General features: G+C 42.3%; 1 protein-coding gene across 7 annotated transcripts; it reads left to right on the top strand.

Moving 5' to 3' along the window:
- The first annotated feature begins 42,433 nt into the window (after positions 1-42,433).
- ETAA1 (ETAA1 activator of ATR kinase) lies at positions 42,434-70,504 on the top strand. 7 transcript variants are annotated; one of them, XM_075596101.1, is made up of 7 exons: positions 42,669-42,793; positions 47,406-47,636; positions 49,084-49,219; positions 50,218-50,294; positions 58,400-58,506; positions 62,099-64,155; positions 66,541-70,504. In XM_075596101.1, exons 3-7 carry the CDS (start codon positions 49,162-49,164, stop codon positions 66,663-66,665), a joined length of 2,424 nt encoding a protein of 807 aa, XP_075452216.1. In that variant the 5' UTR covers positions 42,669-42,793; positions 47,406-47,636; positions 49,084-49,161; the 3' UTR covers positions 66,666-70,504. The 7 variants fall into 7 exon arrangements, with proteins under 7 accessions (XP_075452213.1, XP_075452214.1, XP_075452212.1 ...); XM_075596102.1 differs by having other exon boundaries at positions 42,675-42,793; positions 47,448-47,636; XM_075596098.1 differs by lacking the exon at positions 47,406-47,636 and having other exon boundaries at positions 42,434-42,793; positions 49,084-49,224.
- The last annotated feature ends 1,585 nt before the right edge of the window (positions 70,505-72,089 follow it).

The raw sequence follows: 72,089 nt of genomic DNA, 5'->3' as shown, positions 1-72,089 counted from the left end.
ACATATTGCATTATGGGGATTGTGGTGCTATTTAAATGTTGTTATTGGGATTGCATGTTATGCCACTATGTCACTTGATAAAGACCTTGACGGTCGAAACGTTGTGTGTTTGGCTCAATAAATGAGTTTGGATTTCAAATCCGTTGTGCCCTGTGTTCCCTCTATCACTGATTCAGGACTGGAAACAGGCTTTCGTTCAAACACAAGAGCACCGGTAATTGTATAATTTATTTTCTTTTTCTAAGGTGTGCAGCATTTACTTTATTTGTCTAAAAAACACAAGACATATGATATAAAACATAATTTGAACCGTGATGAATTTAAAGCATTAAAAAGTTTACAGGACAATAAAGATATAATCATTCGTCAGGCCGACCAGGGAGGTGCCGTTGTGCTTCAAAATAGAAATGAGTATGAAATGGAAGCACAATGAATTTTAGGTGATTCTAGCTTTTATAAAAAAAAAAACTTATGAAAGATCCCACCAATCAGTTTCTGAAAGAACTAAAAACTTTACTTGATGATGCCCTAGCCTCTACAGTTATTACAAAAACAGAATTTTCATTTTTATTTACTCAGTTCCATGTATACCGATATATTATCATCTTCCCAAAATACATAAAGCAGCTGTTAACCCACCCGGGAGGCTTATATTCTCCTGGATTGGTTCACTCACAGCTAATTTGTCGCAATATGTGGACTATTTTTTACAAAGATATGTCTGCATATTGCCGGTACATATTAAAGATACAACTGCTGTTTTAAATTTAATACAAATGATTGAGTGGAAATCAACCTACAGATGGGTTCAGGATATCCTGAAAACCGGGCCTGTTTGCGGCCCTCGAGGACTGGAGTTGTGCAGGTCTTGTGTAAGTAAAAACATTTATTAATACAAGTTAAAACAAGCAACAAGTCAAAAAATAAACAACATTTGAACAGTCACGCAAATTCGATCCTCCCCAGATTGTCCTTCCAGGGCCGATGCCTTGTTTGACGCAAAATGCCATTAATGGCGTCTCTCACGATTTTCATTACAGGATCTGTAATTGAAAAATAGTGCCGCAATTCCTCTACAATAGTCCTTCTTAAATTTTCAGGAAGCGCCCTTTTTTCGCGATTTCCTTCGTAGTTTACATTGTTGGCCCACCCGCAGTACACCAAGTAGGACACGTGATGCTTGAAAATTAACATGGCATACTTCTGGGGTAAACCAGCACTCATCACCCTATACTTCTCTCAGAGTGGATTGAGCAGCTTGCGCAGGATGATGTCGGGCACCGTATCGATGCAAGCGTATGTGGGTTGGATTCTTGGAGTGGGTGTTCTTCTGGGAGCGGGTGTGCTTGTGGTGGCGGGCGAGGGTAGGTTGTCTGGGAGGATGCTTTCCTCCTGTCTTGGTCACCGTGTTGTCACCTGGCGTGGTGTTGACGGGGTTGTCATGTCATCCTCGTCAACGGCATACATGTACACATATTCTTCTGGTGGAGGGGGTGCGCTTGGTAATGGAAGGCGGTCGAAGGTCCCATTCATCCCATCCATGCCACACTCCTGCTCCGGCGTCGGAGATACAGGGGCATGAACTCCAAGCAAATTATGTATCCCCGCTATGTCAGTCTCTATCTTCTCCATCCGTTGATCCATCTTCTCCATCCGTTGATCCATCTTCTCCATCCGTTGATCCATATTTAGCATGGTCTCTAAAAGAAGATCTATCTTTACCAGCATAGTAGAGTTCCCGGGGATATCGATTCTTAACCCATTCAGCATGCGGTCTAACAAGCTGGATCTTGTGCATGGGGTGCTGTGGACATCTGGATGGATGGGTGCTACGGAGGATGAGATGGGAGTTCCCTGGAGAGAAGCGGCAGCGTCGTCGAAGAAAGATGGAGGAGGTGACCTGTGGATTTCCGGGAGAAAAGCGGCAGAGTCGTCTAAGCATAATGGAGAAAGTGACGTGTGGATTTCCGGGAGACCAGCGGCCGTGTCGTGGACGAGTAGTGGAGAAGATGGGCTGTGGATTTCCGGGAGAGCAGCGGCAGAGTCGTCAAATCGTAATCGAGGAAGTGGCCTGCGTGTTCGATGGGTTGGCTGCCATTTGTTTTGCTTTGAGTGTACATCACCGAATTTCTTCTTGACATAATAAGGCTTACGTGTATTAAAACCCTTAGCCTGTGGGGTTAGCAGAAGGTTTTCTTTATTAGCCTTAGCCTTTCGCTTTGGCGTTGGCTTGGAAATGGCTCCCGCCTTTCTCTTTTTCTGCATGACAGGCACGGCAGAGGCGAGTGGGTTCCTGCGTCCGTAGAATCGGAGTTGATCCATGGAAGCAGATGTCACAATGCAGTATCTGGACAAGGAAAAGTTCAGATACAGATCATCGAGTGGTGGGCTATGCAATGTGTGTAACCTTTTATGCATGGCGACGAGGTACAGGTGTTAAAAGTGGGCGTACTCTAATGTGATTCATTAACGTATAAATACACCATCCATTTTGTGGATTCACTGCACATTGAATACACATCGACTAAACATCAAATATACATTCTTGTGCTTGTATTTCTTTCTACTCACAGCAATGCCTGTTAAAAAGATTTCAAAGGATCTCAGCATGAGAATTAAAAAGATGTACACGAGCGGACAACAAATTGCAGATATCCAATGCTGGTTAGCTGCTTCTGACCTCGTTGTGCCATCAACCACCGTGTGCTATCATGCACACAGAAAAATCAAACAACGCACGAGGACACCAACGGTAACTAACGCGTAAGTATATTTATATAACTATATAATACAGTATATCTATCTATTATTGTTTATATTGCTGCATGTTAATATAACTATATAGTATAGATCTATCTAATAGTATAGTTATTTCTGTATATTTATATAACTATATAAATCAGTATATCTATCTATTATTGTTTATATTGCTGCATATTAATATAACTATATAGTATAGATCTATCTAATATTACAGTTATTTCTGTATATTTATATAACTATATAATACAGTATATCTATCTATTATTGTTTACTGTAAATGATGTGCTGTACTTGTGGCCTACTGCACTGTAACTTACAGGGTTGTTGTTTTTCTGTGCACTGTAGGGAGACAACTCTTCTGGTCGACAAATTAAGTGAAGAGAATGATGAGAAGAGTGCCTTAATGGTCAAATACACGCTGCAGCAAAATCACAATCTCACTGTATCCAAGACCAGCATAAAGAAGATGAGACGCAGAATTGGATGGAAATATGGACGTGTGTGGTTAGTACTGGACAGTACAGGAGGTTAAAGTGTTGTTTAAGAAATTGTACTGTACCTATAAAATTATTCCTTGTCATTACAGAGCGTACCCTATGATAAGGGACGTTAACAAGATCAAGAGAGTGGTCCATGCCCAGGCATGGATAGACAGTGGAGAAACTTTCCAGGATTGCATCTTCACTGATGAGTCTACTGTATCGCTGGAGAGATTTGCCACCTTTGCATTCCACAAAAAAGGTTGCATATCTATGAAGCCGGGTCCAAAACACCAAGTGAAAATGCATGTGTGGGGTGCCATCTCTAGGCGTGGACCAGGATGCATTGTCATCTTTGAAGGTAAAATAAGTCACACGCTTTTGCCTTATGCACTGTACTTTACTAGTGTGCAGTTTTTTGAGCACTTTTCTTTTCTTGTTATAGGAATCATGAATAAAGCTTTTTTCCAAGAGCAAATTGTGCCTGAGATTGTGGAATACACCACACGTGAGTTCCCAGATGGTCACCATTTCTACCAGGACAACGATCCGAAGCACACCACATCAACAGCGCATATTCTTTAGCACGGTATCAACTGGGTGAAGACGCCAGCGGAGTAAGTGCGGTAACCGTGTCTCATTTTTTCCCACTGTTTTTACTGTGTATCTCTTTAACTAATTGTCCTTTTTTTCCCCCTCCAATGACAGATCGCCAGACTTCAATCCTATCGAAATGGTCTGGCATCAGCTGAAGGATCATATCCGAAAAGTCGTGAAACCCTCCAAAAAGGATGAGTTTGCGCAAGGCATAATGAGTTTTTGGAATGATGTACTCACCGTGGAACGATGCAATAAATATATTATTTATTTTATTTATTTATAAAATATTTTACCAGGAAGTAATACATTGAGAGTTACCTCTCGTTTTCATGTATGTCCTGGGCACAGAGTAAAACAAATAATACATGGTTACAAATACAGTTACATAAATGAACAAGGTATACATTTATATACAAGACATTGCATGCACAGTTAAAGAAAATATATATTATGAGCGTATGAAACAGTTACAGACCAGATTAAAGTGTGAGACAGCCTTAGATTTGAAAGAACTTAAGCTGGTGGTGGATATGAGAGTCTCTGGTAGGTTGTTCCAGTTTTGGGGTGCACGGAAGGAGAAGGAGGAACGTCCGGATACTTTGTTGAGTCTTGGGACCATGAATAGTCTTTTGGAGTCTGATCTCAGGTGATAGGTACTGCATGTGGTAGGGGTGAGGAGCTTGTTCAGGTAGCTGGGTAGCTTGCCCAGAAAGTATTTGAGGGTGAGACAGGAGAGGTGAACTTTGCGCCTAGACTCTAGTGATGACCAATCTAGTTCTTTGAGCATTTCGCAGTGATGTGTGTTGTAGTTGCATTGGAGAACAAAACGACAAATTGAATTGTAGAGGGTGTCAAGTTTGCTAAGGTGGGTTTGAGGAGCCGAGCCATATACTATGTCTCCATAGTCAATAATTGGCATTAGCATCTGCTGTGCAATACGCTTTCTGACCAGGAGACTTAGGGAGGATTTGTTCCTGTAAAGTACCCCTAGTTTGGCATAGGTCTTGGTTGTCAGGGTATCAATGTGCATCCCGAATGTTAAGTGGGAGTCAAACCATAAGCCCAGGTATTTAAAACTAGTGACAGGTGTTAGGGTGGTTTTAGCGTTGGTTCTAATCAGGAGCTCAGTCACTGGAAGCTTTACAAATTTAGTCTTGGTCCCAAATACCATTGTTACAGTCTTGTCAGTGTTTAAAAACAGTTTGTTTTGGGAAATCCAGTTTTCGAGTCTCAAAAAGTCAGACTGAAGTATGTGTTGAAGGTCAGAGAGGCTATGGCTGTGTGCATACAGGATTGTGTCATCTGCATACATGTGTATTGAGGCTTCCTTACAAGCTGTGGGAAGATCATTAATGAACACTGAGAAGAGTAGGGGCCCCAGAACAGAGCCTTGCGGGACACCACAGGTGATATCCAGGGGGTTGGAGTTAGAGCCTGAGATGGACACATGTTGGGATCTTCCTGATAGGTAGGACTGAAACCAGTTTAAAGCATGTTTCCCTATTCCAGAGCTCTGGAGTTTGTTAAGCAGGATAGCATGATCAACTGTGTCAAAAGCCTTTGCAAAATCTAGGAATACTGCACCAGTGACCATATTGCGACTGTGTTGCCTATTGTGATCGAGCGTAATGGGCAAGCACCAGGAAGATAGTATGGTATAGTACTGTACTGTAGTATGGTAAGTACAGGCACACCAAGTACAGTATGATACAGGTAAGTATGGCACACATTTTTCTTTCCTGAGAGAGCAGCACTAGCCATCTAGTTACAAAGTATTTAACAGTAGTCACAGTATACAGTAGTTCCAGTATAGACTAGTTTGACAGTACTAACTGCATACTGTAGTCCAATATGGAGTAGCTATACAGTACACAATGCCATAATATGCACATAACTGCACTATTTTTTTCTTTTCTTGTCTTTTCAGAGAAAAAAGGATGGAAAGGGGGAGGGGGGTATCATGTGTACATTCTGTGAACTGTGTGTACAGTAAAGTGTATCTAAAGTGCAGTCAGGATTTACACAAAACCTTCCCTCTCTCAATGAACTACACAGAATGAGGACGAAGATGAAGACGGAAAATTTGTATTACTGTTTTTATTATTATCAATGTGCATTTTTCATGATTATCCATCGGCCCTCAATTTTCAACTGTGCTGTACTATTTTGTTATTTCTCTTCTGCATACTTAAATAGTGTATCTACAGTCATGATTCCCACAGCCCCCCCCCCTCTCTCAATGATTATTTGTATTTATTTCCTGATAAAATAAAATACATATTTAATTACATCAAGATTTTATTTCTTTGAACTATAAATTCACTGTGAATGTGTGTGGGGGGGATTCTTCAAGAAGACATACAGTTTTAAGAATTGGTTACCTTTTTAATAATTGGTTACATAATCAGTTTAACATAAGGGAAAGCCAACAATAGGAAAATTACCGAATGGTTTGAGAGAGGTTGAAAAGCACAAAGACAAGCTTATGAAAATGAATGGTTTTAGAGATGTGTCGATAAGAGGTGGAAATCCTTGGGCGAGCCTTGTGTGTGTCTGCGGGGGTGGGGGTGTTAAAGCTGCATGAAGGATTAGCTGTACTGTAGTTCAAAGACATGACATATTTTCAACAGTCAGGTCATCATAATAATTTTATCCCCACACCCCCAAATACATAAAAATCACAAAAGCTACAGCACCGATTGAATATCGTAATATCAAGATGGTTTAGGCAGGCACATGTTGAGAAAATAAAAATAAAAAATGACGAGAGAAAAAAATATATATATTCTTTGGTCACTCTTTAACTTCGCAAGCAAGCAGTGGTGAAGTTATAGGCGCATGCGCAGTAAACATCAGCTAGCTCCCTTCCCAAAGAGGATTACACGCAGGCACAGAGAGGTGATGCTTGGCTCGGGACGATTAAAAGCACAAAGACAAGCTTATGAAAATGAATGGTTTTGGAGAGGTGTCGATAAGAGGTGGAAATCCTTGTGCGAGCCTAGTGTGTGTCTGCGGGGGTGGGGGGGTTAAAGCTGCATGAAGGATTAGCTGTACTGTAGTTCAAAGACGTGACATATTTTCAACAGTCAGGTCATCATAATAATTTGATCCCCACACCCCAAATACATAAAAATCACACAAGCTACAGCACCGATTAAATATCGTAATATCAAGATGGTTTAGGCAGGCACATGTTGAGAAAATAAAAATAAAAAATGACGAGAAAAAAAAATATTATTTTTTTTTGGTCAGCCTTGAACTTTTCCCCCCCACAATGAGCATTAATAGTCAACACAGAAGAATAAATCAAACCAGGCTCTGCACTGCACTGCACGTTATACACGCAGGAATGTGATGACAGGAATGTGATTGAAGAAAGGAAGCCATCCATTCATTCAAAGGAATGGTGTGGGAGAGGTGTACTTTAGATTAGAAGTTGAAATACCCTGCAGTGCAGTACATTAGCCTGTGTGTGTGCGGGGGCGAGCGAGGGGATATGCAGTACGCCGAAATGTGATACTGTTACAGTACACGCCTATGCGTTTCAACAATGTTCAAATGAGACATACAGCACTGTCCAAATCTCGCGCGGGTTACTCAGAGAGACGAACCCAATGGCTTTAAGATTGAATATATAATGTTCTGCATTGACCTATATATATACTTCACTCTGAAAACATAACAATATTGCGCTATAGACAAGATGAGCACCTGTCCAGACAACTGGATGTCCTTGAGGTATTGGTTTTTCCATTATATTACTTTGTCAATTGACACGTTGTTGCTCTGCCCGTTTATCCATTTGATAGAATATACCATTTCCTTAGGTCTAACATATGTTCATATCTGTTAGATACTAGACAGTTTCTCCACTTTCTGATGGTTATATGTTCGTGTTTTTAACTACTAATAGTTTTAGGATGTATGTGTTTTATTAATCCACATTGTGTTTTGTTTATCTTGCTATGCTCCCATGTTACATACGGCTTCCAGGCCACAGCTCACAGGGGAGGCGAGTTCTCAGTCAGTTGCCCCACTGGTTGTTGCATCTACCAATGGGTTCATCTCTCTGAGTAACCCGCGCGAGATTTGGGCCCCGTGACATCATCGCTGGGGGCGGGGGCTTCAGTATGTAATGGTGAATGAAGCAGACGTGAATTCACTCTTTGATAAAGGGACTTAGGTCCTGAAATGCGTCAGAGTTTCCCTGTACTCCAAATGAGCACTTAATAAATCGTTTTTATTCCTCAAACTGGTCTGCAGCCCCCACTGTTTGCACGGCTGTGCTCCGCCAATGGACCCCACGGGACCACTCTCTCTTCACATGCATCCGGCGTGACGCACGCACTAATCAGTGACCGAGCAGCTTTTCAAGTGAGTGTCTCACACAGACTACGCATTATGGTATGTACTTTTGTTTTACTGGGGGCTTATACAGGACCTTTATGGCATATATGGAGATCTGTGTCATCCCTCCAGCATTACTAGTACTCTCCCATGCTTATACTATTCTAGTGAGCCTCACATAGCACTTATTTATGCTCCTGTGTCTGGATTATCTACTACTGTGATTTTTGCGTACATCTACTTATATGTTTCAAGGATAGCTGAGCCCTGAATATTGAGATTATATCCCCTACACACAGCATTCTTTAAGAAGGTTGACACTAACAGTTTGTTGTTGTCAACGAGTAACCATAAAAGATCATGGATCAACAACATATCTTTAGGGCAATTCACGCGTTTGAAAAGGAACTGCAGTCTCCAAGTCAATTTTGAGGCCCAGTCAGTTACCTTATTTGATAAATTTATTCAGAGGGGTTATAATGCGGCTCAATTTATTGAATTCTTAAAGAGAGTCAATAACATGGAACGTGAATCCCTTTTATTGCAGAAAGGAAATAATAAAAAGATTACCAATATTAAGGAAGGTACAGATCAAAGTTCCATTTGTTACCAACTTTAATTCTGTGAGCATAAAATACAGAAAATAGTGAATAAGAATAGGAACATTTTATGTAATGACCCTATCTTGGGCCATTTTTAGAAAAAAAGACTGAGCTTCATTTATCGTAAAGCCCAAAATGTAAAGAACCAATTGGCTCCCAGTGATAGAGGACCTACTTTAAATTTAACGACTTGGTTCTCTGGATCTCTGTAAAACCATCAGGTAATTTTGGCTGTGGAAAGTGTATGGCTGCACTATGCTTAATCCTGAAAGGAAAACTTTTTGCTCTAATACTACTGTACTAAAGAAAGTTATACGGTTAAGTATTTTATAACTTGTAAATCCACCCTTGTGGTTTATCTCTTGCAATGCCCGTGCAGTTACCAGTATATTGGTCGCACTAAGATACAGTATGTTTAAAAAACAGAATTCTTGAACATGCTAGAAACATCCGGCATGGTTTTGAGAAACACAGTGTGTCAATGCATTTTAAAATAAAACATAATAGTAATCCATCTCTGTTAAAATATATAGGCATCTAAATCAAATCAGTTGGGAGACGAGGAGGTGACAGGGTTAAATCCTTGTTCAAACAAGAAAGCCTATGGATATACAAAATCCAAGCTCTGGTTCCTCTGGGTCTTAACGAGGAGATTGGTGTTTGGTCGTTATAATATTGACCTTGCACTTTATGATTTAATATCATTTTGTATATTTTTCATTTTTTCCACATAAAATATGAATCATTTATTTATATTTTAATATTTTATTAATATATTTATTTGATTGTGTGCTTTATCTCTCTCTCTCAAGTTGTTCAGTTGACTCTTCCAGTTAATCATTTATTATTATTTTTTTAATTTCCCTATTCATTAATGTCACTCATTTAGTTCATCACCTGTACATTTTGTCTGTTTAATTTTCATTATATATCTCATTTATTGACTCCCATATATAGGTTGTCATTTGAGGAATTTACTTTTGCTGATTCTGCTATTAACTCTATTCTCTTTTATTTTTAGGTTTATTTTAATTAATCATTTAATATGTATTGTGTTTGTTCTTTGTTTCCCCTCATCCCATTTTTTATTAAATATATATTGTATTAAATATGATGATTTTAGCCTCTTGTATAAATGATCAGTGTTATATCCTAGTTGTTCTATTCTGATCAGCTGTGGTAGCACCGTTGTGATTTACCAGTGTTTTCTCTCCCCCTGGTTCAATCACGGGGGTTTGAGAGCTACATAGAGTGCCTCTGAGTATTGTAATAATATTCTCTGATGAAGTTAGCTGACGCTAACGAAACGCGGTGGATATGAGGCTACAATTCTGTGCACTTTATTGCAAGTTCCTCCATACTTATTTGGGACTATACTACATGCTGCGCTCCAGAGTCTAGTACCGCCAAATCTCCGTTGCAATACAAGTTGCTAGTCAAGCGACGGGAGCCCGCTAACGTCATCGGCACTCACCCGAGCTCTGCCTCGTGTAGTCGGCGTTCTCTGGAAGCACGGAGGTATCACAAGGTGATCTACTCGGCGCGAGTAGCCAGGTGGACCAGGATTGAATAGACTACCTACAGGAGTCGGTGTCCACAAGGATTAAGGCAGGGGTGCATACACGTCTTGAGCTGCGCCCCCCTGCCTGGGAGCTGCAGCATTTGCACCCCCCCTCTCCCAATGACTAAGCATCAAATGACGTTGCGGGTCATGTGACGTCACATCACGTGACCCCACCTCATCATTTCACACCGCATTGCCATGGTGACGCATCGCCGAAGACCCGCAGAGAGCAGGTAAGTGAGTTACAGAGGCCTCACACCTCCCCGACATTTAATTTAAATGCAGTGGAGAAGAGCACGGGGCCTCTGTAACTGCCCGCGACCCCCCTACAAATTCTCTCGCCCCCAGTTTGGACTCTGCTGGATTAATGGATCCTGGATGTCCCAGCTAGTTGTGAACACATGACTGGATGATCAGTGTGGGAGTTGCAGTGTGTTGATGTACAGATGTAGCAACGAGTATCCAAACACTTGCCTTTGAAAATCTGGGGCAATCTCCCAATAATGCTGCAACATTTCTGCAAACAGTCTAATGGCCCATCGGATTAACACAGCGGCGGTCCCTGGCAGTCTCATTCAGTTTGAATGGGACTGCCAGGGACACCTGCTGTGTTAATCCGATGGGCCATTAGTCTGTCTGCAGAAATGTCACAGCAATGTTGCAGCATTACTGGGGCATTGTTAGGAATGTGAGCACACAGCGCCACAGGTGGAGCTCACGGCTCTCTCCTTACACTGCTCAGACCCTGCCGCTACAACCACGCAAGCCCCCTTCAGCTGCATCACTTACCCCTTGGCATGGTGGGACGCTCCACGAGGTACTTCCTCCACGCCTTACGCTCTGCACGCACCCCACGTTACTTCCTCTCATGCGCACGTTGGACTTACAGCGCACACATAACAGCCCCTGAATTTATCCCCGCTCAGGCTCCGCCCCCAAAAACCGCACGGTTACAATCTGGCTCTTGCTCAATGTCACCTGGGCTCTAAGAACAGCAGCCAAGGCGCTGAAGCTCCCTGGACTCCTCCAGGCACGCCCCCTCTCCTGGTTGGCTGTTCCAGCTTTATATACCCTCTCAGTCCTGTGCTTCCTCGCTCGTCGTAGTTTTGTATGGGTGTTTCACAGTGCTTGTTCTTTGATTCTCCCGGTTTTGACACGGCTTGGCAGACTTCCCCCTTTGGCTCTCGACTTCGGTTTGTTCCTGTTTACATACCTTCTGTCTCCCTTCGACCACGGCTCTCACCTCGATCCTTTCATACTTCTCCTACCCCTGATCTCGGCAATGGCAATGACTATTCTTCTGGGAAAACCGGTACCGGCAAGTATTCACGTAATATTCCCCATCTGGCCTGGCACCATCTAATACCACAACCCAGACATGTCCCTCGCTCTGTCGGTGTGTGTAGGGACAGGTCTGGTCTGCGGGCTACTCTGGCGTAACATTATGACGAGCCCACAAGAAGCAGACCAGACTGAACTGAGGCAAGCAATCGCTACGCTGATACAGCAAAACCAGGCCATGGCCCATCAGATTGTGGCCCTAACACGCCAAATGGCCAAACTTTCGGTTCAGGTACCGGAAGCACCTGTACCTCTTTCTCCTCCACCGTTACACCGGCGGACTCTGTTTCTACTGTGGATCTCCAGAACATCTGGTCCGTGCATGCCCTTTGCGTCCGGGAAATGGGAACACTCAGTGAATATTGAGGGGCTCTCACTGGGTGTTATCTCTTCTCGTCCCCTTCCCAAGGAGGCACTGCCTAAGAAACTTACGATTCCTATTTCTCTCGTAGGCGCTGTGTTTCGCACATCTACTGCTACCTTTATCGACGCCGGTGCTGGAGGAAACTTTGTAGACTTCGATTTCGCCAAACAGAACCGGATACCTTTGGTGAAGAAGGCTCAACCTATCGCCTTGGTTGGGATTGATGGACGTTCGCTGTCTCCAGCCTTTATCTCGCTACAGACCGTACCTCTCCTCCTATTTACCTACTCCCACAGTGAGACCCTGGTCCTTGACGCCATCCAGACCCCAGGTACACCGGTAACCCTCAGCCTACCTTGGTTGCAGAAGAAAACCCTCCAATTGACTGGGTCTCACCTACCCCCATCACCTGGAAACCGAGGTCAGGGAAGTCTCCCAAACGCTTGGCTAACACAATGACTAAGGATTCCATTCTTTCCACCGTGTACCACCCTTTCCGCGGGGTCTTTAACAAGGTCCGCTCAGAACAATTGCCTCATCGATTTGGTCCCAGGATACACCTTGTCCAAGTCCAAGACTTACCCATTGTCGATACCTGAGTCTCAAGCCATGGAAGACTACATACTGATGCGGCAGCCTTTATTCTTACCTTTGCCACTAATTGGCCGGGGATTTACTCCGGCTGGCGCCGTGACTAAACAGCGTGCCAGCCGCATCCCCTCCATGCACCCCCTCCACTTCGCGCGCATTTTTGTTCCTCTTCCCGACCCCCTAGCTGCTCCTGTCTTTGCCCCTCTGCTTCCCCGTACCCCCGCTTATCTCACTTCAACTTCAGGGGTGTCGGGGAAGCCGGGGAAGCCAGGCGCGCCACGTGACAGTGATGTCACAGTGACGCGCCGACATGCCGTCACCACGCGGCCCACACGCGTCCAGCCGTGCGGTAAAGGTAAGAATTAAATGTGACGCCAGTGTAAAGGAGAATCTTGAGAAAGGATTCATACGGCCCTCCAGTTCCCCGGCGGGAGCGGGGTTCTTTTTCGTGAACGGTATCATCATCAAGAACCGCAATCCTGCCCCCTTGATTACGGAACTCTTCGATAAACTGCGAGAGGCTAAGATCTTTTCCAAATTGGATCTCCGTGGGGCTTACAACTTGGTCCGCATCAGGCAGGGCAACGAGTGGAAGACAGCCTTCAACACCCGCAATGGGCATTATGAGTACCTTGTCATGCCTTTTGGTTTATGTAACGCCCCGGCCGTCTTTCAGGACTTTATTAATTATGTATTTCGTGAGGTGCTCAACATCTTTGTTATTGTCTACTTAGATGACATTTTGATCTTTTCCAAAAATCTCCAGGATCACATTCGTCACACCTCGTACGTCCTCTCACATCTTCTCAAACATCACCTGTACGCCAAACTAGAGAAGTGTACCTTCCATCAACGCTCTACCCAATTTCTGGGCTACATTATTTCGGATGAAGGCTTTTTGATGGATCCAGGTAAACTCCAGGCAGTTACGGAATGGCCCAGACCAGAAACTCTCAAGGCTATCCAGTGCTTTTTAGGATTTGCGAACTACTATCGGAAGTTCATTCGTAATTTCTCTACCCTATGGCCCCCATCACGGCGTTGACTAGAAAAGGGGCTGACCCTTCTGCCTGGTCTGCCGAAGCTATCTCCGCCTTCCAGGCCCTTAAAGAGGGATTCGTCACGGCACCGATCCTGCGCCACCCCAACACGGATCTTCCCTTTGTAATAGAAGTTGACACATCGGACTGCGGTGCAGGGGCAGTACTATCACAAAGGTTCTCGCCCCAGGATAAACTTCACCCTTGTGCGTATTTCTCCAAGAAATTCTCTTCCGCCGAGAGGAATTACGACGTCGGTAACAGAGAGTTATTGGCCATTAAGATGGCACTACAAGAGTGGAGACATCTGTTGGAAGGGTCAAAGGAGCCATTTTCTATCTTAACGGACCACAAAAATTTACTGTATATTGAAGGAGCACGTCGCCTCGGTGCTCGGCAAGCTCGCTTGGCACTCTTCTTCTCTCGCTTCAACTATCACCTATCCTACATCCCTGGAACGAAGAACGTGAAGAACGCGAAGGCAGATGCGTTGTCCAGACAATACTCCTCGGAAGACAGGCCTGAGGCATCTTTGGAACCCATCCTACCTCCCGAAAGATTTTTGGCTACATCCACCTTCAAATCGCTAGACAAGATCAAAAGGGACCAGCAACAGATCCCTTCAAACACGGCGATCCCCTCTAACAGGCTCTTCGTCTCGCACAGATTAATTCCAGAGGTCCTAGATTGGGGACACTCTTCTAAACCCGCAGGTCACCCGGGCTTCAGAAGGACGTTAGACTTAATTCGTCGGAACTTTTGGTGGCCCAGTATGTCTAAAGACAGTGCGGAATACACTCGCGCTTGTCCTGTATGCGCCCAGAACAAGACACTTCCACAGAAACTTCTCCTCCCATTGCCAGTGCCTGCTCGACCATGGTCCCATATCTCCATGGATTTCATAGTCGATCTCCCTAGGTCTAGGAGCTTCAACACCATTTTAGTTGTCGTAGACAGGTTTTCGAAGATGGCCCACTTCATCCCCCTCAAGGGACTGCCATCCTCTCCCGCCCTAGCAGACATTTTCTCCGAGCATATCTTTAGGATCCATGGCATTCCGTCTTCCATTGTCTCTGACAGAGGATCCCAGTTCGTCTCCAAGTTCTGGAGGACCTTCACTAAAAGTCTGGGAATTTTCTCTTCCTTCTCCTCTGCATACCACCCCCAGTCCAATAGACAGACAGAGAGAACTAACCAGTCGCTGGAAAAATACGTCAGATGTTTCATCTCCGATTCTCAGGATGATTGGTCCCAACTCCTCCCGTGGGCAGAATACGCGGTCAATTCGGCCCGAAGCGAATCCACCCGAGAATCTCCATTCTTTGTCAATTATGGGTTTCACCCTCCCTGCTTACCAATTTCCAATGTTGCTTCTGGGGTACTGGCGGTAGACGAACGGGTTTCCACTCTCCAAGACATTTGGTCCAAGGTACAATCGTCTCTCCACAAGGCCGCTGATACTGCTAGACTTCAGGCCAATCGCCACTGTCGGCCGGCACCCAACTACAAGCCAGGGGATTTAGTATGGCTCTCTTCAAGAAACATCCGCTTGAGAGTTCCTTCCCCTAAATTTTCTCCTAGGTTTTGGGGTCCCTTTCCCATCATGAAGCAGATTAACCCAGTGGCGTTTCGCCTTAAACTACCACCCTCCATGAGGATCCCAGACGTTTTTCATGCCTCACTATTAAAACCCCACATTGCCAATCGTTTCTTTTCTAAACAGACCAGCAAGCCAGATCCAGTAACGGTAATCAATAACGAAGAATACGAGGTACAAGCCTTACTGGACTCCCGCATCTCCAGGGGGCAGCTTCAGTTTTTGGTACACTGGAGGGGTTTCGGTACCGAGGAGAGGTCATGTGCCCAGCCTCCTGAAGACTTTTAGGAGGAAATTTCCGGAGAAGCCGTTCTTGGGTCGTCCTGAGGCCGATCCTGAAGAGGGGGGTACTGTTAGGAATGTGAGCACACAGCGCCACAGGCAGAGCTCACGGCTCTCTCCATACAATGCTCAGACCCTGCCGCTACAATCACGCAAGCCCCCTTCAGCTGCATCACTTACCCCTCGGCATGGTGGGATGCTCCACAAGGTACTTCCTCCACGCCCTACGCCACAGCAGTCGGCGCGGAATCGCCACTCCTCACGCACCCCACATTGCTTCCTCTCATGCGCACGTTGGACTTACAAAGCACACACAACAGCCCCTGAACTTATCCCCGCTCAGGCTCCGCCACCGCCCCGAATACCGCACGGTTACAATCTGGCTCTTGCTGAATGTCACCTGGGCTCTAACAACAGCAGCTGAAGCTCCCTGGTCTCCTCCAGGCACTCCCCCTCTCCTGGTTGTCTATTCCAGCTTTATATACCCTCTCAGTCCTGTGCTTCCTCGCTCGTCATAGTTTTGAATGGGTGTTTCAAAGTGTTTGTTCTTTGATTCTCTCGGTTTTGACGCGGCTTGGCAGACTTCCCCCTTTGGCTCTCGACTTCAGATTGTTCCTGTTTATGTACCTCTGGCTCCCTTCGAACACGGCTCTCACCTCGATCCTTCCATACTTCTCCTACCCCTCATCTCGGCAACGGCAACGACCATTCTTCTGGGAAAACCGGTACCGGCAAGTATTCACGCAATATTCCCCATCTGGCCTGGCACCATCTAATACCACAACCCAGACACGTCCCTCACTCTATCGGTGTGTGTATTCATACCTGCCACCTCAGTTCTAGCGACAGGTCTGGTCTGCGGGCTACCCCGGCGTAACAGGTATTGCCCCAGATTTTCCCAGGCAAGTGTTCGGATACTCGTGGCTGCATCAGTACGTGCATTACCTACAGTATCTACTGATTGGAAACAATAATATATTTGAAAATATACTATACTATGAGACTTTGCGCTATTTTTCTTTTCTCCTGTTTACTAGTGTTTTAGTTTGCTGAGCCACTCTATACATGTAGCAGCAGCGTCTCAATCAGATTTACATGCGTTTTATTTTTATCCTGTTGTTTTTCTATCTCACATTTGTAATGTATTACCTATATCACTTTTATTACACAGATTAATAATTATTTTCCTCTACTTGTATCACATCGCTTATTGATTATTTAATCACTTATTTAATCACATAATACTATATAACTTATTGCACAATTTGGTGCGCAGTGTATTTTTTCACTTTTTGTCAATGATATAGTGACATAGCCCTAGGAAAATATGCAGCTCTCTGTCCTACTATATTTAGATAATTAAGTGCAGCCACAGTGTAAATGTGATCCATCCCACAGCATCACAATTACTGAAGCTGGTGGATGTGAAATCCAGACAATAGTTTACAGTTGTTCTTATTTCCCTTACCTGCCCTCCTAATTGAGGAACAGGAACTAAAGGCAGTTTGGTTTGCTGCCTCTGCCTCTCTCCTAGTGTAAGGAATCCACTCCTGGCTTTGATTCTAGCCTTGCAGATCCCTGCAGTTTACAAAGTCTCCCTCTGGCAATCAATAGCACATGTGCCGTCTCTCATTACAGCTTCAGCCCTGTGCCCCGTCATTGGAGGAATTCTCACACATCTCCCTCCTGTGATTGTCTCATTGCCCTTTATATACTTGGCTCTAGCACTATTCAGTGCCTAGCATAAATCCTTTATGGACGTTACATGTGTTCTGCCACAAGCCCTCTGGCTTGTCTTGTGCGTTACTAACAATTTCGCTACGCTCTAGCTTCCAGTTCTCGTCTCTAGTCCAGGTTCCGGTGGCCAGCTGTTGCTTGCTACACAGAGGCCTGTGTTCCTTTTTCCCGAAGGCTTGCTATTACTCTCTACACAGAGGCCTGTCTTCCTGTTCCCAGAAGGCTTGCTGCTTCTCTCTACGCAGAGGCCTGTGTTCTGCCTGCCTGGATTCTGCAACCTGCTGCATTCTCCCCTAGCAGAGGTTACTGTTTGGATCCCGTGACCTGCTGCTCTCTCCCTTCGCAGCGGCCAGCTTTGGACTTCTGTGCTGAAGCGCTGGTTTATCAGTGCTGCCTGGCGGTATGCCCACTCCGGTCAGCCTTCTTCTTGCTGAGACCGGTACCATCGGTCGTGGTTGCCACTCGTGCAGAACCCGCTCCCGCCCTGCAGCTATTACACTGAAGCGGGACCTACTTGATTTCCTGTTGCCGAAACTCCGCTTGGATCACGTTTACCCTGATGTCTCCAATCCTGACCCTGGCTCGTCCACTGACTATGCTGCCCTCTCCAGTCCCAACCCTGTTATGTACGATTACGAACTGCTACGTGGTCTCAGGTCGGTGATTATGTAACCCCACCTCAGCCTCGTGGTCCAGTCCTGGTTTGTGGCGAGCACAACCGTGACACCTCGACCCTGTTGGCTGGGGCCCCGCTGCTGCCAGCAGCCAGAAAAGGGAGCACGTTTTCTTATGATTTCTGAAACCGATTATAAATGTTCTGCTGTTCTGTTTCATATAGTTGGAAAGCGGATAAGCCACTCAACGCTAGAGAAGTAAATCTCTTTGTAGTACGTGCTCCGATTGAGCAGGGTTTATTTTTGATGTATTTCAATTAAAGTATAGCATTCCTCTGCTGAGACGGAATAAAACAGGCAGAGGTCTGAGTACTAGAGAAAACACTACGATTTGGTAACATATGTTTTATGTAAATATATTAAAAGTTAAATTTTATAATTAAGTAGGAGTGCAGTATAGTGAATTCTTTTAGGAGACACATCCACTTTGTGTTTTCCTTCCCCCCCTTTTTCTGAGGTCTGAGTACATCAAATGTATTTCAAAGTGTTGCAGTCCCACTACTTTGAACTAATCTAATAGTCAGAAGCTGGACAGACAGCAGAGCAATGTAAGGAAGTTGTTTGTCACATATGGTGGAGAATGCAGGCAGACACTGAAAGATCTGCAGGGTTCAAGAATAAATGCAGGGGTCTAAAATGGATGCCCACCCGAAGTGAAGTACAGACTCTGCAAGTAAAGTCTGCCCCATTGTGTATGACTACCAGTTGTGCTTACAGTATATACAGGGAAACGTGTGAAAAGTATTGCAATAGCACCTTCAGAAGTCATGATGAAGAATACACCTGAAACTGCAAGAATGGGGAAAAATATATATATTTAGTGTGTAATGGGCCCGGCCACATGAAACAATGTCCTGTCAGGAATGAGCGTCCCTATGTGGCCCCATAAAAGAAGCAGTACCAGATGTGTTTATGGTGTAGCCCAGTCATACAAAACCTTGTCATGTATGTAAAAAACCTTCAGGCTGTATGATGATGTCGATGAGGAGGGTGACTCCTATGTGGCCCCGCAAAAAAGGATCGTATCAGCAGCAAGAGGAATATTTTTTTGAGAGAGCTAAGCAAAAGCAGGAGCAAGCAATGCGCGTGGACACACGCAAAATACAAAAGTCTTATACAGAGAGTGTACCTTCAGTACCACTGATGCATTGGACATTTCTAAGGTAAAGAAAAAAAGAAGAATTCCTCAACTTACAGAGGAAGTTGGAGGATGCCAGTAAAGCATGTGTTCAAAAGGAGCCGAGATGTACTGCAGCCCAGATTCACTGATAGATTCAACGGGGGATTGGAGGATTCTTTGAGCCACACTGAAAAGGCACTACAAACTACCAGGCAGGACTGTTGTCTTCTCCGTGAATGATTATATAAAGAGCAAAAAGCCAATACTAAGCTACAGAGAGCCTGTCGCAGTGGTCGCTAAATGTGTGTCTATGGAGAAAACAAATGCAGCTGTTGCCACCATGAATGAAAAGCAGAAACAGTCTAACAAAATTATTGCTGACTGGAAGCAGTACGATGAGGTGTTTCAGAGATGTTCACAATCTCATCACAGAGCAGGAAGTCTCCGAGAAAGAGATCAATGCTCTCAATATAGAGCTGCAACTCTCACGTCATGAATTCCACGCTCTCAGCAGAGAGGTCTATAAATTGAAGGATGCTGAGGAAAAGATCCTGATTAATTTAGAGACTGTAAAAAGAGAAAATACAAGTCTTAAAGTGGAAAATTTAGATTTGACTGACCAGGTCAGTGAACGGAATGGAAAATTTCATGAGCTAGAAATAATGAAGAAACTATTTGAACAAGAAAGTTAGAAGTGCAGAAAGCACTGGAGCAATGCACACAAGCAGAGAACATACGGTAGAGCCATCTGCAAAGTCTGCGTATGCATCTACAGAAGACAATATAGAAGCAGCCAACGCTGCAGGAAAAAAATCTGCAGGCTACTAACGAAGAACAAATGCTGCAGGAACGCCTGAGTACGCAGTGTGTCCCTGCAGAGCAGCATGAGGAATGGAAGGCGATGCTGAGCATCACCAGAGCATCGCTGGAGGCCAAGCAGAAAGGTCAGGTGAGTCTGTATGAGAAGGAGCACAAGAAGGTACAGAAACTGAAGCAAGAGGAGCAGAGATGCTGCTCCATACCCAACAGTCAGTAAGCTCAGGAGATAGAAACCTGGAAAAGGCAAGGAGCTGCGAACCTAGAAAATAAATCTGCAGAGCTCTGAAATATAATGAAGGATGAATTGATGAACACACAGAGCCAGCACAAGGAAGAGATGGGGGCTCTCTGAGGAGAACTGCAAGATGTAGAAACAGAATTCTCTCATTGGTGAACTAAACTTGTTGAAAAAGGAGAAAAGCTTTCAAATAATTCAGAAATACTGCAAAGCTTTTATCCAAGGAAGGGAGAGAGAAATGTATCTGTGTAAAAGCTCCGCTACTGTCGTCATACAGGCTGTCTACACAGGGATGAATGTCACAGGAGACCACTGCTTTTAACACCTTAATTACTGGATCCTTTGATTGAACAAAGCGTGAGATAAAATAAATTGTGATTTATTTACACGAGAAACACACACAGCTTCTTTTACAAAATAACACGAATAAACACTTACTGGAACGGGGCAAAACAAAAAAAAATGTCCACGGAACGAACTTCACAGAAATAAAGTCTCCAGGCACCAATTCCCAGGAGTGGGGTTGGTGCGCAAATAGAGCCGTGAGACAGTCTTTGGCTAGGGGCACTGCATGCGACCCCTGTTTCTCCACCAAAAGTAATCTTTTCGCTCTGCCCTTGCAGGATTCATTCGCAAATCCTCAGTTCTAATGAACTCTTGAAGCGGGGTACAAATCTTAGTTACGATGGAATAGTCTTTGAACCGCACAATGTATCTTAGAGGAATCTGAGTCCCCACTGACTGCACGGACTTTTAAAACTATTGAAGCCTATCTGTACTATGTGCAGCCAATCTCGGCGCGGGAATCAAACCCCCACCCTATGGCAGAGTTGCCAACAGTTCCTGCAACTGGGCAAGGGGCTTCATGGTATGCCATGGGTCATGCGCTAACATCACATCTGAGCCACTTAGCATACCTAACCAAGCCCCCTTCTCCGGCGGCAGAATGTCTACCTCTGTCCCGGTCATCTGGACATCTGCTGGGCAAACTGTTTATAATAAACCCTTCTAAAGTAACACTGTGATCTGTCACTGTCTTTGTTAAGTCCGGACTTCTGCCGACGCATCAGCAGGGTGCTTCAGAAGTCCGCACTTAAGGTATGCATGATTCACTCAGCGGAATTTCCAGTCATATACTGTACTTGTGAATCCCCAATGTATCCGCTGCCCCACCTGTCTGAATGTTAATTTCTTTACTCTCATAATTTTAATGCACTAAAAAGAGAGGAACTTTCATTCATGACTTTGAATAGAAGTTAATAATGAGGAAAACATAACTGCTTTACTGTTTGTACCCCAGCAGCATTCACACCAAATGTCATAGCGCTCGCATACTCTTAACCCTGCTTCTGCTGTGTGAAAAAGCGGCTGAAGTTAAAAACCTTTTTTCCTCTTTGCGGTTTGGCAGTGAAACATTGTTGCAAAACTCAGAACTAATACATAACTGTGACCACACTCATACAATGTAACTTAGCATAATGACGTGGTCTCCTTTATCCCTAGCGGGGCACACACAGACAGTTTATAATACAATTACAGGGCTGTAGTGCCTGGTGGGCTGCAGAGCTGACATGTCACAGTTACCTCAGATGACTCAGGGGCACCCAGCCACGCAGAATACCTTTATTAGTGGCCTGGGTACCCTTTCACAATCACAATTAAAAATCATCATTTTAATCACTGAAATAAAGCAGCCTGTGTTCTTCAGTCAGTCTGGAGGATGGAACGACAAAGGAAGAAGTATGCACATTTGAAGCAACGTGTGAGTGCATTCCAATCATTCTACTGTACCCACATGGAACAAAACAGGTTACTTACTATGAAAATAGCCGCTTTAAAAATTCAATCTCTGACTAGGATGAGACAGAACTGTATCCGCTATAACACCCTGAGAAAGGCATCACTGGTTACCCAGTGATACTTCCGTCTGAATAAAAGTATGCCTTGAAAAGATAGTCCCAAGACTACAAGTCTGGCGACTGCAAAGGAAAGATGCCACGGGGTACAGTCAGAGTTAGTGAGAACTCCGTCAAGGTTGAGGTGCTTGAGATTAATAATGCTTTATCTTCTAAGTACCACATAATTGCCCCAAAGGGCAAAACAAAAATAAATGATAGGAGTGAAAATTGTCTTGAAAAAAGATGTTACCGTACAAAGAACCAAGAAGGTTCAAAGATTGGAAAGCAAAAGCGATGAAGTTCAATGCTGGCCTTGAATAGTTCCAGCTCCCACCACTCTGGGCCACAACATAAAGACAAGGTGTATCAGATCCAGGAGGTTTGTCAAAAGCCAAAGAAACAGACCAACAATGTGAAGGACACAGAAAGTGTTCAAAGGAAGTTTGAAGATTTAATGGACTCGAAGTCAAAGAAAAAAAAGAGAAGGGTTAATTCTTTTTAATGTATTTCAATCAAAGTATTGCAGTCCCCCTGCTGGGACTGAATCAAACAGGCAGAAGCCTAAGCACCTCAAATGTGTTTCAGTTAAAGTGTTGCAGTCCTCTGCTGGGACGAAATAAGGCAGACAGAAGCCTGAATAATACAATATTGTGCAACGTGTTATGTATTTGTTTATTCTAAAAGCCCATGTCATAAAGACAGATGGCAGAGCAACTAAGGAAGCAGTTTGTCACTATAAAAAACAACAATACAAACCGGCGCCTATAGAGTCCCATATAGGAAAAAAGTTCAGTCCAATGGTAAAGAAGTGTCCAGAAATGTCCAATCTTGCACTTCACGCTCCACAGCAAGATGTTACAAGAAGCATGTGATGCAAAGAGAGAGAAAAGAGAGAAAAATCATAGTGCAACAATGCTACAGTATAAACACATAAGACAAACAGGACAAGACAATACTAGACAAACACAAGCAAGGCTAACAAATAATACAAGAGTTCATTTAATACACAAAAAATATAAAATGAACAAGGCAGATGATGGATCCGGTGGTAAAACCAGAATCCTACTTACAGGACGTTCGTTTAATACAGACAGGGGTGTATGGTGAGTGATGCACGGCCGCGGCGTCTGATGGATGTGTGGCGTCCAGGAGTTGCTCCAAATACTGTCCCTAGCTCCGCAACCGGATGTGCATCACCGGGGGTGGGTCTCAGGCTCTCCAAACGCTGTCTGCCACTCCGTGGCCGGAAATACATCACCGGGGGCAGGTCAAAAATGCCAAAAAACCCTTCTCCTACTGCTGTACCTCGATCACTCCTGTGGGTACTCTGCCTTAGTCCAAATAAACTCTCACAAACTGCCCAACGCGTTTCGTGCGCTTGCGCACTTCTTCACGGGTAATAATGGACACAGGACATGAGATCTTTAAATACTGACAGGATGAAAACCATTGGATAAGGGTTGTACCGCCCACAAAGCCAAAGATCAAACGGGATTGGTCTAATCACTTTTCAGTCATGTCCTGTATAAACATAGCCTCACTAACAATACAAATAGCACATGATCATAATACAATAACATTAATACAATTACAAAAATGCATATAGACTCTCAAAGGAGTATTAATAAACCAACGTATGGTTATCTATTATAAATAACAATAGACCATATATCTCCTGCCAATGAATAAATACATTCTATATATGTATACACATGGTCTCATATAGATGCACGCAAATCAGACGGATGGAGATGAAATGACATATCTATTGCAGTCTACCTAAAAATATTCCTATAAAATGTATATATTTTTGTTAAACCACAATTATTTGTATATATAAAAATATATAAATAGGTAGTTCCACTGGGTTAAGAACTCAGAACCTTCTGCGTGTCAAGCAGATGTGATAACCACTACACTATGGAACTTATATTAAAAAATAAATTACTTTAAAAAGACTCCTAGTTCAAAATCAATATTAAGGCCATTGGGAGAGAGGGTCTTCAACTCATAGATCCAATATGCTTCACGCCTACTGATCTGATTGAGTTGATTCCCCCCTCTCCAACTGGCTGGCACTGTCTCAATGGCTTGGCATCTCAATCCAACTAGATTCTGATTATGATGGATGCGAAAATGGTGAGAAACACTATGTGTCGTTAGACTTCTCTTAATGTTATAAACGTGTTCATATACCCTTCTTTGGTAGCACCTCCCTGTTCTGCTCACATATTGTAGGCCGAAATGTTTGAGGTCACGTTAGATCTGAAAATTTTAGTGTTAAAGCTAAATGAACAGGCTATACATTTGGTACATTTAAAAAAGCCCTTGTTGGTATTTGTTGATTTAGATTTGGAGTGATCCAGAGGACAACTTGGGGCCAATCGTGATTTAATATTTGAGGCTTTAGTAAAGATGATATTAGGTCTAGCCGGAAGACATTGTGCTAATGTGTTATCACAGAAAAATTGTCCAATGCTTATTTAAAATCTGGCGGATTTTTGGTGCCGTTTCATTATATTGTATAACAAAGGCCAGACCACCATTTAACTCTTTGTTTTTCAATGGATTTTTACTCTTATATTCCAACAGGGAATTCCTCTCTATTCTACCTACCTGCAGAGATGCCTCTGTAAGTAGATTCTCCGGGTATTTTCTAACCCGAAATTTTTCCTTTAGCTCATCCGAATGAACCGCAAACTCCTCCTGATTGGAGCAATTGCGCTTGAGGCGGATGAGCTGTCCCTTTGGAATATTGCGTATCCAGCTAGGATTATGCTGGCTGTCCGCCCTGAGGTAATTATTCGCCTGAACCGATTTGAAATAAGTCTTTGTCTGTATCTTATTATCGCTTATATATATGCTTAGGTCCAAGAATTCCATGTGTTGTTTGTTGTGATTAAAAGTAAAAGAAAGATCCCTGTCATTATCGTTAAGATAATCAAAAAACAAATCTAACTGTTCCTGGCTACCAGACCAAACGAAAATAATATCATCTATGAACCGGCGCCAGAGCACCTTGTGTGCCCCGAGAGGACAGTTCTTCCAAACATAATCTTCTTCCAACTGTCCATAAATAAGTTAGCATAACTCGGGGCAAACCTGGTGCCCATCGCCGTGCCACATATCTGCAAAAAAAATTGTGAATTAAATTGAAAATAATTATGAGTTAAAATAAACCGGATGCTATCTAACAAAAATGATTTACGTGCTGTAGAAATAGTGGAATCTGATTCTAACTTGCGTGATATAGCCTGACAGCCCTTTTTATGGTTAATAGTTGTGTACAGAGATGTAACATCTGCAGTAACCCATATATACTCAGGCTGCCATTTCAAATCTCTTAATATCTGAAGAATGTGGGTTGTATCACGATAGTAAGATTTGACCTGATTAACCAAGGGCTGAAGATGATAGTCTATGAATTGTGACAAATTAGAAGTAAGTGATGCTACACCAGAAATAATAGGTCTACCAGGAGGTTGTGTTATATTTTTATGTATTTTAGGGATAAAATAAAAAATTGGTGTACATGAAAATTGTGAATATAAAAAATCTAATTCATCCTGTGATATTGCTCCTTCCTCCAGGCCCTTGTTTAATAAAGTTTTAAATTCCACTTCAAACTGACCCAAAGGGTTTGCGGCAAGGGGGAGGTATGTGGCGGTGTCTCCGAGTAATCTCATTGATTCTTGTATATAATATTGAGTATCCATCACCACTATACCTCCCCCTTTGTCAGCAGGTTTTATAACGATCAATTTGTTGTCTTCCAGCTGTCGCAATGCCATCTTTTCTTGTAAGATTGTCCTTATGAATTTTATACGATCTACTAGACTCCTCCAATTCTCTAGTCACTATTTCAACAAATGAGTTTACCAAATGGCCTTGTGCGAATTTTGGGTAAAAAGTGGATTTTTGTTTAAAATGTTTTTGTTGAATTGTACTAGTTTCTATGTCATTCGATCTCTGATCCATCTGGTTGGTAATCACATCTTTCAAAAAATATTTTTTGAGAGCCAATTTGCGTGCAAATTTATGGACGTCAATATGAAGATTAAAACTATTCGGCCCGCATATTGGTGCAAAAGTAAGACCTTTACCTAACACTCTTTTTTGAACAAAAAATTTATACCATAAAATCTTTTATTAACTGTCACTCTACCTTTGTGATATATTTACTACAGTGCCCCTGCGGCCTACAATATGTGGGCAGAACAGGGAGGTGCTGCCAAAGAAGGGTATATGAACACGTTTATAACATCAAGAGAGGTCTAACCATTTCTCACCATTTTCGCATCCATCATAATCAGAATCCAGTTGGATTGAGATGCCAAGCCATTGAGACAGTGCCAGCCAGTTGGAGAGGGGAGAATCAACTGAATCAGATCAGTAGGCGTGAAGGATATTGGATCTATGAGTTGAAGACCCTCTCTCCCAATGGCCTTAATATTGATTTTGAACTAGGAGTCTTTTTAAAGTAATTTATTTTTAAATATAAGTTCCATAGTGTAGTGGTTATCACATCTGCTTGACACGCAGAAGGTTCTGGGTTCTTAACCCAGTGGCACTACCTATTTATATTTTTATATATATACAAATAATTCATTAATTTTTTTTTTTTTATTACTTAAATTTTTATTGAGCATTTTTTCCATACAAAATAAGAATAAACAAAACATATAACAGATAAAAAAAGGGGGGGTGAGGAGGGGGAGGGGAAGCATTTGTAAAAATATAGCATTGTACACAACAATTTAGTTACCACATGTATCACTCTGTTCCGAATATTCTAATCTATATATGGGGATATACCTGCATGGTGAAACCAGGGGGCCCAAATCTCAGAAAATCGCGAGGTAGAACCGTTCAGATAGGCTGAGAGTTTTTCCATATAAACTATATGCCAGATTTTATTATTTATTTGGTTTAAGGACGGGGGGGCAGGTTGTTTCCAATTTCTGGCAATCGTACACCGTGTGGCATTTAGCATTTGGGCTAGTACTCTAGCTTTTTTCCGGGGGATGTTGGCTATTGGCTTGCCTAACAATATATATACTGGGTCATGTGGGACAGTGATTTCTAGGATCTTGTGTATTAAGGTGAACACTTCCGTCCATGTTTGTTGGATTTTGGGACATGACCAGAAGAGCTAAGCCTCCTTCTGTTTAGGACTTGTAAAGAATATCTTTGCGAACTCTAGGTCGCCTGTTTTGCCAGACAAACTTCAAAATTTTCTTCTGAATATTATTTAAATCTTTCTGACAGATTTTAACTGGGAGAGTTTGAAAGAGATAGAGGAGTCTAGGTAAAATATTCATTTTAATAGTAGTTATTCTCCCAAACCAAGATATTATGTACGGGTTCCAAGTGGCTAAGTCCTTGACTATCTGGTCAAAGAAGGGTTTAAAATTTGCGTTGTATAAAGTTGAATAATTTTTTGTTAGTTGAACCCCTAGATATTTAATATGGTTCGCGTTCTATTTGAAGTCAAAATTTAGTTGCAGTAATTTTACTAATTCTTTAGGGAGATTTAAACTAAGGGCCATGGATTTGAAATGATTAATTTTGTAACCTGAATGTGAGCCGAATTCTGATAGAACATGAAAAAGGTTAGGGAGGGATGTGAGAGGTTTTGAAAGCGTCAATAGTATATCGTCCGCATAAAGAGCTATTTTGAATTCTTCCTGACCAACAGAAATACCCGCAATATTGGGGTTCATCCTTATCTGGCATGCTAATGGTTCTACGGCTAAGGCAAACAACAACGGTGAGAGCGGACAAACCTGCCTAGTTCTATTTAATATTGGGAAGGGGTCAGACAAAGAGCTGTTCGTCCTCACAGCGGCCGTTGGTGTGGAGTATAGAGTGTTTATACTATTTAAAATTTTGGCTGTGAATCCCATCTACGAAAGCGTAGCTGACATAAACTGCCAATCTAATCGATCGAACGCTTTTTCTGCGTCTAAAGAGAGTAATAGAGATGGGCACTTTGTAAGGTTTGCTACGTGTATTAGATTCACTGTCCTCATGTTGTCAAGGGCTTGTCTGCCCAGGACAAACCCCACCTGGTCCGGATGAACCAATTTAGGGAGGATGCTATTTAATCTGTTGGCCAGGATCTTTGCGTATAGTTTTAGGTCTGTATTTAACAGCGAAATAGGTCTGTAGCTAGAACACAACAGAGGATCTTTCCCCTCTTTGGGGATTACCACTATGGTAGTTGGAGCATATCTCTAGGAGGGGGAAGGCCTAGTTGCATCTCATTGAATACTTTGGTAAGGAATGGGAGGAGAGTTGTGGAATATTTTTTGTAATAAAGATTAGAAAATCCATCCGGACCAGGGGCCTTCCCAATTTTCAGGGATTTTATTGCTTCCATAATTTCCAGGGGCTCTATAATTTTTTCAAGGTTTGTGATGTCATTTGGGTCTAACGTGGGGATTCGGCATTTTGCTAGGTAATTCCGGATCTTTATTGCTCTTTTCTCTTTAGCCGAGTCTCCCACTGGGCCTGGTAGATTGTAAAGGGATGTGTAGTAGTCCCTAAATGCATTACTTATAATTTGGGGTTGTGGGATACTGAGCCATTTTTAGTGTAGATGTTATGAATTTTAGCTTTAGCTTGTTTTTGCTTTAATTTACGTGCCAGCATTTTATCTGCTTTATTATTTTTTTCATAGTATTTCTGTTGAGTCCATCTTATAGCTCTTCCTGCGTTTGACACTAACAAGAGGTTTAGTTCGCTCCTCACTGAGATTATTTGCCTGTAATTTTTCCGGGAGGGGTTTGACTTGTGAATAAACTCGAGCTCTGATAATTTTTGTGTTAGTATTTCAATTTGTTTTGTTTTTTCTTTTTTTTCCCGAGAAGCCAGGGCAATCAGTTTGCCTCTTATCACTGATTTGTGGGCTTCCCAAAGGGTAAAAGAGGAAACATCTGGGGTATTGTTTATTTCAAAGTATTGGGCCAGATCTTTTTCTATTAATTGGAGATTTTGTGGGTTCAATAGTAGATTCATTCAAGGACCACGACCTTATTATATTTTTGGGAGTGAGACCTACTAGTCTGGTTATAAGTGTAGAATGGTCTGACCAAGCAGAGGGGGCGATTACTGCTGAGGAGATATTATCACTAATTTGTTGGTCTATTAGGATATAGTCAATTCGAGAGTAGCTATTATTGGGGGTGAGAAAAAAAGGAAAAGTCCTTTACTTTGTTATTTACTAATCTCCAGGAGTCTACCAACAGCAGCTCCTTGGTCATAGATATGAGACCCCGGGTAGAGGGAGCTAATTTTTGTGGCGGTGGGAGACTGGGGGATTTATCTAAATTTGGGTCCATAATTGCGTTTAAGTCTCCTGCTAGAATTAAAAGGCCTTTCTGGATGGAAAGGATTAAACCTTTTAGTTCTTGGAAGAAAGATTCTTTATTGTCATTAGGGGCGTAAGTGTTGACTATTGTTATATCGGTAGAATCCAGTGACCCAGTAATAATTAGAATTCTTCCAGCGAGGTCACTTTTAATTTTGTCTACTTTGAAATTAATATTTTTATGGAGGAGTGTAGCTACGCCATTCTTTTTCGTGGGAGCTGATGAGTGGTAGACTAAAGGGTAGTCACTGCTAAACAACAGCGATTGGTCCTCTTTTTTCAGATGGGTCTCTTGTAACAGAATTATATCTCCTGCTAGTCTTTTGGCTTCCGAAAGAGCAATACGTCCCTTTCGGGGGGTGTTTAAGCCCTTAGTGTTTTGGGATATTATATTAATCGGCATGGTGGTGGTTCAGAGTTCTGTGATACAAATGAACAGAGTCATAACTTACATATAGTTGAAGGGTCGGTACCTCCGTCTTCAGAAACAGTCTGGTATGGGAACATATACAACGAGAGATATACATATTATTACATAAAAGTGGCAAATGCTTACAAAACTTGGAGGAGGGGAAGGGTAGAGGGGTGAGGGAGGGATAAACTGAGGACCCCGGCTTCCAAACATTGTTTGGGGGGACCAGCCATAGTGGAACCCGTGGTGCGAGTCTCTCGCACTCACAGGTTAAGTGAACATGAGAGGGGCGGGCAGAAGCCCAGCGGCTCGACGTCGCAGTGCTCCTTTGTTTAGGAGCTAAGCTTTTGAAAAGGGAATACAAAATCACCCCAAAGAGTACGGGGTGGGTTGTGTATGTGATCTTACACATCAGGGGAATAAAAACAAGAATGGGGGGTATTGAACGTTATAACTGTTTACAGCAACATGTCCTCACTCAATTTTTAAAAAAAGCATTAAGTAGGATTGGTTGACATATATAAATTGGCAGGCTCTGCTCTCGAAGTCTAAGGGGGAGAGGGGCAAAAAACATGGAAAAAATCACCTAGGACGTAGCCTCTGATATTTCAGTCTCTAATGAAAATTTAGTAGTTGAACTTTGGTGGGACAAATCAATTCTAGGCAATATAACGGTCTAAAACTTGTATTGTAAAAACATTTCTATCTAGAAAACAGTACCAAACAAACATTGTGTATCAGTCCCTCTAAATGTTCAGATTAGTACAAACTGATTGTCAAACTTTAAATGTCTCAACTTTGTGGGTAACTTGGGAGAACAGTTCCACAGTGACATAGTCTGAGTTTTGGAGTTTGCACACTTTAGAAACTTAGAGACTAAACTCAGTGGTTTCTTGATGTGCGGGTTGTCGTGGTCATTGTGGCTTGGTCGAGTTGGTCGACGTGCTCCAGATATCTCGATCGTTGATTCGTTTTTAGATAGATTGCTGGAGTGAACCACGTCTCAGCTTGTACCTTTTGACCAGACCACGTTTTGGTTTGCCTGTCGTCTTAAATGGGTGTTAGGAGAGTTTCCAGCTCTAGTTTTTCAAGTGGGTTGGGTCCTAGCTCGCCCAGAGGTTGGGGCTTTTGTCCATGTCTGGCGTTGTGCCTTAGGTGATTGACAAGGCCTTTGAGAGGTTTCCGGGTCTTCTGGTTCGAGTAGGCCCAAAGTTCGTAGTTTTGCCTCACCCTCCGCTGGTGAGAGGAGAGTATGCATAGTTTCTTGATAGGTGAACAGAAGTTTACACGGGAAGCCCCAGCGGTAGCGGATTTTGTTGTTCCGCAGCGAGCTGGTGATCTGCGTGAACATTCTCCGTTTGTTCAGCGTGGTTTGAGCCAAGTCCGGGAAGATGAGCAGTGGAACATTATCTTTCTCTAACTTTGGGGTTGTTCTAGCGACTCTCAATATCTCCTCTTTAATACGGAAATAGTGTAGGCGTGTGATCACATCCCATGGCTTCGCTGGGTCTAGGCCTTTCGGTCTAGGAAGCCTATGTGCTCTGTCCATCTGAAGTTTTTCATCCAATGTTTCGGGTAACAGGGACTTGAAAAGCCGGGGGAGGTATGCGTCTAGTTGGGCATTGTCCACTTCTTCCAGGACGCCTCTGATCCGCAGGTTATTGCGTCGTGACCGGTTTTCCGTGTCTTCTAGTTTTTCGAAGATTGTTTTGACTTGGGTTTTTTATTCTTCGATTTCTTGTGCTTGGGACTCTTGTACCAGGGCGGTGTTATCCACCTTCTCCTCCACTTGCACAATGCGGTCTCCTATGGACGCAATCTCCGCTCTAATGCTGTGGCGGAAGCTCTGCATCTCGGAGTGAAAGGAGCTTTTTAATTCCTGTACAAACCCCATCATTGCTTTGCGGGTAAGTGGGGCGTCCGTCTCCTCTCCAGAGGATCTGATTCTGCGTCTCCGCCTGCGGTGGACGCTTCTTGGTCTTTTGAGCTTTGTTTTTGGAAGAAGAGGGAAGCCTCCCGCTGGACCGCTGTTTTTTTTGGTTGTTTAGTGGACGGCATTTTTGTTGTTTAGACAGTCAATTTTTGCTGAGAGTAGAGCTGGATGTGTTTAAATGGTGTAAACAGGTTTTAAATTGAGGTGAGCCCCCTCATTCTTGAAATGTCCCGATCATACACACATTATTTACATTTCTTTATTTGGTTTTGGTTGAGCTTTGTTCTTTGGTATTTTGGACCCTTTTGTCTCATCTGGGCTGCTGACCCAGCGCTGGGCACAGTGGTCAATTTGAAGGGGATAGTGGGATTCAAGGTATGCTTTAATTGAAGGGGGGGGAGGAGAGGAGTGTTTCTTTATTTGGGTTTTTTTTTGTGTTATATTTTTTGGCCACCAGGTTTTTATTTGCAGCTTGCAGCAGCTACAGTGAGCAGGCTGAGTGTACCAAGATGGCCACCAGTCTCCCCGCAGCAGGGCCGCACAAGCTAGCAACCTCCTCTCCAGGTGAGTCTCCCCCTCTATTCGGGGCCCATGGGACCCCGTGTAATCAGGGGGATTACCCGCCCTGATTCCGCCGCGGCTGCACGTCTGTGTGCCCTCCCTGCACCTTACACACCGGCCGGCGCCATCTTGGTGCTCCGGTTCGGTGCAGGCGCTCCGGGGATGTCGAGAGGGGGGGGGGAAGCGGGCGATCACCGCTCCATTCCCAGCTCTGTCCCTGCACTGCGCCGCGATGTGGGGGTTCTCCCTTACCTCCGTTTGTGTCGGGGGACTCGGGGAGTGGCCGCTACCTCTGCCGCGCGGCCCCGGTGGCCATTTTGAGGATGTTGAGAGGCGAGGGGGGGAGCTCTCGGACGGGAGAGAATCCCTCGCTCTCTCATTCCACCGCGACCGGAATCGCCCAGCTTACTCTCCTCCGAGTCCCAGCACTGTAGGTATCTTTTTTGGGGGGCTTTCCCCCCGAGTTTTAGGGGCTCTGTTCCGCCTTTATAGTGAGTTGTATGGGAAGCTCAGCAATGTGCGTCTTGCTCGCTCGGCTTCCTGGCCACGCCCCCTCAAATAATTGTGTTTTAACAAATATATATACATTTTTATAGGAATATTTTTAGGTAGACTGCAATAGATATGTCATTTCATCTCCATCCGTCTGATTTGCGTGCATCTATATGAGACCATGTGTATACATATATAGAATGTATTTATTCATTGGCAGGATATATATGGTCTATTGTTATTTACAATAGATAACCATACGTTGGTTTATTAATACTCCATTGAGAGTCTATATGCATTTTTGTAATTGTATTAATGTTATTGTATTGTGATCGTGTGCTATTTGTATTGTTAGTGAGGCTATGTTTATACAGGACATGACTGACAAGTGATTAGACCAATCCCGTTTGATCTTTGGTTTTGTGGGCAGTACAACCCTTATCCAATGGTTTTCATCCTGTCAGTATTTAAAGATCTCATGTCCTGTGTCCATTATAACCCCTGAAGAAGTGCGCAAGCGCACAAAACGCATTGGGCAGTTTGTGAGAGTTTATTTGGACTAAGGCAGAGTACCCACAGGAGTGATCGAGGTACAGCAGTAGGAGAAGGGGGTTTGGCATTTTTGACCCGCCCCCGGTGACGTATTTCCAACCACGGAGTGGCAGACAGCGTTTGGAGAGCCTGAGACCCACCCCCGGTGATGCACATCTGGTTGCGGAGCTAGGGACAGTGTTTGGAGCAACTACTGGATGCCACGCATCCATCAGACGCCGCGGCCGTGCATCACTCACCATACACCTCTGTCTGTATTAAACGAACGTCCTGTAAGTAGGATTCTGGTTTTACCACCGGAGCCGTCATCTGCCTTGTTCATTTTATATTTTTTGTGTATTAAATGAACTCTTGTATTATTTGTCAGCCTTGCTTGTGTTTGTCTAGTATTATCTTGTCCTGTTTGTCTTATGTGTTTATACTGTAGCATTGTTGCACTATGATTTTTCTCTCTTTTCTCTCTCTTTGCATCACATGCTTCTTGTAACATCTTGCTGTGGAGCGTGAAGTACAAGATTGGACATTTCTGGACACTTCTTTACCATTGGACTGAACTTTTTTCCTATATGGGACTCTATAGGTGCCGGTTTGTATTGTTGTTTTTTGCTTTGTACTGTGTTTTGGGTTAGTTTCACTCGGCAGCCTAGCTTTACATTATTAAGGCATAGTGTGTAAGGTCACACACATTTTTTATCACCTTATATGTTTATATACACTGTTTATTATATATTCACAGCCTTTTAGCGCTATATACACCATTCTTTTTTTCCTAGTTTGTCACTATATATACATATATATTGTTATTATATTTTACAATGTTATAATATTGTTATGTTAGAAAGGCTCCCATACGGTTACAATGTTTCTATTTCTGTGAAACACCCACACAGTAGTATACAAGTATAATAATGTATACAGTATATACAGTATCATGTGCTCACTACGATTAAAATATATATATATATTTTTTTTTTTAAATATTCCAGTGTCACTTTGCCAATACTAGCTACACTATACTTTCAGAAATAAAGGCTACAGAGGTTGTGTCTATGCTTTGTCCATGCGCATGCGTGCCTATAGAATGCATAAGCTATGTGTATCATTGAATTGGAATTTCAGATTAGGCGGCTAGAGGGGTGGGGTGCAGAGTTTCTCTACACGAGGGAAAGGCAGATAATAAGTTAGAAGGGATCTTGACCACTGGTATTTCATCCAAAGAATCTTCCACTTGGTAGAATTGAAGTGGGTGGACTGCTTTGTATATTCTATGCATCCATCCAGTCAATAGTGTGACCAAATCCAACAACACTTATGTAAACACTGGATACGGTAATGTACCTGTACATAATGTATTACAGAAAAAACGATTCACTTTGTATTTGCATACAGTAGTTTCACTGTAACAATGTATTTATTTCTGTAAAACACCTATACAGTAGTATAAAATTATAATGTCTAGAGTTTATCTCTATCTGCCCACTACGATTAACATATATTTAAAAAATGCAAAACATATTACACCATGTTACTTTGACTATACTGGCTACACTGTATTTGCAAAAATAAAGGCTACAGGGGATATGTCTAGGCTTTGTCTATGCACATGCGTGTCCATTGAATTGAGGGGCAGGGGCTGAGTTTCTTTAAACATGAGGTAAAGGCAGAAAATAAGTGAGAAGGGACCTTATCCACAGGTATTTAGCCTTGGATAGAATTTTCCGCTTGGTAGAATCGAAGTGGGGGAAGGGGAACAGCTTTGTATATTCTATGCATTCAACCTGTCAAAACTATGGCCAAATACCACAGCAGGCAGCCAGAGTGTGTAAATAATGTATATGTTTCTAATAATTTATACATTATATCTCTATGTGCCCACTACAATTAAAATATATTAAAAAAATCTCAACAGTATTAAAAAGATTGAAAATTATAAAAGTTTTTAGGCTTCAACCAACATCTTTTGGCTGTCAATTTGACGACTTGAATTCTGTAAAATAATTGTGAGATTATTTACTGTACCCTATTAATAAACACAAAATAATAAATGCTTAAAGTATAGTACGCAGATGCGTGCTCTATGGAACGCATATCCAGGTCTTTTAATGTAGACACATGTGTGGTCCATGAAATCCATATGTATCTTTTAATGTAGGTGCATGCGTGTTCTATGGAACACATATGCAAGTCTTTTAATGTAGGCATTTTGGAATGACAGTTCTACTGTAAACTTGTTAAATTTATATTTAAAAAAGGCAAAAAAAGAGAAAAAAGCGCTAAGCCCATAGAGTAGTAAAGTCTGTTTATAGAATGATAAAAAACGGTTATAAACACTCACAGAAGAATAAGTAAATTCAGGCACTTCGGTACTTTGAATGACCGCTGGAACAGGAGTAGTCCACTCGTCTGTTTGTTGGGGTACTCAATGTCTCATCCCTTCGAAGAGGACATAGTCCTTGAAACGTGTAGGGCTGACATTGCTATGGTTGCTGGTAGCACTGAACTACTGAGAATACGCATGACAGATAGAACTCCTGTACGCCGAGTTTGGAGGGGGAGCAAGTGACTACCCTAAGTCCAAACCCCGATTGACGACACACGCGCTGACATCACGAGTCACCTGACGCGGAAGCGGACACACGCCGCCGATCGAGTGAAGGAGAATGGATGAGACAATGAGTACCCCAACCAACAGACGAGTGGACTACTCCTGTTCCAGCGGTCATTCAAAGTACCGAAGTGCCTGAATTTACTTATTCTTCTGTGAGTGTTTATAACCGTTTTTTATCATTCTATAAAAAGACTTTACTACTCTATAGGCTTTGCGCTTTTTCTCTTTTTTTGTCTTTTTTCTATAGTTTCTACCGGTCCTGAGGTTAGTTCCGGTTGTAAAGAAGCAGCATACCCATACTCGATCTGTTACTGGACTCTGTATTTGGGAACACACGATGTGACTATATAGCATTTATTTACCTTATTAACCTTTAGTACTATGTTTGCATTTGTCACTGTGTAACCCTTTCTTTGTATTTAATTATTGGTCACTAAGTAGGAGCGCCAGCTGACACACCTATTACTAGAGGGTGGTATACCTATCTACTTTTATCTGTGTCAGCCTATCCTCTATTTTTGTTATAAATTTATATTTACCTTGATTAGACATCTGGAAAATTGGGTGTCAGTGACCCATTGTTGATGCAAGGGGTGGGTTGTACGTATATGTTGAGTCAATCATATAGTTGGGATTTAGGTTCATCTCGTTTTCGCAGTGTGTTGGTCCATACTGGTAATGATATTGAGGCAGGTACTCAGGCAGAGACAGGTACTCAGTTTGGAGCAGGTACTTGGGTGGAGGGAGGTAGTTGGGATGTAGGTTCATTTGGTTTTCGGCGTTTATTGGTCTGTACTGGTAATGGTACTGGGGCAGGCACTCAGGTTGGAGCAGGTACTTGGGTGGAGCCAGATTGGAGGGATGGGTTCGGCAAGCTCTATTATTCGATCACTTTCTCCTTTGAAAATTGGCATCATCGAAAATACCCATTCATGATGTGTGTGGTGCCCAGCACCAGCTCCTCTTGCTTAGCACAATGTTCTAATAAAGCAATCATTAATGCTTAAGTTGTATCGAATAGAATTCTTCCAGTTCCAACCTTTTTGGTTTGGTGGATTTTTTGTAGAATGGATAAGTCTTAACAATATACTCATAGATCTCAGACAGAGTTGCACTCTTATCTGTCCTGACTTGAATGGCGCAATATATCATATAAGCATATCTGCAAGCCGATCTTTTGTGACATGGAGTAAGCGCCATGTCACATGCCATGCACAGTATAGTACAAACGTTATGAGCCATATTCGGTTAATGCATAGGGGTGGGTGAAACTGCAACAGTAGAGATTTACAAGGTCATTAGACAAAGAGACATGTATATTTTATCTTCTCTTCTGCATCAGACACTGTAGCATTCAGAGTATCATAGGCAAAGATATTCAGTGCGCCACTTGCTGGACACGCACTGAACTGCAACAACACAAATAATTCCATCTAACCTCAAACAAGGCCAGTGTGCATCAGTGCGGCGAGGTGCAGGGCGAGGCCACAGATGAGATGCGGACAACAAAGTGCTCATACCGCACTTTTGCTCAGCTGTTGAACATAAATTATTATTTATCTGTAGTCCCAAAATATTCAATCTTTTAAGAAACAAAAAAAACTTCATTATATATTTATCTACACTATAGCGAAGTAGACAAAACTATGAAAATTTTCATTAAGCGCTTTAGGGGTCTTTGTACCCAATAATTGTAATGCTATGTTTCCTCCCCTCACTCCTAAATTAACTCTATAGACTCTATACATTGAAGTGCCACCCAGCATGCTGTTATGATACTGTTTGTAGTGTTTGCCAAAGTATACAACAAAGAACAGAAAAGCCCAATGCTACATCCAATATGACAAAAATACACAATGAAATCCCTAGATATTCTCTTGAAAAAGGGTCATTTAGTTAAACCCTTTGGCTAAAGCATTATAAGCCTCCAAGCCACATCAAGGCATGGCCAAATTTGCTGGTCCTAACACACCTGATTAAAATTCTCATTTACCCCCATATTTGGAGGGAGAATTATCACATTTGATCTGTCCAAACCCAGCAGCATGGACAAGACCTGCTACGTTGAAAGTGGGGAGGGGCGAGCTTAAACCCTGGGGGGGGGGGAGGGGCCACTAACCTCCAAACAGCTGAGACCAGCTGGAAAAAGTTAATAAACAGACAGAATCCCAGCAACCTGCAGAAGCCCCAAAACATACCACTATATATATATCACTTGAGAAAGGTCCCGCACGAGGACAGAAACGTTGGACAAGATGTCTTGTTAATACAAATTTCTTTTGACCACTTACCTGGAGTGCTGCCTCTGATATTCGTCTTCAAACGGTATCGTATTGCCTATTCTATACCATACAGGATTTGCACCCACATTGTTTCAACAAGACGGAGTGCCTATTGTTCTGCACCATCTACTATATATATATATATATATATATATATATATATATATATATATATATATATTTTTTTTTTTAAATCAGCGCTAGGACTAACACTAGGTGAAAATTAATAAGTGATAAATAAATATAATATTGGTGTATAGGGAATATCAGGCACTGGTCAAAGGGAAATGAGCCATTGGGATGCAGCTCTAATAAGATATGCCTATCCTAAAAAATTAAGAAAAGAAAAAAGCGCAATCCTTTATAGCTGTTAAAAATAAGGGAAATTTAATAAAGGCAAAAAAAGCTTGGTTGCTGGACAAACAGATATACAAATACAGATAAAGCATAAATAACAATGGGTCAATACAAATGGATTGAATGGAGGAAAAATAAATGTCCAAAAGCTGTGTCCAAAAAAATGTCCAATAGATCTATTGTGAGGGAGTAGCACTTGTGAATAATGAAGCACTCAATTGCACGATATTGATTGTAAATAAAGCAATAAATGGGGAGTGGAGTGACTCTGATGTAGATCAAGAATGGATGTGATAGCAGTGGCAGGCTGTTAGATTTTTCTGTATATTGCATCCAAGGGGTAAAGGCAGAGGGGGGTAAGGGAACGGTCTCACCAGATGAGTGTATCCGCGATGAACCCCAAGAGGTTTCCGCGTCCCTCCGTCAGCTGCGCCTGCAAATCCGTGACGCAAGTATCACGTGATGCTAATCCGGGTGAGACACTGTCCTATCTCCTGTATACCCCCCTCACGACAGCCAAATCTCTCCGATTCAAAGGTCGATGCAGCAGGTAGATATTCACGGCTGTCACTGATGCTAAATCCAGCCGCACATGAGCCGCCGCCTTCCACTCAGACGCCGGTATGAGTCAAACCACTGCTCATCACTCCTCACTCCTCTCACATTGCTCGGCCCTCCTCCCACAATCAGCTGGTGGACACAGTGACATAACCTACGCGTTTCGTCAGCTGTTGCACCGACTTCTTCAAGGGTGTGACCTAGGGAGTAGGTAATGGGCTTAAATAAAGCTAATTGGAACCTAAAAGGTTAATTGAGGGGGGAACGTGTATAAATACATACAAGGACCCTGTAACTTCTGAAAGAAGTATGATGTAGGAATAGCCATAATGACAATTCAAAATAAACAAAAATATTAATATTATTGGACATTTATTTTTCCTCCATTCAATCCATTTGTATTGACCCATTGTTATTTATGCTTTATCTGTATTTGTATATCTGTTTGTCCAGCAACCAAGCTTTTTTTGGCTTTATTAAATTTCCCTTATTTTTAACAGTATATAACAGTCAAAAGGAGTGTTACTGGGCGTGGCCAAATGTATACAACAAAAGACAGATAAGCCCAAAGCTACATCCAATATTACAAAAATACACAGTTCGATAAAGGATGCATAGTCCCCTCTTGTGTCAAAAAAAATGGGATAACCTGATAGTAAGGCGATCACTGTCCCCCAAACTGACTCGGGTGACCGCTGGCCGACCAGGTAGGATGGTACAATGGTAGGAGGGCCCCATGGAGGAAAATGAGGCCTAACGAGAGTGCCTGGAGATTGATGATCGTTTGTACTTTAGTGATGATGTACTATGGGACATGACTTTATCGGAGACCCCTAAAAAGGAGTACTAGTATTAGATCTGCCATGGAAAGCTGACCCGATTGAGCCGTGCCGATCGCATGATCTGAGATCGGGTCAATGACACATGAGGATGAGTAACCCATACAGTATGTTCATTATGGATGTTATTTAAGTAATAATCCCCGAAGAACAGAGCATTACTGGTCAATAATACCCTGGCTGGAAGAGTTGAAGGCCCGAGGCGAAGCCGGGGGACTTTTACCCAGCCAGGGCATTATTGGCCAGTAATGCCCTGTTCTGAGGGGATTATTAGTATTATAGGCTAAATGTAGACTTATTTAATAAATAATAGACACTTTTGTATAGTTATATAGATTTTTTAATTAAAATAAAATGGTAAATACATGAATCCACCTCTATATACTTTTACACAGCAGATATCTATATCCACACACTGCCGCCCCCTCTGTGTACACACACACACAACAGATCTACACACACACACACACACACAAACTGCAGCTACACACAGCCCACACAACACACCACCTCTACACACACACACACACACCACAGCAGCTCTACAAACACACACGCACACAAACACACAACAGCTCTACACACACACAAACACACAACAGCTCTACACACACACACACACACACACACACACACACACACACACACACACACACACACACACACACAGCAGCTCTACACACACAAATTCTGCTGCTACACACACAACAGCACAACACAACACACCCACAGCTGCTGCTATACCCATAATCACTGCTACTGACACAAACACACACACACACACACACACACACACACACACACACAGCAGCCCTACACACACAACACATGAGCTCTACACACACAACACAGCAGCTCTACACACACATGCTACACCCATAAACACTGCTGCTGACCGCACACACTCACACACAAATGCAGCCACTTAGTTCTTTGCAGACTCTCTCTCCCCCCCAATTCAACTGAATCTGCTCAGAAATTTTCAGTCAGCTCAGGAGGGGGAGGAGTCAACCTGTGGCTGATACTTCCTGACCAATCCCCTGCCCTGTCTCAGAGCTGTTACTTCATTCTGACCATTCCCCTGCCCTGTCTCAGCTGTTGTGAAAACTGATTGGCTGGAAATAAATAGATTGAAAATTACACTTTGCAAGCTGCTAAAATTCCGGGCATTTCTGATTGGATAATGCCCGGAATTTTAACCAATCAGAGAGCAGGGTTTTCAATAATGCCCTGAATTTTACTGCTTTAGCCTATAATGATATTTAGCAGTCAGTGGACAGAATGTAATGCTAAATCACATATCACACTCCACGGTCATGCTGCGATTGCTCCCACAGAAGAACGGGTAGCTAAAATGTATGATGTATGAGTGACTATAGCATGTTCTCTCCTTCTTCATCATTTGGCTCATTCCAGTTGTCCAATTACATCTTAAAATTTACTCAATCCTCAATTTACATTGTCTTTTTCTTTTCCTTTTATTATGTCTCAATACATTGTCTTATCACAAGTAGCTTTGTAAATAAGCACCAAGGTGAATTTCCTGACTCCCTTGTGTATAGTATAACCCATTTCTGTTTCTATTCAATTTGTGACACAGTTAAAATACTGTTCGTCTCTCATTTTGAGCATTCTGGAAATAACACAAATATGAAGGGATTATGTCAAACAATATTTCTCAGTAACCATATTGCCAAAGCCCCCTGCTGTACATTTTGGACAGGGTTATTGGATAATAAATAATCATCAAGACTGTTTATCTAGCTTTTGCAAAAACCAGAGTAAAAAAATGTAAGTTTCATCAAGAAAAATAACAGGAAGCAATGTTTGTTTGTTTTTGTCTTAAACTAAAGCTAGTGCTGCTTTTTACACACTTTGCAACAGGGACCCTTTAATATCTGACACTAGTGTACACAACGCAGGCTGTACTCATTTTCAGGTAGTCTAATTTCTTGGAGATGACTCACTTAACTTTAGTGGTCTCATAGACTTCACTGGAGACTGCCTGTCTCAAGCAACTACCCTTTCATTAAAATGTCAATGGTCCAGTAACCACTGCTCTCATTCATGTGGGTGCCTGGAAATTGACATGTAACCAAAAAGACCATAACAGACCTGCCAAGCCTCAGTGATTTCCCTTAACTTATTTGAATGTATTCAGCAACAGCGTCTCATAGACTTCCATTAAAGTCTCAATCCTGGAAGTCAATGGGTTTCCACGAAAATGCCCTTTTGGGTCCAAAAATCCATCAATCTCTCTTATTGGAGTCCCCCCTGCTTCCAAGTCTGACATCGTCTAAAACAGTCCGTCTCCTCACAGTCTGACTCAGCCCCAAACTCCTCTATGAAGTTTCACTGCACATATTAAACAGTGACAGAATCATCCATTCGCCGTTTCTCCCGCCCCCCGCAGTCAACCAATCACCGCCCGCCTCTCAGCCCGCAAGATGGCGGCGCCGTTGTAGTAGGTGCTGCGGGTCCCAGTGTTTAACGGCCGGTTTAGGATGCGAGGGGAGCCCGGGAAAATATGAGCAGCCGCAGGAAGCAGCATGGAGACAGGTCCCGGATAAAATCGCCCTCAGCGGAGGTGGAGGTGGAGGTGGAGGCTGGGGAGCGAAAGAGAAGCAGGGATAAGGGGGGCGGCTCCAGCAGCGATACTCCGAGCAAGGCCAATCCCGGCAGGAAACTTACTCGGGGTGTGAGGCCTGGAGTGGATAAGCCACCGAGTCAGGGACACCCTACGACATCCACCAAGAACTCGGGAGGAGAGGGTGAGGAGGGAGCATTAATAAGCTTGTTTCAGTGCCGGAGGGAGGGGGAGCGTGTCGCTTCATTCAAATTGGTCAGCTTGTTTTGTATAGGTGCTGCAAGCCTCTGTATGTCAGCATGCAAGTAAACAAGTCAGTGAGACTTGGAGGTCTGCAACAACACCACCCACAAAGTTAATTGTAATTAAAAATGACTAGTCTGCTGGTGCTGAAAGTGGTGTGGCTGACACCAAATCACGGAGACTCACAGAAAGTGAGAGTTGACCGGTTCAGGGTTACTTTAGACGCAATATAAGGCTATAGCTACGTTGTCCCTTTGCCAGTGAGGTACAGAGCTAGAAGTTGCTAAACTATGCAGGATCCTGTAGCAGACACGCAGATAAGGGCAAGACCTGGAGTCTGACTTTATGGGCAAACTGTCCGTGAATTTTCCACCCTGGCGTCCACGCTGCCGCTAAGTGCGCGTTTACTTCAGTGAATGTAAATCTGCACAGCCACACAGCGCGCTTGGGGAGACAAAGAAAATTGATTTTGAAGCGTGCTCAACAGCAGTAAATGCACACAGCCACACACAGAAATAGCCCCGATTTCCTCCCCATTTCCCCCCCCCCCCAGTCCCCGCTCGCACAATTATGAAGGACAGCCTGCGCTCATGCTTGGGAAGTTGGTGACATCATCGCTCAAGCAAGAGTGCGCTCAGTGCCTAAGGCTACGCTTATAGTACCGGTGACAGCGACGTCACGGCAAAAAAAAAAAAATGCATTGTCGCGTGCGATTATAGTAAGGGTTTTGTTCGAGCTGCTTTACAATTAATACACTATTCACATTTGGTGGTGAAAATTATATTTTTTTATTTATTGTTCACTTTATATAATATTGGTCACTTTATATAGTTAGTTCATTTTATACACATGATTGATGCACTAGCACTTTGTATAGCTAATTAAGGAGCTATACAAGGAGCTATATAAATTCAGGAACAGAAAACCCCTTGTGCAAAAATAAACATAGTTTTGATTGATGCAGGTTTCAAACTTTAATTCAAATATATGTCCACTTGAAGATACCTATAGTGACAAGTCTATTGCAGTTTTATTCTTTGATTACACACTTTTTGTCACTGATTAAAATAAAAGCAGCTTCATTACTTTAGCCGGTAGCTGCTAAGGTAATGAAGGAGTGAAACCAAACTCTGGTTTGTTAGAGGTAGAGGGGGTGGGTCAAGGAGGTAGTTGCCCCACGGTGGGTTGTTAGGCTTACCGGGAAGGTTGTGGGAGGGGTTAACCCCTTCATTACCTTATTGGTTACTGCCGCTAAGGTAATTAAGTGGTTAACCCGTCCTGCAACCTTCCTGTTGTGCCTAACCACCCACACTGGGTCAACTACCCCCTTCACCTACCTCCTCTACCCCCAACAAACCCACCTCCACTCCCTTTCCCGCTCACACAAAGGAATGGGCAAATGCCCTTGTAGCCAAATATGGCTACTAGTGCTTTTGCCCATTCAAAAAAGTAAAAAACATAACAAATTAAAGTAATGTTTTATTTACCCCAGCCAGGATGATTGTGTCATCATCCGCCTTCTGCACGAACATGTAAGGTCTGATGCCAACCATTAAATCACCAGTAACCCTGCTAAGGTAATTAAGGGTTACTGGTGTTTTAATGGGGTGAGTAGGGTGCACTGTAGTTGCCCCGGGGCAGGTTGTTTGGCCTCCCTGGAGGGTCGCAGTGTGTTTAACCCCTTAATTACCTTAGTGGTTGTAATCGCTAAGGTAATGAAGGGGTAAACCCCTCCCTGTAGGCCTAACCACCTGCCCCGGGGCAACTCCCCCTACTCCCCCTGCCCCCACCACCCCTATCACCACACGCACGCACTAAGTAGCCAAATGGCTAATAGTGCTTTTACCCATTTTGTGATGCAAACATTACATAATTAAATCAAATAAATATTACAATACAACCAAAAATACTAGCCAATACACCCACTGATTGCCTCTTTGGTTTTATACGCCCTCAATGGGAGCACAGATTGGCACCCTACTACCCACTCCCCTACCATCAACTACCCCTCCCCAACACAACAGATCTGGATAATAGCACATTTGCCCATTAAAAATAAAACATTACCAGCCAGCATATAGTAAATAAAAGTTGTATTTACCACTGCCATGATGGAGGCCGTCTTCATCTTCAGCATCCGGGTCCTCCTCGTCTTCAGTGGGCACTGACTATAAAAGAAAAAAAAAAAACTAACTACTGGCCTGTAATCCCTTAATCACATTAGCGGTTAATAACGGCCATGGTAATTAAGGAGTTAACCCTCCTGCTACCCAACCGGGAGGCATAACCTCCCTCACCTGAGCAACTACCCCTTCACCTACCCCCAACAAGCCAGGTAGTTTGGTTTAACCCCTTCATTATCTTTTAACGGCCAGCCGCTAAGGTAATGAAGCTGCTTAAAATTTATTTTAATGACACAGTATTGAAGCAGGCGGTCTCAAGAGCTGAACCACATTCATCTCAGCCCTCCCTGGGGACCCCCTGCTTCCCGAGATACAGGCCCCGGTATGGGGTGCCGGTATCTTCCTGCAGGTTTAATTCGCCCTCGGGGCCCACGTGACCGGGACATTTAAACATGGTGGAAATACCGGCACCCCATATCGGAGCTTGTAACTCTGTTAGCAGGGAGTCCTTGTGCTGAAATTAATGCTGTTCAGCTACGGAGACCCCATCTTCAATAATATGTTATTAAAATAAAAGTTGCGCGATCACCTGTTAGAGGTGAGCAGAGAGAGTGGCTGATTCTGTCTACTCTCACTGTGCTTCTCTTCCAGACTGATGCAGCCTGGTAGGATTAACGCAGCTGGAGTCTCCTGCAGAAGCAGGGACCCAAACTGTTAATCCTTATGTGCTTTCCCCCCCCATATTCACTTTTGCCGTGTAGATACAACCGAGGGCATCTCTATGTATAATTTTATTGATATAGTGCCAACAATGTACGCAGCGCTTTGCAAAATTACACTTCAAGGTAAATAAATAATAAACAATGGATAAAAGTGCAACTATAAATGACAACATACGGCAAAGGGAGAGCCTGCCCCAAATAGCTTACAATCTAAGTAGTGCACATTACCAGTCCATTCATTAGTGAAATCACTGATCTATTAGTTTTCTCTCTGGATAGGAACAGCAGCAGCACTAGAATTACCTGCCTGCAGACCACAAAGATCAGTGCATTTGAAATCTTTAAAGGAGATGTCCCTCCTAGGACCAAAGTGAACAAATAGAAGGTTTGGGACACAAATATAACCCTGGGCCCCCAAGCGAATGAGCTTAGGGGGAGAAGAGAAGGTGCTGACATTGCTCAGGGGGTCGAAGGGAGACTAATTTTAGCAGTCGGAAAAGCATTGCGCCAATTCTAACGGCCCCCTCCCTGGGCCCTACCTGTGGTGCAGAGTCAGGCCCAACTTCCGCAAATCACCGCCTGGGTGGGCTGTCGCTGCTGCATAAGGACCCGCTCTACAGATAGCTTTCTGGGGTCAGGGGATCCCTTTTATTTTTGAATTGCACCATAGATCAGCGGTGCGCAAACATTTTGAGCTGCGGCCCCCTTCCTGGGAGCCACAGCCCTACTCTCCCGATGGCTCGGCGTCAAATGACGTCGTGGGTCATGTTGCGTCACGTGACCCCACCCCGTTATTTGACTTGATTTGCAATGGCGACGCGTCACCGAAGACCTGGCTGGTAGCAGGTAAGTAAGTTACAGAGGCCTCACGCCTCCCCCGGCATCTAATTTAAATGCAGGGAAGAAGAGCGCGGGGCCTCTGTAACCCCCCCTACAAATTCTCGCGCCCCCCAGTTTGCACACTGCGTAGATAATAAGCCTAATGACAGTGGGGAGAAGGCCACACAGATCCAAGTCTGAGCTGCCTTCCCTGCGGACTGAGTGGTTTTGTTGCTGCTTCTGGAGCTCACTCACTCTGAAGGAGTGAGTTAAAAGGGATGTGGGGTCTTAATACCTCCTACACCCCAACAACGCAAGGGGAGGGAGGCCGACGACAGGGGCTTGATCTTGGAAGTTGTGACCTACTTCTTGTTGTGTCCAACTTCCGGTTTCAGCCATGATGGTTGCCCCTGACTAGAAGTGACATCTTTACGGTTATATCTGGGTGTGATGCATGTATTTTTGTTAACCAAAATCTGACAAGTATATTGAAATATTTTTTTTACTGGCTCTTTGTAGGTAAAGGTTAGTTGTGTAACTAACCTGTACACCAGTGGTAGAGCCCTGTTCCATCACATACAGGAGGTTCTCAACATCTAGTCTTGAAACCTACTGTACATTCTCTACCTCAATGACTGTACACCCTCTTGTAGGATCAATTGTAATTAGCGACAGTGATATGTTCGTAGTATTAAATGTAGGTTGTTCTTTTATTTTCTACCTTATGTTTGCCTCCCTGGGTATTAAAGCTGCAGTTCAAGCAATATCCTACGTGTGTATTTTTTTTTAAAATAAATCAGTTCTGTACTATGAGAAAATACTTGTAGCATTTTTTTTTAAAAGACATTTTTAGTGTATTCAAATGTAACAAGGATTTTTGTTTCTATAGAAACCATTTACAAAGTCATACCCCCTTCCTCTTCTGAGACAGGCTCTGGCTCTTGATCCCTGCCCTTTCTCTAGCAGTGCACCAATCGTATCGAGTGTCTTGCCCGGTCACATGATCTTCCAGACAGAACTTTGCATCCTGGGTACTCTTGTGCAGCCCTAACAGTGAATTATATAACCCCTGATTCGGTGATCGATTGCAGGAGAACGAACGGATCGATCAGTAACTTAGGTAATCACTTGTTCGTGTGTAGCTTGTATTGATGCACATATTGAATACATTTTTTTTTTTTTTTTTTTTGAACGACAGCTTGAACTGAAACTTTAAAGCTGCAATACTACTTTCACCCTCCCCCCACTCTTTTTAGATATAACGCACGTGAAAATGTATACATTATACATTATTACTCTTGTCTGTATTCTGAGTTTGTTTTTTTTGTTTTTGTTTTTTTAAGCGCATCACCAAAATATATCCTATTGAATCTATCACTGCCGTTAGTTCTTGTTGGCCTAAATGGGGTTACATCTGTAACTCCTTTACTGTACTGAATAACTCCATACTAGCAGCAAAGGATTTATAATTCATTCCCATTTAGCTAGATTAATGGGATATATTTAAACCATCAATCCTTCTGTGGAATTCTTTTGAGCAGAACCAGTGATTTCAACAGAAACGTAGCGCGTATGTCCCTTTCATATGAAAGATGAAAATGGCCCTGAAATGTGTCATGGCCACAAATTCAGTTAAAACAAAGGTGTTGTATCAACATTTGTAGTTTAAAACATAACCCTTTTCTTTTAAACAAATACTTAAGGGGTAGGGGTTCACTGATATGCAGTGTATCAGTGTGAGAGAATAAACAGTCACATTTCAGGAGGAGATAAATTACCTAACTATCCATAGTGGAAGCTAACTAGCTATACATTTCCTCTTTAATATTTAACTGATGTAGATAAGTAGTTTAGATTTGGGCTTTCGGATGGTGTAACTTGTTTTATTTTGCAGTCATTGTGTTACTTTGGCTTGTACAGGCATACCCCGCATTAACGTACGCAATGGGACCGGAGCATGTATGTAAAGCGAAAATGTACTTAAGTGGGAAAAGGTAGTGCTTCACTTTATCGATGCATGTGCTGTACTGCAATCGTTATATACGTGCATAACCAATGTAAATAACGCATGTGTAACAGGCTCTATAGTCTCCCTGCTTGCGCACAGCTTCGGTACAGGTAGGGAGCCGGTATTGCTGTTCAGGAAGTGATGACAGGCGCATGCGTGAGCTGCCGTTTGCCTATTGGGCGATATGTACTTGCGAGTGTACTTAAAGTGAGTGTACTTAAAGCGGGGTATGCCTGTAATATGTTACAGGTTCTAATATATTTGTCTGGGTGTTGTTGGTAAGGGGTGCTTTAATCTTCTGATTCATACAGTTTATATTCTGAGTCTCAACGTGTGTGCTAGATATGGAAAAAATGAGTAGATTTGTGCTCTGTAAAAAAAGATATAAACAAACTCATACCTACATTTGTAGTGTTGTGGACTGTATTGTGATTGTTTTTGAAGGATTCATGCTATTTAAGCCTCCAAAAAGTTGTACACCTCAAAGTTACCTGTGTAGGGTTTTAAATATATTGTACCATACATTTCAGTTATTTTAACCTTTCATACACTCCAACAGAATCATGCTCACACAAGAAGACTCCAAGAAGATTATCCAAAAGCAACCAGTGGTCTTCAACGTTAAATTCTCCTTCCAATGATGCAGAGCAACAGCAAGAAATTTTTTGGGATCCCCATTCACCAACACCGTATAAGTTAGGTAACTATTGCAAAAAGTCTCTGTTTGATCACATTTCACAGTGTACTGTTTAAAGTAGAGATTAAATGTATCACAATCACAATATTTTAACATAGCTGTTCCTCCAAAAACATATTTTTTTCCACATTTAGGGGCCTATGCAGAGAGCATCGTTATTTCGAAATTCGCCATTTTTTGTTCAATTTCGCGCAGAAACCGGCATAAAATGGCGAGTTTCGAAAAACGCGCCATTTTGTTTTTTCTATTGCTAAAACTCGCCTCGCGGCTGGCGAGAACGTCCATCTCGCCATTTTTAAAACTCTCCGAATGCAGAGAGGTGCGAACGGCATGTAGCGGCTGTTCGCGCCAAGAAAATGGCGCGATTCTCGCATTTTTGCCGCGCCAGGAAAAGATGGCGCTCGCCGCCTATAGTAAAGGGGAAAAAAAAGGCGCGAATTTGTTTTTACACGTTTCTGAAGCGCGCATCTCGCCAATTTAAACTCGCCACACGCATCCATGTTAAACATAGCAGAATTCGCACTTTTCTGCATATGGAGAATAAAACTCTCCAAAAAAGCTACTTTTTATGAAATTCGCCAATTTTAAAATTCTATGCTCTCTGCATGAGGCCCATAGTATTTTCTTTCAATTCCCCTTAAAAATAATAAGATAAAATCTTAATCACACCCTCAAGTCTGTTTACTTCTGTGAAGAAAGCATTAATCTATTTTTTTGCTAAAACAAAGATGAGAATCACTTTTGTGATAATGTTAGGCATAAAAACGTGTTAAACATCTACATTGCCAGCAATATTTTTTGGGGGTATTTTAATGTTTGCTGTAATGAAAAATTGGTAGCATGCAATTATTGCGTTCTGCATAGTACATGGCCTATATTTTACATATTGTAATCACTGCAAAATAATATTATATTACTCTATTTCATCTTTTGTTCTCTCCATATATAATCCATATTTCAGTTGTTGAATTATCATTTAATAATTTTATTTTTTAGAAAATGGAAAGAAAAAACCAACTGGAAGCAAATGCACCGTTGATATTTCAGATATTGTTAATAGAATTGCTCCTAAGGTAACATATATATATATTTTTTTTTAACGCCATATTTTATATTTATTTTTAAATAAAGGCGCAAGTAAAACTTTAGAATTACTTTTTTTTGTTTACAATTTTATGGATGAATATTTTCTAGCTCTGCTGTTGCGCAATGGGGTTAATAAAAATCGGATTTTTGTATTAGAAAAGTTTTCAAAGTGTAACTTTGCCCCTGCAGTGTTTTTCCTTTTTTTAGCATATGTAACGATTATTCCCCCCCATACTCCCCAATCGCAGATAGGGACCATATGGGGAAATCTACATATGTTACAGTGTGGTGCAATACCTGTTAGGCTCACAGGAGGCCTGAACCTCCGCCAGTGGGAGCCTGGGGTGTATCCTGGAACGTTTTCTTACAGCGCCTCCACCTGTGCAGGGATTCTAGTGTGTATAGAATGACCCCTGACACAGGACCCACAAATAGGAAACACATACAAGGAAGTATATATATGTAACTGTTTACTATATGGGCCAAACAATAACATCACATCACATATAGCAACACAGCCGTGTAACCCTCTGCCACTATCTGGCAGCTATAACCTGGCCCCTAACTGGGCTATAACCTTACACCACTATACACAAGTGTCCCAATAGTCCAGCAACCCACCCACTAGGCGTGATCAGCGCCTGTAAGGAAACCGGTATGTAGGGTACAGTTGGTGCTCTTGTAGAAGTACCTGCCCGGGGCTCCTGCGCCCGGGTTCAGCAACAATAGAAAAGGACCCGTCTGCGTCCAACGCTGAATCCGCAGCAATGGCGTTGTCTCCCAATCCAGATAGTCTCACCCACAGTCTCTATCTTGAGTGATGCAGGTCTGATCCCAGACACACTTGTCACACTGCTCCCTCCTTGTCAGAGCACACAGCAGCGTCTGTCTCACTGGCTAAGCTACTGCTAAAAGGGCAAAGTCCCTACCTTAGGGCCTTCCCTACACAGCAGCTACACATCTACTGGTGAGTTGGGCCTAGCTGGGGCCTGGGGGTAACCTGGCCTAGTGTAAGAAGCCACTTGCTCCTTACTTCCTCTCCCTCCCTTCTCCCAGCTCCAACTGACTAGCGTGGTCTCTGTGCAACATTGTATCCTTCTCTAACAGGAGAAGCTGCAAACTATTTGCTGTCTGGCTGCACGTGATGTGGGTGAAAGGGCAGTCCCAGAGTATGCTGGGAGTTGTGGTCCGTTATGGCCCTCTTTAACATTAGGGCCGCGTGCGCTATGTCTGCCGCGCCTGTGCAACCCTGTAATGGCCGCCACTGCTCTCTTATGCGCCTGCGCGATTTTAGGGAGTCCTTGCGCTACGGAGCGCCATCTCTGCCCCTTCGCGCTCACTATATTGGCCGTCACGTCTGCGCATGCGTGAGCCTCCGCGCCCGTGCGGACATAACAAAGATGGCGGCGCCGTGCCTCTGACGCCACAGAGAGACGCGCTCGCCCCCGCAACTGCCTTCTCACTGGTGAAGGTAAGGGGAAGAAGAACGGGGAACCGGGGAGTCAAAGGGGGACCTGGCTACACATATATATTTTTTAGAGCATTTTTATTTTTGGTTTTAAATTGGAAGGGTCCAGATGCGCAGGTCTGTGGCATCCCGACATCAGGGAGTACCCATATCCCGAGCATTGAAGATGCGTCCAACCATGTGTGACACAAAAAGGCCACTGTGTCTGGGCTTCCTCTCGTGGCCATTAGAAAGTGACAGTCATCAGGATATGTCACTGCGACTTTCTATTCATGACCATACAACCAAATTTGATTGTTTCTTATTGTATCAAAACTGGCACAAAAAGAAAACGTCAAATATTTTGAGAACCAGGTGATCGGGGGACCACGGATGTGCTCCCAAGGTACCCTCGTTTCAAGGAAGGTTAAAAAAAAAGAACTAATTTGTGATTGCTATTAAGAGGTAATAAATCTCCTGTTGCTATTTAACCTCTTATTTTCAGAATCTCGGGAGAGGGTTAAATTATTTCTTAATCTCTCCTGTCTGCGTAGTGGCGCATGACATGAGGGAATAGCTTTCGCCCATCTGAAGGTAGTACACAGACTTCTGGTCTATTGAGGCACAAACCCCTCCTGTGCCTGCTTCAGGTCAATTGTGCGTGTACTACACTGTAGGAGCACCATTTTTATTTTTGAACAGACTCACACTCGGCGTCCTCTGGTAGTGAGTTCAACCACGGGCCGCTAATGCCCTGCCCTTGCCCCACCCATGACCTACTCTAATTCCCTGTTCGCTTCTGGGCAGGCTCTTCTCTGCCCACCACACCTCCTCCACACTGTCACATTCCTGATTCCTTCTGCTGAAGTTAGAAGCAGAGAACGCACATGCTTCCTCCCTGATGCAGTGATTTCCCAACTCTGTCGGCCAGCGACATACATGGTTTACGACAACACAGAGCAGGAAAATTTCATGTAGGCATGGGTGTCGGTAACTCATCACCGTTGACAGAAAGCAGAGCACCAGCTGAGCACACAAGCACGTAAGAGGAGCTTCACACTATGTTGGAGGTACTGGGAGGTTATTTCTAGGGGGATTGCTTCTGCTGGTCTGGTAAGAATGATGAAGGTCTTGTTCTCTTAGTATTCAAGAAGCAAACTGTCAAAAACATCTCATCATAAAATCCTGGAAGACTGTACTATCATGTCAGTCATTGGATTTTGACGCACCCAGACTTCTGGCCAGATTTTCTCGTAACATCCATCGTCGAACGAAAAGCTCTCTGGCTCAAAACCTGGGTTGCTGATGTCACATTGAAAAATAAATTAATTTCTATTCCTTTTCAAGATAAAGCTCTATTTGGCCCAGAACTGGAGACCATAATTGGAACCAGTACATGGGGAACGGTTCATTCCTACCTCAAAGTTGAAGACTCTGTTTTCCCACTTTATTCAGAGGTCGGAGATCATCCTTTTTTGAAGCTACCAACAATTCAAATAACCAATACACTCAAACAAGCAGGAGAGCACATCAAGCAGATTATTTGGTAGAGGAAGACAAAGCTATTCAAAAGGCCAGTAATCTTCCAGAAATGCCCCTCTCTGAGATCCAGCGGATCCCTTTCTTGGACATGGTAGGGGGCAGGTTAAAGTGGTTGAAGGAGGCATGGTTCCAATCGACTAAAAATTGTTGGGTACTGCAAGTTATCAAGAATGAATGTGAATTAGTTTCTATAAAAAGATCCACAATCCATATTCATTCAGTCATCTACACTGGCGACACGTTTAATCCTTACTTGGCTAGTTCCGCAAGCCGGGAGATTTCCCGGCTTGCTAGCCAAATCCCCTCGGCGTGCGCGCGGTCACGCTTCATCGGGTGCCTGCGCCCCATGCGCGCGTGCCCAGAGCTCCCCGAGGGAGCCCTGGTGTCCCGCGATGTGGGGGACGGCGGTGGGGGTTCCGGGGGACCCGGAGAGGGGAGGGGGAAGCCCCGATCAGAGGACCGCTCCTCCGAGGCTTCGGCGCGCGCACGGGACACCCCGGCGCGCGCCCGGTTACTGTCGCGGCCGAGACCAGGTAAATGTAAGAATAAACTCGGCCGCGACAGTATACACCAGAAATTACAAGTGCTTCATCAGTGATTGATGTCTCTTCTGGAACAGCAGGTAATCATAGCAGTACCAAGAATGTCTATAGTTCTACTCGGTCCTGTTTATGAAACTGTAAAAAATACTTCTTTCATCCAGTACTTGATCTCAAGGGACTGAAGAAATTTATCAAGATAATGCATTTCAAGATGAATTCCATTAGGTCAATCATACATACCTTACATCCTGGAGATTTTTAGGCAGCCATGGACCTCAAAGATGCGTACCAACATGTAGCCATTGTTTTCACACACCAAACGTTCCTCTGGTTTAGCGTCAGAAACGTGGCGGTCAGTGACATGGGGGACATCAGAACGCTATTTAGCAAATGGTCAGTCGCTAGGAGAATCCAATCTACCCAACCTAACAATTAATGTGAACTCTTCCGGGTGAGCACCAAACTGGCAAGAGACGTTTGTCCAAGAAAGTTGGACAGCAACAGAAGCAGTACTTTCAAGCAACGTTCTGGAGATAAGAGTGATCTTTAAAGTGCTTTTGGCATTTTCCCATAGTTTACAGGGTCATCTAATCAAGATACACCCCAACACTATCACTTTGGTTTTCTACATAAACCATCAGAGAGGCACACAAGTAGTGTTTAAGCCGCAAGAGAAGTTTCAAACTTTTCAGATAAGCAGATCTGCATCTGTTTCAGTCATCACAGGGATTCACATTCTGTAGCAGGTTACCAGAATGTCCACGGCGACTTTTTAAGCAGAAATATTATAGACCCAGAAGAATGGTCTCTAAATCGGGAAACGTCCGAACACATTGTTCGCAGATGGTTTTAACCAGCAATAGACCTCATGGCAACAGGTCGCATCACCAAATGCCATCTCATTTCTCCAGAAAAAGTGGCTGTTCCCAATGGTCTGTCTTACCAATTCTTCTAATTCAGAGAACATTGCATAAAATCAAAGCCGAGGACATAAATGCCATGCTAATATCCCCATAGTGGCTAAGAAGATCCTGGTTCACAGAGCTAAAATAAATGTCAGCAGACTTTCCTTTAGCTACCTCCAAGCTTCCTGGGCCTTCTCACACAGGGACCAACCAACTATACAGACTTACAAATGTTGCACCTTACAGCTTGGAGATTTTAAAGGGAAATCCTAAGACGCAAGGTTTTTCAGCAAAAAGTATCAGATACTCTGATCAAAGCTAGAATGCCAGTAACATCCAAAATCTATCCTAGAATTTGGCCCTTTTTTAGATCCTGGTGCATCAGCATGGTGAACCCACCATTAGCATTGACCCCGAACATCTTAGATTTTCTTCAGGAGATGTTCAGTAAGGGTCTCAGTTACTCATCTTTTAAAGTCCAAGTGCCAACACTCAGCGTCTTCTTTCAGGATCAAATTGCAAACCAAAAGTATATTTTGCATCCTTAAAGGAAACTGAAAAGATAAGACCTACGGTCATAGATCGAGTCCCTCAAAGGGATTTAAATCTAGTACTACAGACGCACCCTTTTAAAGATTTCCATTGAATACCAATTGGATGATCAACCTTGAAAGTTGTATGGTGCACAAACTGGGAATACTATCCTTTGTCGCACCCCCCCCCCTTCTTTGCATTTTCCACTAGAATAATATCTTCAGAACAATGACACATTTTCGCTCAAAAGTTATTTCATCATTTGACATCAACCAAGAAATAGTGGTGCCTTCCTTCTGTCCAAACCCAAAAAGTCAGAAGGAAGGATGTCTGCACACCTTCAATGTCGTGCGAGTGCTAATGGCCTATATCTCCAGGACTGAGGGCCTCATGCAGAGAGCATAGAATTTTAAAAATGGCGAATTTCATAAAAAGTAGCTTTTTTGGAGAGTTTTATTCTCCATATGCAGAAAAGTGTGAATTCTTCTATGTTTAACATGGATGCGTGTGGCGAGTTTAAATTGGCGAGATGCGCGCTTCAGAAACGTGTAAAAACAAATTCGCGCCTTTTTTTTCCCCTTTACTATAGGCGGCGAGCGCCATCTTGCCATATTTTCGTGGCGCGGCAAAAATGCGAGAATCGCGCCTTTTTTTGGCGCGAACAGCCGCTACTTGCCGTTCGCACCTCTCTGCATTCGGAGAGTTTTAAAAATGGCGCGATTGAGGTTCTCGCCAGCCGCGAGGCGAGTTTTAAACATAGAAATAAAAAAATGGCGCGTTTTTCGCAACTCGCCATTTTATGCCGTTTTCTGAGGGAAATTGAACAAAAAATGGCGAGTTTTGAAATAACGATGCTCTCTGCATGAGGCCCTGAATCCTTTAGAAGATCCAGAAGTTTATTTCTCCTCTTTTCAGGGCAACAAAAGGGAAAACCAGCATCCAAGACAACCATAGCCAGATGGATAAGAAACCCCATTATAATGGCTTCTCGTGCATCAGGTAACACACCACCAATTTATTTTAAGGCTCACTCTACCAGAGCAATTTCATCTTCCTGGGCTATAAAACAGCAGGCATCCACAGTGCAGATTTGCAAAGCAACAACTTGGTCTTCCCTACATCATTCTTAAAACACTACGACCTAAATGTATCCACATCAGCAGAAGCTGCCTTTGGAGAGTCTTCCAGGCAGCAGTGTCGGGATAATTTGCCCAACCTAATCATTTTTTTTTGCGGGGCAACGGCTTTGGGAAATTCCTTTGTCATGCACTGACAAAGAGGGACAGGAGAGAAAATGGAAATGAATTAATTTCATCTATGTCCCTCAATGGCAGCATTACCTTGATCCCACCTCAATTCTCTGGCACAGATTTTTGCAGTACATTTTTTTTTCTTTACATTATTCTATACTTCAGTTTTCTTTGGTTGCATATAGTTCAGGTTGGTTAGACGAGTGTTTTTCAACAGGGGTTCCTAGGAACCCTTCGATTTTGAGGGCATCCCTAAATGGTTCCCAGCAGTTTTCATGTAATTTGATAATTCTACCAAATAGTGAAGAATTTACAATACATCTGTTCTCAGGTGCACTTTTAGAGCAGTTGTGGGCTTCACAGGATTTCACAGTGTAATTATAGGGTTTCTTAACCAAAGTGTTTGAAAACCACTGGGCTAGATGTACAAACGACATGAAGCGGGGATAGGAGGGGTTTATAAGGCAACAAACAGGTTTGTGTCCTTCCTTTTTAGATGGACGGAGAGTATTCCTCATGTCATGAGTAACATTTCATTTTTTTTTTTTTAAACGACAAGAATTGTACATGTAAACATGGGAAGTTTTCAATTTCACATACTATATGATTTTGTATGCATCTGCTTTTTGTGATTCAAGGAAAGTCTAGATCAGAGTTTAATGTACAGTAATGAATATTTTTCTAATATCACTAATTTATAAATTAGATTTATATTAAAAATAAATTATTTGTATGCCTTTCACCATTTAGTTGAATGTGATTACCTACTCGTAGACACAATCTTGACGTTTGTAGAATCAGTCATTTGCTCTGTCACATTCTTAAAACCACTGTCTTCCCTTAAACAACGTGTATGTTTGTGTTTTACTCTGGGAAATAATATTTCTGCTTATTATTTCAGCACGGCATTGTTTTAGTGTGTACTAATGCACATGTGAAATACACCCACCTAAAATGCATTGAGCATACACACACTATGCTAATAAGCAACATCGCTGTAAAATAGGCTAGATTTCAAAATCTTTCTCATTTCAACCATGAAGCTGCTTTTTAAAACACGAGCAAGCAGTGCTCAAACTGTGAACAATTAACTAAAAATTCACTTAACCCTCAAAGCAACAACATATTAATTACATAGCCGTAGATCTCCAGCATTGGTTTTCAACTTTTTTTTTCTCTCTTGGAGCACCCCTGATCACAATGCACAGTTGCTGATGCACCCCCACGATGGATAGGGCCACAGGAGGCGGAGTCAGGGGCAGAGTCACAGGGGAGGGGTGCCACGTGAGTCAGAGGGGGCGGGGCAGGGAGTCACAAAAAAATCACAACGGGACAGTCGCAGAAAACAAACACACCCACACAACAGAACAAATACACACAGGACAGAGGCACACAGCCTCACCTCTACTGCCCATGCTGCTTCCTCCTCTGCTTTGCCACACCCGACAGGCTCCTGACACCTCCTTGATTGACTGCTGCTGGGTAATGCAGCCGATTAGGATTGAGGAAACTGCCCTCCTCTGGGAGATCAGGGAAATCCTGTTGCACCCTTTTGATCCTCTCACGGAACCCCTGTTGGGTAACTCTGATCTAGAGCAACAATTACTTGATCACTATTAAACTTATTTTGACACTGCGTTTGTTAACATTTTTAAATAACTGATGTATTCACATTTGGAAAAAAGGTATACTTGAAGAAGCAAAACATCTTCTAACACACCACAAATGTGATCTCTGTATCCCAGGATTCATTCATTTTTATTTATTGTCCTTATGTTTTTGTTGGTGTGTGTAAATTATTATATTTCATTAAATGCCATAACTCCGCTTCGCATATATTGATATTTTTTAAATTGATGGTTTCTTTTAAAGAACGAAAAGCCAGCCAACTCTGATGTAGCATTTCTTGGAATGTGGATTGGAGAAGATGCCATTCCATCTACCCCTGGAATTATTCGAGCTAGGACTAAAATTAATAGGTACGTTGTAATTGAAGGATCGCAAAGCTTAAAGTGACACTGGGGAATTAGTGGATATTTTCTTGTTAAATGCTTTACTCTGTATTAAATGATTGGGCACATATACAGTTCTGCTTCTGACAATATAAACTGCATCAACATTGCTAATTTAGATTCAGCGGAAAATAGGCAACAGAATCACGAGTTGTATCGCTTTCTTAAACTAACCGCAAGTATTTCACCTTAAATACAGAGGCTATGATTGCTGCTGTTTAGATCAGTGATGGGCAACATGATATATTTTTGCACTTGAGCCACATATTTCCTCTCTCTCCGTTGTACAGACAGTAGGGATGTTGCAGCCGAAAGAAGTAGCATCTCCCCTCCACCTCTGGTCAACTGTTTAATGACAGTGTGCTGATGAGTACTGTCCCGCTCCTCTTCTAACACTGGGAACTAGTGATTAACATAGGAGAGAAGAGGACCAGTATTTATCAGCACACTGTCATTAAACAGCTGAGGGAGCTGTGAGAAACTACAATCTGCGTCAGGAATATCCCCACTCTGTGCACTTGGGGAGAGTGGCAGAGCAGGCTACGGATGTGGGTAGTGGTTGGGTGTCGCAGGTCAAGTCCCTGCAGGCCGCATGCGCAGTTAAATAAAGTAATTGTGCTAGAAATAGCCAATATAGTACAACCTAAAGGTAATTTGCAGCAGTTAAACAGTCCCTGAAGGTTTTCATGGAATGTTTTGGATTTTTTCTTATTTTTTTTGATATATATAGATGAATAAATTGAATGCACCATAATGAAGTGCAATTGTATAGTGGTAAAGTGAAATAAGGCGCAAACAAATAAAAAGTGAACACTAATAATAAGTGACTAATCAAAATCTTAAATAGGTGATAATGTGATAAAATTTAAATGAATACAGCTTCACCCCCTGCTCTGGAACCCACTGGAAGGGGTAGTCTTCACTCTTCCCCCACAGTAACAGCAAAACACACAAAATCCACGGGGAGCATGGGGAGGAAATAAAAATAAATTTAAGTGCAGCAAAAAAAGGCAACGTGGAAAAAAGCCTTCAAATGACTTGGCTCTATGGATTAACTACTTACAAGATGTAAGAGTCAAATAGGCAGGGTTGACTCAAACAGTCACAGGTAAGTGGATGATGCAGTTATCATCAGAGTGGATCGGGTCCCCAGGATCACGTACCCCAATGTTGAGAGAAAAACTGGCATAGCACAGATCACTCGAGATAAAATAGCTTTATAACAATAAAATATTATACTCACATTCTAACATTAAAATACGGGCATATCACACTGCATTAGTGTAGGAAGATTTTAGCCAGCTGGCTCACCGTCCTGCAACGTTCCCCCACTCCTCTGCCTCAGCCCCCGGTCAGCTGTTACACTGCTCCGACTGGCGTCTGACGTCACTTCTGGGTTCGTCGCGCGGTGAGTGCTGGATCTTCCTGCAACTTCTCTGCTGTATGCTCCGGTCTGAATGAAAACTCCCACTCTACGCGTTTCAAAAGCAACTGCTTTCTTCCTCAGGAGTGTGGAGCCTTGTGACACATTGCATGCTTTTATATCTTGGTGAGCCATTGTAGATCATGCATATTGCAGATCGTGTATATATACCCAGTGATAATATCAGTGAGTTAAATATGTTTGAATTTATAGTATGTACCACCACTTATATTTAAATTTATATTCTCATAACAAGATTCATTCCCTATCCCGTTTACCAAGTATCCCCTTACAAAAGATGTGTTTATCAAGATTTTAACCCCATGTTTGTATATGAGCAATTGTATCTGTACTAGCCACACCAGTAGCACTTTAAGGAATGGTTTACACCTGTTGATTAATCAGATCACCAAGATATAAAAGCATGCAATGTGTCACAAGGCTCCACACTCCTGAGGAAGAAAGCAGTTGCTTTTGAAACGCGTAGAGTGGGAGTTTTCATTCAGACCGGAGCATACAGCAGAGAAGTTGCAGGAAGATCCAGCACTCACCGCGCGACGAACCCAGAAGTGACGTCAGACGCCAGTCGGAGCAGTGTAACAGCTGACCGGGGGCTGAGGCAGAGGAGTGGGGGAACGTTGCAGGACGGTGAGCCAGCTGGCTAAAATCTTCCTACACTAATGCAGTGTGATATGCCCGTATTTTAATGTTAGAATGTGAGTATAATATTTTATTGTTATAAAGCTATTTTATCTCGAGTGATCTGTGCTATGCCAGTTTTTCTCTCAACATTGGGGTACGTGATCCTGGGGACCCGATCCACTCTGATGACAACTGCATCATCCACTTACCTGTGACTGTTTGAGTCAACCCTGCCTATTTGACTCTTACATCTTGTAAGTAGTTAATCCATTAGAGCCAAGTCATTTGAAGGCTTTTTTCCACGTTGCCTTTTTTTGCTGCACTTAAATTTATTTTTATTTCCTCCCCATGCTCCCCGTGGATTTTGTGTGTTTTGCCATAATGAAGTGCTACAGAGTTCTTTATGCGTCATCTTTATTTGTTGTTTTTGTCCTTTATTTTCCACTCACAACATGTTGACGGAGCCTGATACATTTACTAAATGCATCTTTTATCACTGAGCAATATGCCACATATAAGTGAGATTGAAATAAGCTTTCCTGTGTTCAGGTTGTACAATCTGTAATCATTACTAATAAAAATACCACTTGTGGGTGCATTTCTGCTTTTCCCAATTATCTCTTCGCATACAATGCTTCCACTGCAGCCAGGGATTCTGGTTATGACATGCAATTGAGCACTCGCAGTATGTCACACTTTACTTCTTGTCCATTTTAACATGAACCCCCATAAGCTTATGCCTGCTTACACCATTTTTACAGCACAGTCTGGGTTAAAAAAATATATTGAAGTAAAGCTACTCAGACAGCGGTTTTAACCTATTGGGTCTCGTCAGTGTGAGGTTTAACCCAGACTGTGCTGCAAATACTGTGAGTGCTCATTTGCATATCTTTACCCAGAATCCCTGGCTGCAGTGGAAGACTTTTATGCTAAGAGATAATGGGGAAAGGCAGGCATGTTGATGTGCCCGCAAGTGGTATGTTTATTTGCTGTACACTGTACGGTGGAGGGTTTTTGTCACTTGTTTGCCTACTATAAATTGTTTTGTGTCTAATCATTACTACTACTTATTTGTTTTAAAGTATTTACACAATTTTGCTTTGCACAATGGCCTTTCCTTTTCTAATGTCACTCCATAGAGATACCTGCGTGTCTTTTTATTTAAGGCGTTTTGGGTATAGCGAAAATATATATATATTTTTTTTTTTTCTCTAAATGGGAAATGTTTTTGTTTCCTAATGATTTTATATGATTTGTAAATGATAAGTTGTGCAGAAAATTGTATTTTTTATTTTAAATGGTATTTTGTGTTTTATACTTGTGAGGGAATTCCCCTCTTTACTAGTTAACCTCTCCTCTGGCTGGTGCTAGCCTTGCTAATTGACAGTAAACTAATAAAAAATCTAATCTATTTTTTCTCTATGCAACACTAGACAGGATACAGTATGAATTTATTTTCATATTGTAATCACTTATCTCTATTTATCTACTTAGCAGGCCTAGAATGAGACATAAAGAAGAGGAACTCATGAAGTTGGCTAAGCAATTTGACAGAAACTTGGTAGATGCTGTTCAGTTTCAAGACCACCATGATGATGGCTTGATACTTTCAGATGACAAAGTTGTAAATGGAGGGAATTTACAGAACAATGATCTTGAGTCATTTCTAGAAGATATCCCCGAAGAAGATATAGCACTTGCTTTGAAATCTGTCAGTCAGAGTTCTAGTGTAGGTGCATCTTCCTACTGTGAAAACAGCAGTCAAAAACCTGTGGACCAGAAAGCCGAGGCAGCCCTTAATGCCCTTTTTGATTCTTCCACACAGAAGTGCAGTGGACGATTAAGCCAGAGTTTATCAGAGGTCTCCATGAACAGCTTGCGTGAACTTCCAATAAATGTGAAAGCAAATACTGGAGAAAATGCCATGCAAGATAATGGTCATAAAGAATTCTTTGAAACACCAACAAATGCAAAACAAGATAAATTGCAAACAAAATGTAAATCGGATACGTTTCACACTCCAAAAAGAAACAAGTTGTGCGTTATGCCAAAAGAAACTTCTGGTCATAAAGCACATCCTGTGTTGTCCAGTAATTTCTCTGCGATATCAAAGAGCCTTGATGATTTTGAGGATGAGTGGGGTACTGATGTTCTTGAGGATGATTCTTTTGTTATGCAGATTACTCAAAATCCTGATTTGATTGCCACTCCCAAGCAGGACCGGCCCATTATCAAACAATGGCAGACTGCTTTAGATTCTTCCATAACTTGTAACGCCTCTGAGAATGTGATAGCCAATATTAAATCCCCGGTTACTAGTAAATTGAACAACTTTAAGTTTGTGCCCCGGAAATTAAATGAATGTGAAGGAAATTATGCAAAATCCACTGGGACTGATGAAGTAGAAAATAAAAATGCCCAGCACAATGTGTATCAAAAGAGTAACCCAAAAACGTTTTCCAGTACGGTTTCTCGGATACCCTTGAAAACTGAAGTGAGTGCGGTAGGACATATTGTAGCAAAACATAGTAACAATACTCCTGTTTCCAAAACGGAACCTTCCTTAATTTGTGAATTCTCTAAGAACTACAATACAAATGCAGGTAATTTGTGTTTGAAGTCCTCCAGTTCTCTTCAAAAGAATAACATTCCAATGAAGACCTTTATTCAAACTTTGCCACAGAAAAAAGACCAAGCAGATACTTCAAACAAGGCTTCTGTCCAGCTTGATGAATGGGATGATCCTAAATTTTCTGATGAAATTCTAGATATGTTTTGCGAATCCAACAGTATTTGGGTAGCAGATGGAGAGGATGATGACTTACTGTATCAAGTATGCGATGATGTCGAGAAATTAACTCAGACACAAGAAGCAAATGAAGGAAACAAGAAACCTGAAAACATACAAGCTGCCAGTTCAAACTGCAACAATGAGATAAGTATACGAGCAAGAACAGAAAACCTAGGATTATTAAGTCAACAATTTGGGCAAAGCAAACATGAAAGCCATATTTCCCCCTCCACTACAGCTTCTTATGTTGAATATAAATTTAAAGGAAATGCAGTGCATTATAATAGATCAACAAACCATCTTCTAAATACAGCTGCTGATCCTGCAAATGTTATTGGACATGGCAGATTTGAAACTTCCTCAAACAATTTGCAAAATGATTCTTGGACTAGGACTAACCAAGATCCAGTTAAGTTCAACGGGTCTAATACTGTACCTGTAGGTGGGGAATGTAGTTCTAAAAGAACAATGCTTAATAAGTCACATTCACAAAATATATTAAAGCCAAAAAGTAGCACTTTCATTGTCACAACTTCAGCTGTGCCTTCAAATTTCTCTTTTACAAAGATAAAACATTCTCAGGTCACTTCTGCTCACACAAATCATACAAGCACAAAGGAACAGAGCAGAAACATGCATCTCCAGGATTTACGGGAAAATAGAAATCAAGTAAGCACCTTGGTGCAAGGAAATTTGCGGCTTACTCGACATCCACCACTAAAGAGGCAGCTTTCAGAGTCTTTTATACAGTCAACAAAAGGTATGAATACAATGACAATTTTGCTTAAAATTGTTTTCTTGTATTAAACGTTTTTCTTTTGATGTGCTTTTTACAACTAGCTCCCATTGCACTCTTATGAAAGGGTGTAAGTTTGTTTAATACATTGACTTTAATTGGCTGTCATTCATGTGGCAAAATAACCCTTTCTTGCATAGTTTCATTGAGCAATGTGCAATCTGACATAGCTGGCTAGAAACAAACTTCTGTAAAGAATGTACTAATCTAATTGGCTTCCTTAAACAAATATAATAATGCAGAAAGCACATCTCTGGTTGAATTTTTTTTTATTTTTTATTTGGAAATTAAATGCAAGATTCCTTATGGGCCTCTGAAAGGATGAATATTTGTCAGTAAAGTATTTTATTTACTATTAACCCAACCTGTCAGAAGGCCAATAAAAATAAGGGGAGGTGTTGAGAGGACATTTGACTGCATACGTTAGTTGTTAATCGTGATATCGCACTAAAGGAAGTAGCCAAACTATATTTAACTCTTACCAAGCACTAGCTCTTCATGTTTGCAAATTAACATAACCTTCATTATATTTGTAAGTAAGGTTTGGGTTAAAAAAAAAAAGCACCGATCACCCAGATTTAACCCCTTAAGCATGTCACTTCTGTTGGTACATTTTCCTTCAAACTGAATGACCCGTGTAATTTTGTAAATGAGGCATTAACACGGAAAGGAAATGGGTAACGATCAGGGGTTTTCAATCTCCACCAGTGTCATGTCTGCCCTCGTACTTCCTCAACATTTGGAGCCACTGATCATGTAACCTAATGTGCAATGAATAGTAAAAACAAAGTGGATTCTGTTCCAATGATTATTTTTTTAAAGGTTTTTTTTTGTATACAGAAGTTATTTGTCATTAACATATACAATCTACAACCACCACTCAAATATTTTAATTCGATTGCTTGCAGCATTTTTATACCTGTCCACGGAATCCCTAATGGGATCATTGTAAAGTACGCACAACTCTCAGTGAAAAACTGTTGTTCAATAGATGCCTGTAAAATGTAATCCACAAATAAATAATAAGTAAAAACAAGCTTATTGTGATTTATAGCCAGAGTCACAATGGCACTGCAATTGGATGCCTCCCTCTGTTGAGTGATCTGTGGTGCACTGATGATATAAGCTGTAAATGGACTTGGCTCTCCTGGACCTCTGTAGTAAGCATCTTGCACACCACTGCTGAGTCGCCCAGTGGTGACATCAGCGTTAAGATGGAATTGGCAGTCCGGAGGGCGTCCCTGGATCCTGTAATTGTTGGAGGTAAAAAGTCTCAAGACCAATTATGTCAGATCGCACAACTCCTATCATGAAAGATAATGGTCTATGATCGCTTCCAACACATTTCGTGGGGCTGTGCCACTTCATTCCATGACTGCCAGTTCCATCTAAATGATGAGGTCACCACTATGTACGGTCGAGGTACGGCACAGCTGCAGATCAGTGATGGTGTGCAAGACGGCGTGCTTGTTACTGCAGAAGTGCAGGAGAACCAAGTCTGTTTGCAGCTTACAACTTCCGAGCACCACACATCGCTCGAGAGGGAGGCAACCAATCCTAGTGCCATCGTGAGACTGGCCATAAAAAACAATAAGCTTGTTTTTCTTATTTTTTTGTACGGACTTTACCTTTTACATGCATCTATTGAGCAAGAGTTTTTCACAATAAGTTGTGCATTATTTTTTTTTAAAGAAATTTGTATCTAGTTCTCTGAAACAACCTTCGCTTCTTTGAGCCGCAGACCTCCAGGATCCAGAAACATAAGGAAAGCATTTTTTATATTTGTGTATGTTTTCTTGATTGATTACTTTTTCTATTGGTCAAGTCTCCTTTTTTTTAAATTTTTTATTTACTAGGAGCACTTTATACTTTTTATACATCCTGGCCCACTTATTTATGTCCATATTCCAACATCAAGTACTCATTTTTTGAGCCTGCCACTGTCACACCACTTGAGATTTCCTTGGTCACTCTACATATATACCTTATTGCATTTGGTGCACTCAAGTGGCTTTTATTCACAACGATAACAAGAATCCCTGGGATAAGTGCATTCATATGTGCTTGAAAACTCATTGGTTAGTCTCTTGATCCCAGGAATATCAATCGCACATGTTAACTTATAGGTGCTATTTTCAAGATAAAGTTCATATTTTCTAAGCAGTGTTTCCGATAAGACACTTACTGGTGCCCCTTCAGGTGTTCTGAAAGATGGAAGACCCCATGTGTAATAGTATCACTTAGTAAATATGACCCAAAGTCTCACAATACACAAATATCAGGTATGCATTGCATATAACCCACGTATAAAATAAGGATATACTGACATCTGAAGTTTTATATTTACAGTGTTTGTGGCAGAAGAAATAAATAAGAAATGTTCCATGGAAGAAATTGAGAGAAAGAAGCAAGATGCTTTGGCTAGAAGAAAAATGAGAGTCCATTCATTTTCCAGTGATGCAGCACCCTCTTAGATGGGGTAATCTTACAGATGACTAAATAAAAATAGCACTGTGATGACTGTACATCATTCCACCATCAGCTTGTGACATTGATCTTGACATTTATTGTAATTTCTCTGTGAGAAATTATATGGAGAATGTAGAAAGCTAATATTTTATTTCCATTTTTCAAAGTCGTGTTTACAATTGTAAACCGTTCTTTTCTGTAAAAGTTTGTGTATATCATGTTTTCAGAAAACAATTACCCAAAACAGGGTCTAACTTTATTTTCTGTCTCAGAAATGTTTTTTTCAGGAAGTGTTGTAAACGTAGAATTAACGGTAATGTTTAGATTTTCATGCTGTAACACAGGGGTTTTCAACCTTTTTCTGGTTAGGAAACCCCAGAGTTCGATTTTGAAGTTCTGGGGAACACCAAACCTCGCCCCGTCTCTCTCCCGTCTCTCCCTGTTACCTCAGTCTCTCCACCCACCCCCAGGATCTCTCCCTCCTCCCCCAGTCTCTCTCTCCCCTCACATTCTCCCCCTCACACTCTCACACCACACACTCTTACTTTGACACACACTGACACCTCTCTCACTTTAAGAGAGCTGCCAAACGGAAGTTGACGCCATTCCGGTACCGGCAGGGAGAGGAAGGACAGCAGTGACTGGGCGGCTGTTGCTGCTGAGCTTTGGAGCCAGAAAGTCACTGCTAAGTGGGGGTGCTGCCGCAGTGCCGTGCCTGGGACAGCATGGGAGAATTGTCTCAGCTCTCCCCCTCCCCTTCCCCCACTGGCAGCTGCAGAACCTCTGAGGGGTACTCGTGGAACCCAGGTTGAAAATCACTGCTGTAAGATCTCGTTCCAATTTTTCTTTATGCATCTTTTTTCAGTGTTAAATTTGCTAAATAAATTGGTTTATAGTGTATCTTGACTTAAAATATTTTCTGTTTCCAAGTATAATATTTATAAATTGTTCTTAGGAACATTGTTACAGTTAGACTTGTATGCAGCAAAATAACTCATATACTGTACATGTGTGTGCAATAATATGTATATTTACAAGGCCTTCAGAGTACATTAAAGCAGCAAACCAGGTTTCATTTTATTTTTTAATTACAGGAGTGAAGCAGGGGGTCTCCGGAACTGAACCGCTTTAATTTCAGCTGTGGTGACACCCTGCTTCACGAGATGCTTACCTCTGTAGGGAGTGCCAGTATCTGGCAAGTTTAAAAGTCCAGTGTCACACGGGCCCATAGAAAACTGCAACGGGTGATGTAACTGCCCCCTATTAGCCCGCGGGACATTTAAACACCGCCATTATGTTAGGCACAAAAGCTTCCTGGCTGCAGAGATACTGGCACCCCTACGGAACTACGTATCTTTGGAAGTAGGGGTTCCCAGACTTAAATTAACACAGTTCAGCTCTGGAGACCCCCTGCTTCAAACATGGAATAACATTAAAAAATGAAACCTGGATTGCTACTTTAACATTAGTAGGTTATCCATTAAAGGTCTTTAGTGCTGAATAGGCACTACTGCACGAAAGTGCCTATTCAAGTAGGTGCGATCGCAATTTAATAACCCATAAGTAATTAAACTGTAAGGTTTGTATGCAGTGGTTTAATTTCTGTTAAGGTGTTTCCTATGTTTTTTTTTTGTTTTTTTTGTTCTTACCAGCTCAATAGAACTATTCGTGCTTTGAGAAACAGCTTGAAATATTTTTGGGTACTTTGTATTGAAGTATACATTGTCCTTCCGAGGAATTGTAAAGGGGGTCCCTGAGAACCTAATGATAATAATGGTTGTGATATAGCTAAGTACAGATAAATGTCTGTAGAGTAGTTAAAAAGTCCCTTTATTAATTCAATCAATTCTCGGTACTACTGACACAACAGATTCAGAACATCAATAGTTCCTCTGCGATTTAGTAGGGAAACCCATTAACGGTAAGTAAACATTATAGCAAATTGTAAATACTCCTCTTGTGTGTCTGATTTTATGGAGGATGCTGCGGAGGACGACCTGAAGCATTTCCCCATTAAGTCACTGTCTGATCTGGGAGTTTAACTGGACTTGTTGCTAGAGAAAAGTCGTTGGACTTTAAAAAAAAATAAAATAATAATAATAATAAATATATAATTTAAGAACACTATTGAGATAAAACCAGTTGGGTAATCTAGACTAGGAGTTGCCAACCCGTGACCCTTCAGTTCTTCATGTGTGGCCCCTGAAGAAAATAAACCAATGCTCCGACTGCAGACAGTGCAGAGTGACCATAAAGTGATGGAAGATAAGCCAGAGCGCCCCCTAACCAGCTCCTCTGCTGAACACCTATGGTCCAGCGACCCCTACTGGGGTCCCAAGCCGCACAGAATAGTGAGTAAACACCTTGCCTGCTGAGCGCTCCACGTGGTGCTGGCTGTGGAGACTGGAGAGCAAGGTAGGGATCCCACAGCCTTTCACCCCAACTGCCCATATCACTCTTGTCCACCACAGCCCCCCTTTATCCACTTGCCAACTGTCTCCCCCTTGTCACTCCAAATGTCCCCATCCCCATGTTGCCCTCTTCCTATGCCAACCCCCCTCCCCGAGTGTCACACCCTCTTACTCCTTTCCTCCCCATGTCATCCCCTCTCCCCTATGCCACCTTCTCCCCTCTTCCCACTTGTGCTCTTTCCAGTTATACCCTGTCAGTGCCTTCAGGTTATACTTCACACTCTACACTGACACAGTATGTAGCCAGACGGCACTACAAAGTGACAGAGCATAACCTGATGGCATTATACACTGACAGGGTCAGATTATGCTCTGTGTATATAGGTTAGACCAGAGGTGTGTAAACTTTTCAGTCTGCGGCCTGCTGACTGCTCTTTAAACCCCCCCGCCCCCCGCTTGCGCCCCCTCGTGTTTGGCGTCAAATGATGCCACGGGGTTGCCATGGCGAGTCGCCGAAGGTAAGGGCAGTTGCAGAGGCCTCACGCGATCCTCCGGCATTTAATTGAAATGCCTTGGGGAAGAGCGCGGGTCCTCTAACCCTCAGACAATGACTGGTAAATTCTGGCCCCAACTACCAGTCAGGTTTGCCACCCTTGATCTAGACAAATGATACAATCCTAGTTGGTACATGTAAACTAGAGTACTAGTTTTTCAGGGAATCTTTTTTTTTAAAGGCTGCTAAATCCAGGTCCTTGGTTAAAAATCCAGTATATTTCTTCACAATCTGCAATATCTTTCTGCCCTTAAATGAGCCTGCTTTGATGCGTTTGATGCCAATGATAGATAATTCTGTGGGATCATTGTGCATATTTGTAAATATGGATGACTCCATGTCCTGAGAATCCTTTGAGGATATTCCTATAGTGTTCAAGAAATCTCTCTTTAAATTATCTTTTGTTTCGACCGATATATTGCATTATTTTATTGGGAACTTCTCGCTCATTACTTAATTTATTTCTTATTTTTTTCTTGTCAACATGTGCACACGTTAGGCACCTATTCTGCCCACATCTATAGCACCCCAAGGGAATTCTAGGGAGCCATGTTTCTATACTAAAAATTCTCAGTTTAGTTCAATTGTGTAGTAAACTTGGTGCTAGAATATTCTTTAGTTAGCCCTAAGGTTTTCTTTGTTAAAGTCTCTTCGAGGACAGGGTCATTAGTGAGATTGTTCAAGTAGTTTTGTACAATTTTCTCTATTGTATTTGGTAATAAAGAGACATTTGTCAGAGACTTCAGTCTTATCCTCCCTGTATGTGTCAGTATTTAAAAGTAAATGTCTGCCTTTTGTTTTGGCCTTTGTAAGCCCTCATTTGTTTTGATACTGTTGTATCCCTTCTGTCTAAATTTGTTTATTAAAAACTCTGACTGCTTTTCAGTCTGTGTTTTTTGGGGGCTGTTTCTCTTACATGCATGTAGATGGTTACTTTTGGAGTCTAGGTAGCTATTTGAACCCACCGTTTTTTTTTTTTTTTCCATTTAAACCTTATTTCTTTCACAAAATAAAACCAAATCGAAATAGTCTATTGTTTTTTCGATTGCATTGGTAGGTGAATTTCAGATTCATATCATTGGTGTTTTTTAAAAAAAAAAACAATAATATCTGAGTGTTTCCTCTTTCCAAATAAAAATCATGTCTCTTTTATATAAAATGATGTTATTTAAAAAGGGATTGTTCTGGCAAATTAAATTTTCTTCCCAATATCCCATGAAAAAGTTTGCAAAGCTGGGGGTGAATTTGGTTCCCACGGCTTGGAAATCAAGGGATACATTTCTTTCAGTGGCTGGTTGTACATTCTTATTTTTTTTTGTCTTGTTTATTAAATCCTTCAGATAAGTTAATTTAAGACACTACTAATCCATTTGTTCATAATCACTAGGAGTTAACTCAATGTTAATTTGTTCAACAAACGTAGACCACAGGAACGCACAACTTGTTACACGTTTGAAGATTTTGTAATTGTGCATGGTAAAGCATTCCATTGGGGGTAGCACGGGAAAAGTCTTGGAGGCAAAAGTGAAAGGAAATAATAAAGGAGGTGGTGAGATGTACAGTAGTTGCAGAGCGTAGACTGTGTACACTTGGAAATCAGAGATGTAGTGAGGAGAGTTCTTACGTGCTGTGTAGATGAGCCCTGGGAAAGGCCATAGGGTTTAGTGTTGTGTTGTATAAACAGAAGCTGATGCTAGAGAGGGTCATTCATTAAATTGCGGTAGTCGGGGGCTCTATTGCACAGAAAGAAAGATCACACCAATACTCTGTTATAGTATTATATATTTTTCAATCTAGTCTAATTTATATATACTGCATGTGAACTTCCTTAGTTCATGTGATAAACAGTACAAATCACGAGAACATCATTAGGATTTATGTTTTGTAATAATAGAAGCATTAACAGTCTTTATTACTGATATAGATTTATTTTCTTTTTTTTCTTGATGAAAAAATATGATTAATACACTAGGATATAAAGTATATTGTATCATTTCATAATATGAAAAGTTTTTTTTTTTTAGGTAGGAGTCACAGTACATCCTGATCCCGTTGACCATATGTAAATATATATATATATATATATATATATATTATATATATATATATATATATGCAAATGTAAATACAACTGTATGCTCATCTGCATGTCTTAGGCAGGTCTGCAACCCCGCCTTTCACCATTATCACCCAGCACACAGCACTTCCACTGCAGCAAGGGATTCTGTGGAATGACATGCAAATATTTCTCCCACTGTACAGTACCTTATGTTTCAATTCTCTATTATAGATTGTAAGCTTCTTGGAGCAGGGCCCTCACCTATTGTACCAGTGTATGTTAATGTTGGAATGTTATCTTCTGATCCCATTGTACTGTATGCTTTGTAGAATATGTTGACATGTTATAAATACATTATAATATGAGTTCAAGTTTTTATTTTTAAAGCATTGGTGGGAAGCAAGGA

Source organism: Ascaphus truei, chromosome 4 (assembly GCF_040206685.1).
Source record: "Ascaphus truei isolate aAscTru1 chromosome 4, aAscTru1.hap1, whole genome shotgun sequence".
NCBI lineage: Eukaryota > Metazoa > Chordata > Amphibia > Anura > Ascaphidae > Ascaphus > Ascaphus truei.
This window is presented reverse-complemented; position numbering and strand designations above follow the sequence as displayed.

What these genes read in the sequence shown, in the direction of transcription:
- ETAA1 (XM_075596097.1), top strand. Translation starts at nt 42,550, where the DNA reads ATGAGCAGCCGCAGGAAGCAGCATGGAGACAGGTCCCGGATAAAATCG. An exon ending in GCTAGGACTAAAATTAATAG is followed by an intron (nt 58,507 to 62,098) that starts GTACGTTGTAAT and finishes TTATCTACTTAG; the next exon opens with CAGGCCTAGAATGAGACATA. An exon ending in TTTTATACAGTCAACAAAAG is followed by an intron (nt 64,156 to 66,540) that starts GTATGAATACAA and finishes TTATATTTACAG; the next exon opens with TGTTTGTGGCAGAAGAAATA.